At 41.8% G+C, this 72,089-nt stretch overlaps 2 protein-coding genes and 1 pseudogene across 5 annotated transcripts; all 3 read left to right on the forward strand.

The window, feature by feature from the left end:
* Positions 1-1,778: 1,778 nt before the first annotated feature.
* Positions 1,779-4,350, forward strand: LOC134348783 (gamma-crystallin S-1-like; annotated as a pseudogene).
* A 19,309-nt stretch (positions 4,351-23,659) lies between these two features.
* Positions 23,660-25,584, forward strand: LOC134348458 (gamma-crystallin M2-like). 3 transcript variants are annotated; one of them, XM_063051876.1, is made up of 3 exons: positions 23,660-23,668; positions 23,763-24,009; positions 25,316-25,584. In XM_063051876.1, exons 1-3 carry the CDS (start codon positions 23,660-23,662, stop codon positions 25,582-25,584), a joined length of 525 nt encoding a protein of 174 aa, XP_062907946.1. The 3 variants fall into 3 exon arrangements, with proteins under 3 accessions (XP_062907946.1, XP_062907947.1, XP_062907944.1); XM_063051877.1 differs by having other exon boundaries at positions 25,319-25,584; XM_063051874.1 differs by having other exon boundaries at positions 23,763-24,005; positions 25,309-25,584.
* Positions 25,585-53,183: 27,599 nt separating this feature from the next.
* Positions 53,184-57,090, forward strand: LOC134348457 (gamma-crystallin S-1-like). Of its 2 annotated transcripts, none has more exons than XM_063051873.1 (3): positions 53,184-53,192; positions 53,279-53,531; positions 56,831-57,090. In XM_063051873.1, exons 1-3 carry the CDS (start codon positions 53,184-53,186, stop codon positions 57,088-57,090), a joined length of 522 nt encoding a protein of 173 aa, XP_062907943.1. The 2 variants fall into 2 exon arrangements, with proteins under 2 accessions (XP_062907943.1, XP_062907942.1); XM_063051872.1 differs by having other exon boundaries at positions 53,279-53,521; positions 56,815-57,090.
* The last annotated feature ends 14,999 nt before the right edge of the window (positions 57,091-72,089 follow it).

Raw genomic sequence — 72,089 nt, forward strand, 5'->3', positions numbered from 1 at the left:
TACCTTACCCCCAGTACCGTGTGCTTTAAGTTTGCACACTAATCTCCTGTGTGGGACCTTGTCAAAAGCCTTTTGAAAATCCAAATATACCACATCCACTGGTTCTCCCCTATCCACTCTACTAGTTACATCCTCAAAAAATTCTATGAGATTCGTCAGACATGATTTTCCTTTCACAAATCCATGCTGACTTTGTCCGATCATTTCACCGCTTTCCAAATGTGCTGTTATCACATCCTTGATAACTGACTCCAGCAGTTTCCCCACCACCGACGTTAGGCTAACCGGCCTATAATTCCCCGGTTTCTCTCTCCCTCCTTTTTTAAAAAGTGGGGTTACATTAGCCACCCTCCAATCCTCAGGAACTAGTCCAGAATCTAATGAGTTTTGAAAAATTATCACTAATGCATCCACTATTTCTTGGGCTACTTCCTTAAGCACTCTGGGATGCAGACCATCTGGCCCTGGGGATTTATCTGCCTTCAATCCCTTCAATTTACCTAACACCACTTCCCTACTAACATGTATTTCACTCAGTTCCTCCATCTCACTGGACCCTCTGTCCCTTACTATTTCTGGAAGATTATTTATGTCCTCCTTAGTGAAGACAGAACCAAAGTAATTATTCAATTGGTCTGCCATGTCCTTGCTCCCCATAATCAATTCACCTGTTTCTGTCTGCAGGGGACCTACATTTGTCTTTATCAGTCTTTTCCTTTTTACATATCTATAAAAGCTTTTACAGTCCGTTTTTATGTTCTCTCATGTGTGGCACCTTCTCAAAGACCTTCTGGAAGTTCAAATATACAACATCCACTACATCCCCTTTATCTATCCTACTTGTAATCTCCTCAAAAAATTCCAACAGGTTTGTCAAGCAGGATTTTCCCTGAAGGAAACCATGCTGACTTTGTACTATCCTGTCCTGTGTCACCAAGTATTCCATCACCTCATTCTTAACAATTGACTCTAACATCTTCCCAACCACTGAGGTCAGGCTAACTGGTCTATAAATTCCTTACTATTGCTTTCCTCCTTTTTTAAAGAGTGGAGTGACATTTGCAATTTTCCAGTCCTCTGGCCCTATGCCAGAGTCCAATGATTTAATGAACTAATGTCATGAGGAAAGATGTGTACACATACTTTGTCATCTCTGAAGTAATCTGTCCAGGAAATTTATTATTCTCAGTTCCAAAAAGGCCAAAGTATGAAGGGAAGGCTAAAGGTGGGAGGGAAACTACCCCTCAGACACAAAATTTTATTTTAAAATTAGTTATTTCTGCAATTTTATCTGTTTGACCAGTTCAAAACAATCATTTATCCTATCCCAGCCATGTGCTCATAAATCATTTTGAACCTTTTCAATCCAGAATCTACTCAGTAATATGAAGAACATGTCATATACAAATTCATAAGTAAAGGAACCTGCTGCAGTTAAACATGTCATCATCTACGTTCAACAACATCCCACCAGACCTTATGAAACAGAACTGCGCAATTCAGAACAGTGAATGTTCCAGGACTGCTTTGTTCAAATTACAAACAAAATGACCTGCAAACAAAATTGGAAGAACTGATGAACTGATGGTGTTACCTGAGTAATTTTCTTCCGACAACTGCAATGTCTGTTTTAATTTTTTTTCTCCTTATTTTCAGTAGTGGTTCATTGTAAGGACAAAAGAATAGCCAAGAGAGGCCGTTTTATGCTCAGTATATAGACACCAAACTACGTGGAACAGTGAACTGTCCAGTTGGTTCCCAACCTAACTGAACTCAAAATGGGAAAGGCAAGGGCAACTCATGCTTTCTATTATGATTTATATCTGCTGGTTTGAGAAACTAATAATTTTCAAATCTGTATATTCTCACAGATCATCTTCTACGAGGACAGGAACTTCCAGGGTCGGCACTATGAGTGCAGCTCCGACTGTGCCGACCTCTCCCCTTACTTCAGCCGCTGTAACTCCATCCGTGTTGACGGTGACTGGTGGGTGTTGTACGAGAGACCCAACTACATGGGATACCAGTATGTCCTGAGCAGGGGAGAGTATCCTGACTATCAGCGCTGGATGGGTTTCAGTGACACAATCAGGTCCTGTCGCAGTTACCCGTCTGAGAGTTATCATTTGATGTGCTATATTCCAGACTGATTCAGTACTTAATATTGATCCTTGAGTTGGTAAATTTAGCTCATCTACACTCAGCGGCCATTTTATTAGGTACACCTGAACAGCTGATTGTTAATGCAAGTATCCAATCAGCCAATCACATGGCAGCAACTCAATGTATATATCACGGCGCTGGAGCAGGGAGCCAATCGCAGGCCAAGTACTGTGCAGACCATGATATTTATTGAGTAACGAATCCAGAGGGGCAAACAAAGTCAGCATCAAAGTTAAGGCAGAGATCAAAAAATCCAGAGAAATCCTAAAATCAGAATCAGGAAAACTCACTGGCACAATCTGGCAACAAACAGGTGAAAACACAGGAGTAAAATACACTGAGCAATAAACAGAGAGGCAGATGATGGGTGGAGCACAATGGGACACAGGTGGCAGCAAAACAGGTAATAATGAGAAACAGGTGAGGGTGGAGTACTCAGTAATACAGGGGCCGGAGTAGAGCAGGGGCGGGGACAGGAGCACATGGGGCATGAAAACAAACAAGAGCCCATGGCAATACAAAAACACAGAATGACGGCTGGGGGAAACACACAAAAAGACAGAGTTTAACTGGAGATACTGACAGTATAAAAGCATTCAGATATGAAAACATCCAATGAGCGGCAGTGGCCACTGAGTTTATGTCTGTAGACTTCTGCTGCAATAGTCCATCTACTTCAAGGTTCGATGTGTTGTACATTCAGAAATGCTCTTTTGCACACCACTGTTGTAACTCATGGTTATTTGAGCTACTTTTGTCTTCCTGTCAGCTTGAACCAGTCTGGCCATTATCCTCCGACCTCTCTCATTAACAAGGCTTTTTCACTCACAGAACTGGTGCACACTGGATACTTCGCGTTTTTTGCACTAGAGACGCTAGAGATTGTTGTGCATGAAAATTCCAGGCGATCAGTGGTTTCTGAGATACTCAAGTCACCCTGTCTGGCACCAACAATCAGTCTGCAATAACAATCACTTAAATCACATTTCTTCTCCATTCTAGTCTAAGCAACAACCTCTTGACCATGTCTGCATGCTTTTATGCATTGAGTTGCTGCCACATGATTGGCTGATTAGATATTTACATTAATGAGCCAGTATACAGGTGTAGCTAATAAAATGGTCACTGTGTGTATTTCACTCATTTATAAAACAAAATTATATGGCAGTGCACACTGTTACCAAGCTTTAAATAAAATTCATTGGTTCAACTGATAGATGGTTTCAGCTTTGATCTTATTGTTCATGATCCCTCTGCAAGCCCTTTGCATTTTACCTACAGAGACTAATTAAATATTCAGAATTTCATTACAATTGAAGCATCTGACCATTGACAAATCTGATTTCACCACCCCGCACAGCAGATTATCTCAGTTTTTGTAGTTTTGTAGATGACTTCAACAAGTAGAGCCAAATAGCCTAATTCTGCTCCTACACCTTATGGATTTTTCAAGGTCAGTCAAGTTCATTATCATATGTACCCTATATGCGTGCATAGAAAATCTGCAACTGCATCACGGGCACATACAATCACATAAACAGCATTCACAAGCAAACATAAATTAAGCTGTTTATTCTTTCCTTATTGGGTTATGTCTATTCACCTTGTGCTTGATTCCAGTTACAATCATCTTTCTATTATCATAAGACAGGAGCAAAATTAGGCCATCTGGCCCATCGAGTCTGCTCCGCCATTCAATCATGGCTGATCCTTTTTCTCTATCTCCTCCTCAATCCCAGTTCCCAGCCTTCTCCCCATAACCTTTGATGCCATGTCCAATCAAGAATCTATCAATCTCTGCCTTACATATGCCCAATGACCTGGCCTCCACAGCTGCATGTGGCAACAAATTCTACAAATTCATCACCCATTGGCCAAAGAAATTTCTCTGCATCTCTGTTTTGAAATGCGCAGAGAGGAGTAAACTACAGGGTGGGGGTTTAAGAGAGACCTGACGTTGGAGGGCAGATGATGGAATTCATGGACGACTGTCCCTCTGTCTACGATCGATTCCGTTACCGTGACATCCACTCCTGTCGGGTCATGGATGGCTACTGGATTTTCTCTGAACATCCCAACTACAGAGGCCGACAGTACTTCCTGAGACCCGGGGAATACCAGAGATACAGTGACTGGGGTAGCTACAACTCAACCATTGGTTCTTTCAAGTGCTTGAGTAACTTCTAGTCTGTCTTTATAAAGCTTATTTGTCACTACAATTAAATATTTCTATTATATTGCTACTTATTTCCGCATCTTTACAAAAAGTGTAAACATTGGTGGATCTCACAAGTATCGATGGCATGGCACAAGTATTAATAAAAACAATTGCTTGTTGATTTCTGGTGGCCTCTTTCAGTGGAACTAGCAACCTGTGTTCTTAAGAGACAATGTTGTCTTATCACTACAAGCAGGTTACATGGAAGCAAGTTTTTTCTCCGGGACTTTTTCTTACCAAGACAGCTTTTATTCCTGCTTGTAATTTTGCTTGTAAGCAGCTCCTTTTGCAAATAGATCCTTGACTTTCTGACCAACAGGCAGCAGGCAGCAATCCCCCTGATATGATTATCCTCAACTCTGTTACCCAACAAAGTGGCATCCTCAGCCCACTAATCTACTCCCTTGGCCAGGGGCTGAGTATGTTTTTGAGAGCATGTCCACAAATTGGCAAAAAATTCCAAACAATTTTCTTGCATGCCATGGTAATTTTGAGCAGAGATTATCATTGATTAATTAATCAATAACAATAATATGGAAAAAAGATGAGTTCTGTTGCTCATTTATTGTTTTATTATTAATTAAAGCATTAGAGAGCCATTGATGTAACCTGTCACTACAGCTTGTAATAAAGCAGGCTTGTTAGCTAACTCTGGATAACAGCCACGTGGCTCAGTTTTGCATGGGTAACCATGGGAAGGCCACCTTCAATAAGCAACTCACATCTAGGATCGGGATGATTTGGGTTCAACCAAACAGGAAAGTTGGAATGTTACGATGAGGGAACAGAATTGATGGTGAATTCTGGGTAAATGTTACTCTATGCAAAGTTATTGGTCGCCAGGAAATAACAGACCTTACACTAGCATAAAATTAAAGTGGAAGTCTATTTCATAGTCATAGTCATAGTCATACTTTATTGATCCCAGGGGAAATTGGTTTTCTTTACAGTTGCACCATAAATAATTAAGTAGTAATAAAACCATAAATAATTAAATAGTAATATAAATTTTGCCAGGGAATAAGTCCAGGACCAGCCTATTGGCTCAGGGTGTCTGACCCTCCAAGGGAGGAGTTGTAAAGTTTGATGGCCACAGGCAGGAATGACTTCCTATAATGCTCTGTGTTGCATCTTGGTAGAATGAATCTCTGGCTGAATGTACTCCTGTGCCCAACCAGTACATTATGTAATGAATGGGAGACATTGTCCAAGATGGCATGCAACTTGGACAGCATCCTCTTTTCAGACACCACCGTCAGAGAGTCCAGTTCCATCCCCACAACATCAATCGCCTTACCAATGAGTTTGTTGATTCTGTTGGTGTCTGCTACCCTCAGCCTGCTGCCCCAGCACACAACAGCAAACATGATAGCACTGGCCACCACAGACTCGTAGAACATCCTCAGCATCGTCGGGCAGATGTTAAAGGACCTCAGTCTCCTCAGGAAATAGAGACGGCTCTGACCCTTCTTGTAGACAGCCTCAGTGTTCTTTGACCAGTCCAGTTTATTGACAATTCGTATCCCCAGGTATTTGTAATCCTCCACCATGTCCATACTGACCCCCTGGATGGAAACAGGGGTCACCGGTGCCTTAGCTCTCCTCAGATCTACCACCAGCTCCTTAGCCTTTTTCACATTAAGCTGCGGATAATTCTGCTCACACCATGTGACAAAGTTTCCTACCGTAGCCCTGTACTCAGCTTCATCTCTTCATTTACAGATGTTTCAACTTTAACTAGATAATGGGGGGGGGGGGTAGAAAAGGGCGCCCGGTACAGTTAAACTAGTCTAAATGTGTTCATAAACGTGGGAGCTAATTTCTGCAGTAGTTGGGATGCTGCAGCTCAATAGCTCACATGCTAAACCCACATTCTGTTTGAAGGACACCGGACACGGTTCCAACTTCCCTCGAAGACCATTTTCAATAACCCAGTTAAATCAAGGGTATTGGCACTTCCCCCTTTGAACCACTCGTCTGCACAAAGCACTTCTTACAATGGGGTCTCCCCGTCAGGTGAGATCCTCCAAGCACCTTCCCTCGTGCTCTTCTCTGCACCTCCAAACCAGAAATCTGATCCCGCCCAGCTCTCTCAAATGTTCTATGGCATTCCCCCCTTCCCCCCCCCCCGATTGGCTGACACAATCTTCCTAGGTTGAACAAATGCTCCTTATCTCAGCTGACACTAGTTTATTGACACTAGTCAATAACGCGAAACTAACAGACCACAGTGCATTTGCAAAAAACTGCTAAAATAAAGTTCCCAACAGCAATGCAGTAGAAATACAATTTTAATCAGGGTATTATATTGAAATAAATGAAGCACTTTAGAAAACATTAAAAATTATTAATATTAATCCTTTAAAAAGTAATTTGAAAAATAATATCACTTCTATGTAGTACTGATATTGTACACATATATCAGAAGAAATGTCAATGTGACACTATAAGCTTTGATGCATGCTCATTACAGATCAAAGAAAGGAAAATAAACATTATTTCTTCTTAATGAGACTTTTGATACTGCATTAATATTGACAAACATTTTATATTCAGCTTGTATTTGGTTTGTTCTGAGAGTTATGCACATAGCATGTGGTAAACCATATATATATGTTGTAACTGGGTTAACTGTCTGGACACGCCCCTCTGCTGACTGCCCCTGTGGCTCCTCCCACAGAATCCTGTATAAAGGTGTTTCGCCTTGCCCCTCCCCCTCAGTCCGGGGGCAGACACTCACCGTGGAGGTCGTATTGTACAGCGAATAAAAGCCTTTCAGTATTTTACCCAACTTCAGTCTTTTGGAGTTATTGAAGGTGCTTCAATTTTATTCGCTGTACATTTTAAAGCATGGAACATGTACTTTGACCCAACAAATTAAACCTCGATCTGCAAACACCTGAAGCTGGAAACGTTTTCGAACTCTGGCTGGCTTGCTTCGAAGCGTACCTAGAAGAGATTAAAGTGACCGATCCCGTAGCAAAGCGTAGAGTTTTACTCGCCAGGGTCAGTCCACAGGTCTATTCACTGATCAGAGACCAGCCGAACAACGATGGCGCGATGAGTGCCCTCATAAGACAATACTTGCGGCCAATAAACAGCGTCTATGCTCGGTACCGCTTAGTGACACGGCAACAACGGCCCGGAGGATCGAGTGCTGAGTTCGTCCGAGCCCTACAGACACTCGAGCGGGCCTGCAATTGCCAGGAGCTGACGGCGGCATAGTATGCAGAGCTCCTAGTGAGAGACGCCTTCGTCACGGGGCCTAGGTCAGTGTATGTGCGCCAGCGGCTGTTGGAAAAAGCCGATCTTACCTTAAGTTCAGCGATCGAGCTGGCCGACATGCTGGAGGCCGCTGTACATAACTCTGAGGCTCTCCAGGCACACGATCCCCCGATGGCCTCGTGGGCGCTGCAGACCCCACAACCCGCCGGCGAATCGACCTCGGCTGCTGCCAGTCATGAGTGCACGAAGTGCTACTTCTGCGGACTGGAGAAGCACCCTAGAAACGCTGCCCGGTCCGAGAAGCTACCTGCTCCAGCTGCGGAAAGAAGGGCCACTTCGCGAAGGTCTATAAGTCCAAACCGCGAGCGGAATCGAGCAGTACCACATGCGAAACATGGGGGTCACCATCTCGCCTGCTGCCATCTTCCCTGCACGCCGCCATCTTCCCTGCATGCCACCACCATGTGCGAGACATGGGGACGGACATCTTGGTCAGCGCCACCTCCCACCGCCTACGACCAACGGGTGCTCATGGGGCACCCCACCGCACCGGACCAAGACAGTGATCCAACCCTGGCTTCCGTGACCCTCGACCAAAGCCCTCCCCACCAGCCCGCAAGGTCAATGATGGACATCCTGGTGGAGGGGCACAGGACAAGCTGCCTGTTTGACACAGGCAGCATGGAGAGTTTTATCCACCCGGACACGGTGCAGCATTGCGGACTCATGATACGGCCGGTAAGTCAGAGGGTCACCATGGCTTCCCGGTCGCATACAACAGACATCCGGGCGGGTTGTGTAGCGACACTAGTGGTACAGGGCACAGAATATCGAGACTTTACGTTGCTGGTCATGCGTCAACTGTGTGCCCCTGTGCTATTGGGGCTCGATTTCCAGAGCCACCTGAAAAGCGTGACAATGGAGTATGAAGGGCCCCTCCCGCCAATTACTGTCGTAAATCCCCAGTTTTGTAGGAATACGTCACATACCCCGCTACTGACCACACACACACACACACACACACACACACACACACACACACACACACACACACACCGACCCGCGCATCCCACCCAACACCATGCCAACTGCCGCACTACCGACGCCACTTGCGGCCTCTCCACCCTCAAGATCCCTCCCCCACCGCTGTTCGCCAACCTGACCCCCGACTGTAAACCTGTGGCAACTAAAAGCAGGAGGTACAGCGCGGGGGACAGAGCTTTCATTAAGTCGGAGGTGCAGCGGCTGCTCAGGGAGGGGGTCATTGAGGCAAGCACAAGTCCTTGGAGGGCGCAGGTGGTCGTTGTTCAGAACGGGGAGAAGAATAGGATGGTCGTGTTCTATAGCCAGACCATCAATAGGTTCACGCAGCTCGATGCGTACCCTCCACCCCGCATCGTGGATATGGTCAATCAGATAGCACAGTACAAGGTGTACTCGACCATAGACCTAAAATCCACTTACCATCAGCTCCCCATCCACCCGGAGGACCGCCCTTACACTGCCTTCGAGGCGGACAGCAGGCTTTATCAATTCCTGCGTGTCCCCTTTGGTGTCACGAATGGTGTATCTGTCTTCCAGAGGGCAATGGACCGGATGGTGGACCAGTGCCAACTGAAGGCCACGTTCCCATATCTGGATAACATCACCATCTGCGGTCACGACCGGCAGGATCACGACAACAACCTCATAAAATTTCTCCAAGCTACCAAAGCTTTCGATCTCACCTATAACAAGGACAAGTGTGTATTCGGGACCACCCGACTTGCTATCCTTGGGTGTGTCGTGGAGAATGGAGTCATTGGCCCTGACCCCGACCGTATGCACCCCCTGTTGGAACTTCCTCTTCCCAACACCCTCAGAGCCCTCAAAAGGTGCCTGGGCTTCTTTTCATATTATGCCCAATGGGTCTCTAACTATGCAGACAAGGCCCGCCCCCTGGTCAAGTCCACCACATTCCCCCTCTCAACCGAGGCCCGTGCAGCCTTCAACCGCATAAAAGGGGACATTGCCAAAGCAGCAATGCATGCGGTGGATGAGTCTATTCCCTTCCAAGTAGAGAGTGACGCCTCCGACTTTGCGCTGGCTGCTACCCTCAACCAGGCGGATAGACCAGTGGCATCCTTCTCCCGTACCCTTCAAGGACCTGAACTTCGGCACTCCACGGTGGAGAAAGAGGCCCAGGCCATAGTGGAAGCTATTAGGCACTGGAGGCACTATCTCGCCGGCAAAAGGTTCACCCTGCTAAATGACCAGCGCTCAGTCGCATTCATGTTTAATAATCAGCAGCGGAGCAAAATCAAAAATGATAAAATTCTGAGCTGGAGAATCGAACTCTCCACCTACAACTATGACATCATGTACAGGCCTGGGAAATTCAATAAGCCTTCCAATGCCCTATCCCGGGGAAAATGCGCCAGTGCGCAGATCGACCGGCTATACACCCTACATGTAGATCTTTGCCACCCGGGGGTCACCTGGCTTTTCCACTTCGTGAAAGCCCGGAACCTGCCTTACTCCCTTGAGGAGATCAGGATGATGACCAGGGACTGCCAAGTCTGCGCAGAGTGCAAACTGCACTTCTGCCGACCCGAGAAGGCACAACTAATCAAGGCCACCCGCCCCTTTGAGCGACTGAGTGTTGACTTTAAGGGCCCCCTTCCCTCCACCGACCGCAATGTGTACTTTCTTAACATTATCGACGAGTACTCGTGGTTCCCCTTCGCCATCCCCTGCCCCGATACCACTACCACGTCAGTTATAAAAGCCCTGCGCAAGCTCTTCACTCTGTTCGGATACCCATGCTATATCCACAGTGACAGAGGGTCCTCGTTTATGAGTGATGAGCTGTGCCAATACCTACTGGCTAGGGGAATTGCAACTGGTAGGACCACGAGCTATAATCCCTGGGGGAATGGACGGGTAGAGAAGGAGAATGGCACGGTGTGGAAAGCCACACTCTTAGCCCTCAGGTCAAAGGGACTGCCGGTCTCCTGCTGGCAGGAGGTCCTTCCCGAGGAACTCCACTCCATCCGCTCCCTGTTATGCACAGCAACCAATGCCACCCCTCATGAGCGGCTCTTTTCATTTCCCAGAAAGTCGACCACTGGGTCCACCCTACCAACTTGGCTGACATCCCCGGGGCCAGTGCTGCTCCAGAAACATGCAAGGAGCAATAAATACTCTCCGATGGTCGAGAGGTTTCACTTACTTCATGCGAACCCTCAGTATGCCTATGTGGTTTTACCTGATGGGAGGGAGGACACGGACTCCATCCGCGACCTGGCGCCCGCAGGAGCACCGGGCCCCTACACTGAACACCCCATGGTGACTATTGACCCCGTACCCACTGATATATATACCCACGAGACACCGCGCACTCCAAGCCCTACACAGATACCACACCACACTCCCATACCGGGCGCGACGCACACGCACGAGGGATTACCGATGCCTAACGTGCTGGCACCTCAAGTCAGGCCGGAGCCAGCACAACCGCCGTCACCGATGCAACCACCACCGATGCTACGTAGATCACAGTGACGGACTCGACCGCCTGATAGACTTGACCTGTAAATATACTTGTTTTAAATATTGTCAGTCACTTCACCCCGCGGGACTCTTTTAAAAACAAAGGAGGGGTGAATGTGGTAAACTATATATGTTGTAACTGGGTTAACTGTCTGGACAGGCCCCTCTCCTGACTGCCCCATGTGGCTCCTCCCACAGATTCCTGTATAAAGGTGTTTTGCCTTGCCTCTCCCCCTCAGTCTGGGGGCAGACACTCACCGTGGAGGTCGTATTGTACAGCGAATAGAAGCCTTTCAGTATTTTACCCAACCTCAGTCTGTTGGAGTTATTGAAGGTGCTTCAGCACATTTCATAAGTAAGCGTATTCCTGTAATTAGACGAGGCCAAGTTCATCACAGAAAATAATGAACATATCTATGAAAGTACAGTACTGTTAATACTGCGATTGCAACATTTTGCAGACAGTTACAAGTTTCAGGACTGGAATTCCAGAGTTTTGGAACATTTTTCTCTAGATTTGATTCAGTCACTAACTGATCTCTGGTAATATTTTCTAGTTCAGCCTTTGTCAACAAATTGAGCCTTGCAAAATCAATCAATTGGATTTCAAAATTCTCAGGATCAATCCATTGCAACATTTGCAAAGGAGATTGATGTCAAGTAGCATGGTGCCATGACAACAACTTTCCCGTCAGTATCAGCAAGACAAAAGAGCCGGCCACAGACTTCAGGACGTGCTCCTGTTTATGACAATGGTGCTGAGGTCAAGGGGATTGAGAGTTACAAGTTCCTGGGAGTGAACTTTACCAATAGCCTCTCCAAGTCTAACCATATTGACACCATGGCCAAGAAAACTTAACAACATTTTAATTCCTCTGGAAGCTAAAGAAATTTGAGAAGTCCTCTTTGAGCCTTGCCAATTTTTATTGATGTATCACCAAAAACATCCTGGATGGAGAACGGCTTGAGATGGCAACTGCTCTGCCTATAACCACAAGAAGGAACAGAGAGATGTGGATACAGAAACCAGCCTCCTCTCCATGGACTCTGTCTACACTCTTTGTTGCCTCAATAAAGTAGTAGTTCAAAGTCCCCACTGCCCCAGACATTCTTTCTTCTCAGCCTTCCATATCACTAGGGTTAAGGACAGCTTCTATCCCACTGTTATAAGACTATTGAACAGATCCCTAGTTTGATGAGATGGACTCCTGACCTGACAAACTACCTCATTATGACCTTCCATCTTACTGTCCATCTGCACTGCATTTTCTCTAACTGTAACACTTTATTCTGCACTCTATTATTGTTTTACCTTGTGCTACCTCAATGCACTTTTGTAATGAATTAATCTGCATTAACAGTATGCAAGTCAAGTTTTTCACTGTACCTTGGTACATGTGACAATAATAAACCCATTTGCCAATTTAACAGTTCCCAAAGTAACTCTTAAGTAGTTCTCTAGCTCCCAGTCAAAACTGCATTATAACTAATGTGGCCTGTACAATACAAAAGTTTTCCCAGCAATGGAACACTGGAGACTACCTTCTGCACGACTAATAACTTGATCCTGTTTGTGTTTTTTTGCACTGTCTTGCTTTTGCCCAGTCTTTCTCTCTCTCTCTTCATGAATTGTATGTTATATATTGTTTATTTTCTGTGTATTGTCTGAATCTACTTGCCTGTGAAGTTTCTGTAAGCAAGTTTTTAACTGTACCTGTATCTCAACATACTTGTCCACACAGCAATAAACTTGACTTGATATCTCTAGAGTAAATATAGAGAAAGTATCTGTGGAAAAAGAATACTCGTTAGTTCTGTTTCTCGATCAACAGGGCGCTATCCGTCCTCATGGAAGTTTCCAGCATTTTTTGTTTTAATTTCAAATTTCCGGCATCAATATTCCTTTGTTCTTCACATCTCTGGGGCTCTGTGCTTCTGAAGAACGTGCCAGAATTGGTGTTTTAATTGTTTATAGAATATTAGGGATGATATATGGGTAACTATAGTTTCATTTTAACCTGGAGATGTAGTACAGTCAATGTCTGTGGTCAGTTAAGAAGATAACATTGAATTTACATGGAAAAGTGTTGTAAAACCTTTCTTTCTTTATAAATCTTTTTATTGAGTAAGTATACAAAAAAGGTAAGCCATATAAACATTAATACAATGTTAAAGTATAATAAAATTCCAAAAGATAACAATACCAAAAAGAAAATACTACAAACAATGTAATTTAAGCATAAGAAACCAAGATAACATAATAGTATACTAAATTTTATATATATCAATGGAAAAAAAAGAAAAAAAAACCCCAAAAAAAAACCCACCGTGCAGCTAACTAAAAGCAAAGCAAAGCAATGGGCTAACTTGAAACCAAACAGAGTTAAACTTAAAATCACGCCCTCAATCCCGACCTCCATTAAAAACAGTGAAAAAAAACAAGAAGGGTAAATATTACATTAAATGAAAATATCGAATAAAAGGTCCCCAAATCTGTTCAAATTTAAATGAAGAATCATAAAGGTTACTTCTAATTTTCTCCAAATTCAAACATAAAATCGTCTGAGAAAACCAAAAAAAGGTAGTTGGAGCATTAAGCTCTTTCCAATGTTGTAAAATACATCTTTTCGCCATTAAAGTAAGAAATGCAATCATTCTACGGGCTGAAGGGAAAAGATTACTAGAAATTTTAGGTAGTCCAAAGATAGCAGTAATAGGGTGAGGAGAGATATCTATATTTAATACCTTAGAAATAATATTGAAAATATCTCTCCAAAAAGTTTCCAAAGCAGGGCAAGACCAAAACATATGAGTTAAAGAGGCTATCTGCCCCGAACATCTATCACAGAAAGGATTAATATGCGAGTAAAAACGCGCTAACTTATCTTTGGACATATGTGCTCTATGAACCACTTTAAATTGAATTAGGGAATGTTTAGCACAAATAGAGGAAGTATTAACTAATTGTAAAATCTGCCCCCAATCATCCACAGAAATGGTAAGCCCCAATTCCTGTTCCCAATCTACCCTAATCTTATCAAATGGAGCTTTCCTAAGTTTCATAATAATATTATAAATCATAGCCGATGCACCTTTCTGACATGGATTAAGGTTAATTATCGAATCTAAAATATATATAGGAGGAAGTATTGGAAAGGAAGAAAGTATAGTACTTAGGAAATTTCTAACTTGTAAATATCTAAAAAAATGTATTCTTGATAAGTTATATTTATTAGATAATTGTTCAAAAGACATAAGGGAACCATCTAAAAATAAATCCAAAAACCGTAAAATGCCCTTAGTCTTCCAAGTTTGAAAAGCGCGATCCGTAAAAGAGGGAGGAAAAAATATGTTACCTAAAATAGGAATCGCTAACCCGAATTGATTAAGATCAAAAAATTTTCTGAATTGAAACCAAATGCGCAAAGCATATTTAACTATCGGGTTAGAGACCTGCTTAAGACGTTTCGAATCAAAAGGAAGAGAGGAACCTAAAATAGAACCAAGTGTATAACCCTGAACAGATTGTAATTCCAATGCTACCCATTTAGGAATAGATAGTATGTCCTGGTCAAGTAACCAAAATTTCATATGTCGAATATTAATAGCCCAATAATAAAATCTAAAGTTAGGTAATGCTAAACCTCCATCTCTCTTAGCTTTCTGTAAATGTATTTTACCCAGTCTCGGATTCTTATTCTGCCAAATAAATGAAGAAATTTTAGAGTCAACTTTATCAAAAAAAGATTTAGGAACGAAAATTGGTAATGCCTGAAACACATATAAAAATTTTGGCAAAAAAAACATCTTAACTGCATTAATACGACCAATCAAAGTTAAATATAAGGGAAACCATTTAGATGAAAGTTGAGTAATATGGTCTATTAATGGTAAAAATTTAGTCTTAAATAAATCTTTATGTTTACAAGTAATTTTAATCCCAAGATATGAAAAGTAATTATTAATCAATTTAAATGGAAATTTATAATATAAGGGAAGATGTTTATTAATCGGAAAAAGTTCACTCTTACTAAGATTTAATTTGTAACCTGAGAAAAGACCAAATTGTGCTAATAACTCTAAAACAGCAGGAATGGATCTCTCAGGATTAGAAATATATAAAAGTAAATCATCAGCATAGAGTGATAATTTATGGGACTTTAATCCCCGAGTTATCCCAGTAATATTTGAAGATTCTCGAATAGCAATTGCAAGAGGTTCTAATGCAATATCAAATAATAGGGGACTAAGAGGACAGCCTTGTCGAGTACCACGAAAGAGAGGAAAAAAAGGTGAGTTTAAAGAGTTAGTACGAACCGAGGCTACAGGGGAGTGATATAACAGTTTAATCCAGGATATAAATTTCAAGCTAAAATTAAACATTTCAAGCACCTTAAATAAATAAGGCCATTCTACTCTATCAAAAGCTTTCTCGGCATCTAAAGAAATAACACACTCAGGAACATTTTGTGAGGGAGTATAAACGATATTTAACAATGTACGAATATTATAAAAAGAGTAACGACCTTTAATAAAACCCGTTTGGTCTTCCGAAATAATAGAAGGAAGTACTTTTTCTAGTCTATTTGCTAATAACTTAGAAAAAACTTTAGAATCAACATTTAATAAAGATATTGGTCTATAAGATGCACATTGAGCAGGGTCTTTATCCTTCTTTAGTATTAGAGAAATTGATGCTCTATTAAAAGATTCCGGAAGTTTACCAAGTTTCAAAGAAGCCTCAAAAACCTTATAGAGCCAAGGAATCAATAAAGAAGCAAAACATTTATAAAATTCAACGGTAAACCTATCAGGGCCAGGAGCTTTCCCCAGATTCATAGAAAAAATAACATTCTTAATCTCATCCATTGTAATGGAAGTATCTAATAAAGAGGACATATCCTGTGAAATCTGAGGGAAGTCTAACTTATCTAAAAAATCATTCATATATTTAGAATCTCGAGGAGACTCTGATTGATATAAAGAAGAATAAAAATCACAAAAGGTTTGATTAATCCCCACATGATCCAATATCAATCGATCATTTTGGTTATAAATCTGATTGATTTGAGATTTAACATAATTAGATTTCAATTGATTAGCCAGCAGCTTGCCAATTTTATCACTGTGAACATAAAAGTCACTTCTTGTTTTCTTTAATTGGTTTACAATCGAGGACGAGAGTAGTAAACTGTGTTCCATTTGAAGTTCAGTTCTTTGTTTGTATAACTCCTCAGAAGGAGCCATAACATATTTCTTATCAATTTCTTTAATCTTGTCCACAATTGCCATCTCCTCCTGCTTCTGTTTCTTCCTCAAAGCAACGGAATACGAAATAATCTGACCCCGAATATAGGCTTTAAAAGTGTCCCAAAGAGTGTTAACCGAAATATCTTCTGTATGGTTAATTGTAAAAAAAAGCTCAATCTGTTCATTCATAAAATTAACAAAGTCCGAGTCCTGAAGCAACAGCGAATTAAAACGCCATTGTCTATTGTTTGGTATATTGGCCATAATTTTAATAGAAAGCTTAAGTGGAGCATGATCCGAAATGGTTATAGAATCATAATCACATTTAATCACTGAAGGAATGAGACGAGAATCAATGAAAAAATAATCAATTCTTGAATAGGAATGATGAACATGTGAAAAGAAGGAAAAATCTTTTTCCTGAGGATGCAGAAAACGCCAAATGTCCGTCGACCCAGAATCAGAAAGGAAAAAATTAATCAGATTTGCAGATTTATTAGGTAAAGTCCGTAAAGGAGCCGAACGGTCCAAAGCTGGAGACAAACAGGTATTAAGATCTCCGCCCCAAATCAATGAAAACTCGTTCAAATTCGGAAACTGATCAAACAATGATTTATAAAATTCCGGACAATCCATATTAGGAGCATAAACATTAACCAAAACTACTTTTTTATTAAATAGTAAACCACTAACCAATAAAAATCTACCATTCGGATCAGAGATAATATCCTGTTGTGTAAAAGTAACTGAAGAATCTATAAAAATAGAGACGCCTCGAATCTTAGCATTGGAGTTCGAATGAAATTGTTGTCCCTTCCAGAATTTGAAAAAACGTAGTCTGTCCCCCCTCCGTACATGGGTCTCTTGTAAAAATAAAATTTGTGCTTTAAGTCTCCGGAACACTTTAAAAACTTTTTTCCTTTTAATAGGATGATTAAGACCATTAGTATTCCAGGAGACAAAATTAATAATAGACTCCATAAATCCTAAAGTCAACCCACAACAAGGAGGATTGACGATAGGCGCGACCCACAAACCCGGAGAGGAAACAGAACATACAAAAGATACCGGGGAAAAGGACGCAACCAGTACTTCAATAATGTATATAGCCCAAAGAGAAACAAACTAAAACGTGAAGCCCCTCCCACCACCCCCCGCCCCAAGACTCCAAGGCAAAATCTAAAGCAGACCCGCCAGAAAGAAGCAAGCGCTAAAACTACCCCCATGACTTCCGGTATACGCTCCCTAAAAAAAAGGTATAAATATGAAAAGGATCAGCTAGTTGTAAAACAGTAAAAAAGTAAGTAAAAAAAAGTTAGCTCAATTAAAATACACACAGAACAGAACAAAAGCCGGAAAATATATATTTAAAAAAACCACAATAAACCTCAAACTCATGAATAGACACAGCAACAAGAAAAAATAGGATTATTAACATAAAGTGGTTATAAAAAGCAAAACAGAATAAAATTTAAAAAAAACTACAAAATTTAAGGCCACACAGGAAATACGTAAGATGACAAAAGGGAAGTAACCACCCAGAATCCCCTGGGAAAAGAAAGAAATGACGCAGTTAAAAAGAAAGTTTAGCAGCCATATTAAGAAATCAAAAATAAACTTTTCTGCCCAGATAGGACACGGAAAAGTTAAAACCAACCAATTCACAGCCTCCGATCAACGGAGATAATTAAAAAGAGGCAATTAAGATGTTGAAGATGAAAGTTGATCCAGATAACTCTGGGCATCCGATGGAGAATCAAAAAAACGAAGGGCTCCATCTAACATGCGAATCCTTAGACGTGCAGGGTACAGCAGTGCTGGTCTTAAATCCATCTTATAGAATTCCGACATCACGGATCTGTAACGAACCCGTTGGTCCCAGATTGGTTTACTGAAATCTTCCACGAATCGGAACTTAAGATCCGAAAAATCAACGAAACCTTTAGATCGAGCGAATCGAAACAGTCTCTCCTTGTCTTGAAAATAATGAAAACGTAAAATAACATGCCTAGGTCTATCTGACCTAGACGAGTATGATGGGATTCTGTGAACACGATCCAGTAGCGGTGGTTGGTCAGGAAATACAGTAGGGAATGCATCTTTTAAAAGTTGAGAAAAATATTTCATGGGGTTGTTGGCTTCGACAGCTTCCCTCACCCCGATCATTCGTAAATTCTGCCGTCGCATTCTAGATTCCAAGTCAGAGTTTTTAAAAGTCAAAAAGTCAAGTTTCTTCTTCATTACATTAATTGTTTCTTCGATTTTCCCCATCTTAAGTTCACTTTGTTGCGCGAATTTTTGAAGATCAGATATAGCCGACTGATGTTCCGCAATAAATGTTTGCATCTTATCCATTGAATCGGCAATTTTCTGGAGATTAGTTGAGATTTCCGTATGAATCAGGTCTTTAACAAAACCTGCAATTTCCGTACGAATCATCTCCCTAACAGAGGTTGAAATTTCCCTCTGAATTAACTCCGATATCGCTTTCAAAGTCACCGGTGATTCAGTCGGGGGGAAATCCGTAACTTTCGGTTTAACCGGAGGTTTACCATCCTTGCCGTTTTTCCCGTTCTTAGACATAGCAGATCTAAGTATCATCCAATTGTCGGAGAATTCAGTTTAATTCAAAGTATTGTAAGAATTGATGCCTTAATAGTTAATTAAAGTATAGCTGACCATAGAGAATTTAGAAGAATGAAGAGTGATCTCATTGAAACCTATTGATCGGTGAAAGGCCTTGATAGAGTGGACGTGGAGAGGATGGTTCCTATGGTGGGAGAGTTTAAGACCAGAGGATGCAGCCTCAGAATAGAGGGGTGTCCTTTCAGAACGGAGATGAGGAGGAATTTCTTTAGCCAGAGAGTGGTGAATCCGTGGAATTCTTTGTCACAGGCAGCTGTGGAGGCCAAGTCTTTATCTATATTTAAGGCAGAGGTTGATAGATTCTTGATTGGTCAGAGCATGAAGGGATGCGGGGAGAACGCAGGAGATAGGGGCTGAGAGGAAAATTAGATCAGCCATGATGTAATGGTGGAGCAGACTTGATGGGCCAAATGGCCTAATTCTGCTCCTATATCCAATGGACTTATGGTCTTATGGTGCATACTATAAAACAATTACATGTGGAAATAGAAATGATCAATTAATCCATAAGAGATTAGATCTGGACTACTTATAAGAAAGACAGTTATGCTTTCTTATTAGGCAGTTATGTCCAAATATAAAACATGGTACCTGAAGAAATCAGATCATAAAACTCTGTGGTAAGATATGACTTCTGTAGATTCTCAAGTAGTTTTGCTATCTAGAGAGTTTTGTGGAATTTTACGATAACAGAATATAAAATCAACACAGTTAAATGAACTCAAGGAGATGCAGGGAACTGTTAGTTTACCAGAATGTATTTCATTTACAAAATTTTGCAGTCATACTGCAGGAATAAAAAACTTTTGAGGCTGTTGTAACAATATAGACAGGGTGTTTTTTTTTGCTACGGAGCACTAAAACAGGTCCATATGTCTCTCTATACTAATCCCACTTACCTGTGTTAATTCCATGTCTATGTTTTGTCCATTCCTGCTCAGATGTCTCTTAAATGTTGTTAATTTTTTTGCTTCCACCAGCTCCTCCAGCAGCTCAATCCAGATATTACTACACTATGTGAAAAATTGGTCCCTCGGGTTTCTTTTAAACTTTCACCCCCTCACCTACATTCTCTAATTTTAAACAACCTACCGGGGAAAAAGACCCCTGCCGTCGAGGTCTCTCATTATTCAAAGTTCAAAGTAAAATTTATTATCAAAGTACATATATATGGGCATCCATTAGTCTCATGAGACCATGGATTTGCACCTTGGAAGGTTTCCAGGGTGCAGGCCTGGGCAAGGTTGTAGGGAAGACCGGCAGTTGCCCATGCTGCAAGTCTCCCCTCTCCACGCCACCGATGTTGTCCAAGGGAAGGGCACTAGGACCCATACAGTTTGTCACCGGTGTTGTTGTAGAGCAATGTGTGGTTAAGTGTCTTGCTCAAGGACACACACGCTGCCTCAGCCAAGGCTTGAACTAGCAACCTTCAAATCACGAGTCGAACGCCTTAACCACTTCGCCATGCGCCAATAAATGTCACCATATACAACACTGAGATTCATTTTCTTCCGGACATACACTGTAACTCCAAGAAACATAACGGAATTAATGAAAAACCACAACCAACAGACAGACAACCAATGTGCAAAAGACAACAAAATTGTGCAAATACAAAAGAAAAAAAAATGGTATTAATAAAAAATAAGCAATAAATATTGAGAACATGAGATGAAGAGTCTTTGAAAGTGAGTTCATAGGGTGTGGGAACAGTTCAGTGATGGGGCATGAAGTTGAGTGGTTAAAGAGCCTGATGGATGAGGGGTAATAACTATTCCTGAACCTGCTGGTGTGGGTTCTGAGGCTCCTATACCTTCTTCCTGATGGCAACAGTGAGAAGAGAGCATAGCCTGGATGGTGGGAGTCAATGATGATGGATGCTGCTTTCCATGTAGAAGCACTCAATGGTGGGAAGGGATTTAGCCGTGATGGACTGGGTTGTACCCATCACTTTCTGTAGGATTTTCCGTTCAAGGGCATTGGTGTTTCCATATGAGGCTGTGATGCAGTCAGTCAATATAGTCTTCTCCACACATCTATAGAAGTTCATCAAAGTTTCAGATGTCATGCCGAATTTTTGCAAACTTCTGATTAAGTAGGGGCACTGCATGGCTTTCTTCATTACTGCACTTATGTGCTCGGCCCAGGACAGGGCCTCCAATAGTATAACGCCAAGGAGTTCAAGGTTCCTGAACCTCTTCACTACTGATCCCCCAATGAAGATGGGATCATGGACCTCCAGTTTCCTCCCCCTGAAGTCAATAATCAGCTCTTTAGTCTTGCTGACATTGAGTGAGAGGTTGTTGTTATGTCACCAGTCAGCCAGATTTTCAATCTCCCTCCTATATGATGATTCATCACCACCTTTGATTCAGCCTACAGCAGTGGTGTCATCAGCAAATTTGAATATGGCATTGGAGCTGTGCTTAGCCACACAGTCATAAGTATAAAGCACGTAGAGCGGAGGGCTTATCACACAGCCTTGTGCTGCACCTTTACTGATGGAGATCGTGGAGCAGCGTTGTTGCCAATCCAAACTGACTGCAGATGAGGAATTTGAGGATCCAATTACATGAGGTGTTATTAAGGCAAAGGTCTTGAAGCTTATTGATTAATTTTTAGGGGATGATGGTATTGAATGTTGAGTGGTAGTCCAAAAAAAAGTTCAGAGCAAATTAATTATCGAAGTACGTATATGTCACCATATACAGCCCTGAGATTCATTTTCTTTTAGCCATACTCAATAAATCCAATAACCATAATAGAATCAATGAAAGACTGCACCAACAGAGTGGACATCCAGTGTGCAAAAGACAACAAAATGTGCAAATACAATAAGAAAGAAAAAATAGCAATAAATATTGAGAACATGAGGTAAAAAGTCCTTGAAAGTGAACCCATAGGTTATGGGAACATTTCACTGATGGGGCATGTGAAGTTGAGTATCAATTTCTCCTCTGGTTCAAGAGCCTGATGGTTGAGGAGTACTAACAGTTCCTGAAACTTGTAATGTGAGTCCTGAAGCTTCTGTGCCTTCTTCCTGATGGGAACAGAGTGACGAGTACATGATGTATACATCCTTACTCTCCAGATGTTCCGGGTTGACTGAACAGACAATGAAATGGCATCTGCTGTAGACCTATAGTATAATATAGTTGTGAAATACCCTGTAATTAATGTGTGTTAATGAATATAATCTATAAATTAAAGGGCCGCACAGCTTTCAGGCTGTGTAAAAATTTCCTGCTCAGAGCAACGGTTGGTCTGTGCAGCTGTGAAGAAAATTAGACAGAATGCTGCTTGCAGGAGTTGATATGTTTCATTACCAACCTCTCAAAGCACTTCATCACAGTGGATGTAAGTGCTACTTGATGATAGTCATTGAGGAAGGTTACCACGTTCTTCTTAGGCACCGATATAATTGAATCTAGCTTGAAGCAGGTAGGCACCTCAGACAGCCAAAGAGAGAAGTTAAAGGTATCGGTGAACAATCTGAAATGATAGAGGTATATTTTATATAGCTCCCTCATATCATGCCAGAAGGCTTTACTTCATTAAGGGTTTGAGGAGATTTAGTACGTCACAGAAGTTTCAATAAGTGAACTTTGGGAAACATTCTGACTGGGTGCATCATGGCCTAATATGGTAGCACCAATGCACAGGATCGCAGGAGGCTACAGAGGTTTGTAGACTCAGCTAGCCCCATCATCGGAACAACCCTCCCCACCGTCAAGAAGGTCTTCACAAGATGGTGTCTTAAGTGGGTTATTGATGTGCATGAGCCATTGAATGATACTGTCCCAGTTCCTCAGTATGCTGTAGACTGAGAACAGAATGATTGGGTGGTTATTAGTTAGAGAGGATTAATACTGCCTTTTAATTAATAGAACGCACTTAACTGTAAGCCTCTGTCAATGTACAGCTGCTCCTGGAACATAAGTTTTCACCACTGCAACTGAGATGTTGCCTGGCACCATTAACCATTCCTGTGTCTAGTTCAGCCATCCTTTTACTTCTCTTTCCCATTATGATATATATTCAGCCAATTTCAAAATTAAAATAGCAAAAAAGCAAAAAACCAAAACCTGCCATGGTGCATATTAGAACTGGTGAACACCACTGACAAGCGAATGGAGTGTCAGCAAGTAATAATAGTATATGCGTGCCGGATCCTAAAAACCCCTGTAGTGTTCAGCTAAGCATGCACTGATGGAATTAAAGCAACTTTTGCTGACTCTTCACCCTGACCTGTTTGGGAATATGTCTATGTCATTGTATCAGCCTATCAAAAATGGGTCCTTTGTGCTCAGGACTTGTTTGAGAATTGCAGTGGAAGCAGGCTTTAAGGAGCACAATGGGTTTTAATGCATGGTCATTCTATACACACAATTAAAATGGCATAGAGGCAAAATGAGACCAAAGATACATAGGTGCTTTTAAGTGCTGCCTTTTACAAAAAGACTTTATGTCATGTGCTTTGCTGTTTTTAATGCTGATTTTAAAAAATTGCAATTATTAGAATAACAAAAGCACATTCTACACAGCCTTTCAGCTCGGCATATAAAAACGGTTCTGTGTGAGGCTGTGAAACATTCTGTCAGTTACCAAGCTAACTGTGAGGCTAAAATGGGAAAGGTAAGGACAATACAGAATGTATATGCTGTATTAGAACTATTTATTCTATTTTTCTTATTTAGAAATTATTGATAAACCTGCTTGTTTTCCACAGATCACCTTCTACGAGGACAAGAACTTCCAGGGTCGGCACTATGAGTGCAGCTCCGACTGTGCCGACCTCTCCCCTTACTTCAGCCGCTGTAACTCCATCCGTGTTGACAGTGACTGGTGGGTGTTGTACGAGAGACCCAACTACCTGGGATACCAGTATGTCCTGAGCAGGGGCGAGTATCCTGACTACCAGCGCTGGATGGGATTCAATGACACAATCAGGTCCTGTCGCACCTACCCTTATGTAAGTTACTACAGGAGGTATCTATGTTCTACTCAATCACCAAGGTGACCACAGGATTGAGTATATTTTTCCTCCAGCTTCAGCACTGATTTCAACTCTTCACTCTAGTAGTTCGTTGAAGGAAGCCTTGCCAATTCCCAGTTACCAATTCACTGTAACCAGTAGAAGTTAAACTTCTGTTCTTGCAGTCAATTTACACACTGGACATTAAGGCCATTTTATATCTACTATTTAAAAATGTTATGGCATTATATGATGTCCAGTCTGTTGCAAAGCTCCAGAGGCTTTGGAGCAAAACAAGTTGCTTGTTTGTTATAGATCAATGATTTAGAGTCAATAGCGATTGTCCGTATTGAAACTGAACATGACAACAAACATCTGGCTGCATTTGCCTCCATCCCTTTACTTCTATAGTGTACCTTAGTAGCAGCAATTTCTTCCCACCCCACCCTCCACTGTCAACACTATGCATACAGCGAAAAAGACCTCACAATAATAACAGATAATATTTTACTGATGTTGACTAGAATCTATAACAACAGCTCCCCATCTAGTCTATAAACTAGTCTTTATCCCAGGGTCAAATTCTTTAATACTTGAGGGTATTCACTTAAGGTGAGAACAGGCAAGTTCAGGGAAGTGCAGCACAACTTTTATGCACAGTGTGTGGGTGCCTGGAATACTCTGCCAGTATTGGTAGTGGAGGCGAATGCAATAATGGTGCTTAAAAGGCTCTTAGATAGACACACGAATGTGCAGATATTAGCATATGAATGGAAGGATATGGACATTGTGTAGGCAGAAGGGATTAGCTTAGTTAAGCATTTTATTAGTTCAATGCAACATTATTGGTCGAAGGGCTTGCCCCTCTGCTGTACAGTTCTATGTTCTATCTGCTGTATGTTCTATATTCTGTTTACTCTATGGTCTATGTTCTATCTACTGTATGTTCAATGTTCTATTTACTACATGTTCTATGCTCTATTTACTCTATGGACTATGTTACAGAACATAGAATATATGTACTATCTATTGTATGTTCTATGCTCTATATACCCTAGGTCTATGTTCTATCTACTATATGTTTTATGTTCTAAGCAGCTACTTTACCATATAAAGGTAAAGACGAGCAGTTTATTGCTAACATAACTCAAGCCTTGTAAACCTGCTTGGTAAAAAACTATTCCAAACATCTCTAACGGTGTTACCTGGTCCCTGCCACAGTAATTTTTTTGGGTATCTCTCTCCATGTAATATCAGAATATGCATTTCCATTATGGTTACAATTGTCTTTCTATTTCAGTACCAAGGAGGAAACTATAAGATGAGGATTTACGAAAGGCCTGACTTTGCAGGGCAGATGATGGAATTCATGGACGACTGTCCTTCTGTCTACGATCGTTTCCGTTACCGTGACATCCACTCCTGTCAGGTGTTGGATGGTTATTGGATCTTCTATGAACATCCCAACTACAAAGGTCGACAGTACTTCCTGAGACCTGGGGAATACAGGAGGTTCGGTGACTGGGGCAGCTCCTGTGCTACCATCGGGTCCTTCAGGCGCATGAGGGACTTCTAGTCTGTAACCATGAAACATGATCGATATCCTGTTGAATCCATGGTCATTATAATAAAATGATCTCTATTGCACCATTATTTTGCTTAATGGCTTCATTTTGAAATAGAAAATCCAGACATCAGTAGGATCAGGGAGTCTCATGCAGGTATTTCTAAACCTTTATCCTGCAGTAATGTGACAATCACAGACATGATCTGAATTGCAACAAATTGATGTGACGTAATCCCAGCCAAACTCCTCAGAATATGTTCATTGAGATATTCGGTGGTGGTCTAGGAAATGTTTGTGTGCCAGTAATAAATAGGATTCATTCAGGGTGTGGGGGTATTTGGGAAGCTAAATCCCTTACTGCCCACAAATTTAACAATGCCTGTCATAAAACTGAGAAGTGACTAAAGCATAGTGAGAGTTTGCAGTGAACAGTTCCAAACTTCTACCACCCTCACCCAACTTTAATCTTGAAATACCGGGCTCTAATTTTTAAGACTATCTCACCTGCTCAAAGATTTCCTTACCAATAAAAAAATACTTTCCATCTACTGCGTCAGTTTCTCTTAATATCCGTCTATTGGCATAGTGCCGTTGAGTAAGACAGTGCAGATACAGGCTCTTCAGCTCAACCAGCCTACACTGACCACCCAGCTAGTCCAATTTCCTGTGTTCAGTTCGTATCCCTCTAAACATTGCCTCTCCAAATGCTCCTTAAGTAACACTACTGTACCAGCCTCAGCTACTTTTACTGGCAGCTCATTCCATATAGTCACCACCTTCAATGTGAAAAAGTTGTCCCCGAGCTCCCTTTAAACCTTTCCCATCTCACTCTAAGAAAACTTCAACCAAACTGTGCATTAGCCTTACAAATACAAATACATGCAACTCTATATAAGTTCTATATCTCTCCTCATAATTTAATCTATGACATTTTTCTTTCAAAGCCAATGTGTTCTTCTGTAGTGTGGTGCCCAATCTACTTGCTGTGCTCTATCCATAGCTTTGAATTGGGTGACATTAATTCTACTGCATTGTACTCCAGTCTTCTCGAGATAAAGACCAACATTGCATTAGGCATTGAGTCAGTTGATTATTTCCTGTACCTGTCCATGGTGTTTTATCTGACATCCTCTGGATTTCCATTGATTCTGCTGTTTGGTATTTAGAAAGAACTCCACTCCACCCTTTATAGGTTGAAAGTGGATGGTCTTACGTTGGCCTACAGGGAAATCATCTTGTTCTGGTCCTTTGATTAATCTTTGTTTAAGTATCATTTTCCTCACCTGAAGTTGTAAAAATAGCTTGCAGTAAGTATGAAGCAAGCGTGGGAGTTTACAAACGACAAAGCCAAGTTATTATTGATGAAACATGATGAAACTCAAAGGTTAATAGATCATTGATTGGTCAGGAAATGAAGGGATACAGGAAGAAGTCTGGGGCTGAGAGGAAAATTGGATCAACCATGATGAAATGCCAGGGTCTCAATGGTCTAAATGGCCTAATTCTGCTCCTATATCTGACAGTCTTATGGTCTAAACATAATTCATTCTTCTTTAGACATATGCTTCATTTTAATAGGTCTAACCTTACCCAGTGTTACATCAGATTAGATCTGACACCTAACCCCTTACATAAGTGGTCCCTGATTGGATATATAGAGGAAGAACTACCTACAAAATTAAGTGTATGTACCTTGAACTGAACACACATAAAATACCATTTTATGTCCACTGTTTAACCTAACTCCTGAGATCCTCTGCCTTGCAAAATGAGCTACAACTTAGTATAGTTGCTTCAAGGCAGGAATCCACATTTTTCATCTTGTTTTCACCCATACGTGTTGGGCACATGGCCAAGTGGTTAAGGCGTTCGTCTAGTGATCTGAAGGTTGCCAGTTTGAGCCTCAGCTGTGGCAGCATGTTTGTGTCCTTGAGCAAGGCACTTAACCACACATTGCTCTAGTGCCTGTTCAAGGAGTGGCACCCCACACAGACTTCGAATCTTCACCTTGTAAGGCATGAGAATGCCCAATGCAGGCCTCTCATGGTCTGAGTCGACGTTCCCTCCTCCCTCTCCCAATGACATATAACCCCTTTTTATCTCAATCCCATGGTACACAATCAGGACTTACATGAGAAAATAATAAGAAAATGGAAAATAAATCCATCCTATCCTGGCCCATTGAACTAATTACTCCAAATCTCCATCTCCAAGTCATTGGAGACCCGAGTCACCCCAACCACAATCTATTCCAGCTGCTACCATCTGGGAAACAATACAGCAGCATAAAAGCCAGGACCAACAGGCTCCAGGAGAGCTTCTTCCACCAGGCCATCAGACTGATTAACTCACTCTGATCTGAGTGTATTTCTATGTTACATTGAGTGTTCTATTCATTATAAATTACCATGATTGCACATTTAGATAGAGACGAAACGTAAAGATTTTTACTCCTCATGTATGTGAAGAATGTAAGAAATAAGTCAATTCAATTTTCTTTCCATACCATGAAATGAACGCTGCAACTTCTTTGCTGCTTCACGTCGTTTTAACCATTTTTATATGTAGGGTGCCACAGTAATGTAGTAGTTAGCGCCACATTACTACAGCACTAACAACCCAGGTTTAATTCTTGCCACTGTCTGTAAGAAGATTGTACACTCACCCTGTAACCATGTGTGTTTCCTCCGACTGCTCCGCTTTCATCCCACATGGCTTATAAGGTTAACTGGTCGCATGCTGTAATGGGCAGCACAGTCTCATTGGGTCAGAAGGGCCTGTTAGCATGCTGTATCTCTACATTAAAAAATATATTCTCTATCCTCATGAATCTCTGTGCTCACTTGAAGGAAAGGGGACAGAAAATAATCATTCATCCCCTCAGACAGAGCTGATCAATGCCTTAACTCCAGGTACCTACTCTTACCTTTCACCCTCTCATCAGATCATTTCTCTTGCTTATTCTGTGAACAGTGGGCTGATCAATCTATTCCCCATCAACTTGGTAGATCAGGCACTCACACTTGACAACTTCTCTTTTAACTCCACTTCCAGCTGATAATTGTTGTCAGTGAGCGAACATTAACTGGCCCCATCAATTTTTGCCTTTTATAGGACAGGTAAAGCAACGCCATTTGGCACACCCATTTTGCCCTCTGCAGACTGTCCAGTCTGACTCAACGGTGAGTTCTGTGGTGAGAGAGAAATGAAGTTGCAAAACAAAGCCCCTTTTGTTTTCTCAGATGGTCATAAAAATTCCAGATCCCAAGACACTGATTAACTATTAATACCTTAATCAATGAAGCAGGATCATGGTCAGTAGGACATTGCTGCTTGTGGGAACTTGTCAGTGAACTAGCTCTGCCTTTCTCCATTTCAACACTGCTTGCACTTCTGTAGTAGCAGTCAGTCCTTTGGAGTTAAATGGCTTTGGCAAACTAGAAGCTGTAGAATAAATTCAATTCTTTCCCCTTGTCTCTGTTTCAAACCTTACAGGGACCTGCAGTACAATGGAGCAGAGTCAGTCAGAGCCATTTGTCCTTGCACATCTCAATGATGCTGCCTTAAATATTTCCAATTTCTTTGGATTGCTGTGACTACACTGAGCACTTCCTGCTTCTGTTGACCACAAAAAGATATTCTCAATAGTTGATATTACTTATTCAATCTCAATGCACTGTGTGATGAATTGATCTGTATGAACAGACACAAGCTTTTCACTGTATCTTAGTTCATGTGACAATAATAAACCAATGCCAATAGTAGTTGGTGACAGCTATGGAGGAGATAATGGGTGCATTCAGTCAGCACTACACCCAGATTAGTCCCCCATCTGCCTGCTATTGCTACTTCCTACATTTCTAGGTTGAGCATGGCTCAGGGTGAATACAGAATGAAGCAGTCTCCTCTGATGCTTTATCTTTTGTTTTCACTATCACATTTCATGAAATGCCAAATTTCAGGCCCAGCACCAAAGGCATAACAAAATGTTTATAATGGAATAAAAATCACTGAGCTTAACCGTGTTAAGGATCCGGCCTAAACACTGGGTCAAAGGGCCTCTGCTGGTAGCTCTGGATCACGACAATCTTTAACTTCTGTTTTCTTTCACCTGGCCACATAGGTTCTGGCCCAGCCCTTTTCCTTTTTGGACTTCCTCCAATTATCTGCTTATCTCCTCATTTGCACCCACCTCTTTCTAATTTTCGCTCATTACCCTGTCCATTTAAACCCTCCCTTGACTTGCATTCTCTGCTAGGGGGTTGGTGGGAGAGTTTTTAATTGGATTAAAGATTTTTTGTTTGGTAGAAAAATTCAAGTTTGGATTGGATCAGAATTATCAAAACAGTACATAGCGGAAAATGGCACACCTCAAGGTAGTGTGATTAGCCTGTTACTTTTCATCATTATGATCAATGATGTCTTCACAAAGGTACCAGTGGATATAGGTAGGTCACTGTTTGTGGATGATGGGGCCTTGTGGAAAAGAGGCAGGAACATGGACCATAGAATCAGGAAACTACAAGAAGCAATTGATGAAGTGGTGGAGTGGGGTTATGATTGGGGATGTAGATTTTCAGTAGATAAAACTCAAACTGTATTTTTTACCAGGAAAAGGGTTAAGGTAGGGAAGAAGTTAAGAAAGTATGGGATTGAATTAGAAAGGGTTGCATCATTTAAATTTCTGGGAGTTATATTTGATTCACGATTAACATGGGCAGACCATATCAGGAAAGTTGAGGAGAAATGTAAAAAAGTAATAAATGTGATGAGATGTTTGACTGGTAGGGAATGGGGAGCAAGTTGTTCAGCTTTGAAGAGAATGTATGTGGCTTTAGTAAGATCTGTATTGGATTATGGAAATATAGTATATGGATCAGCAGCTAGGTCTCTTATAAGGAAACTGGATGTGATTCAGGCTCAGGCCTTGAGAGTGTGCAGTGGGGCTTTTAAAATGTCACCAGTGTCAGCACTACAGGTAGAAATGGGAATAATGCCTTTGGAACTAAGGAGGATGCAACTGATGGCAAACTACTGGGCTAACTTGCAGGGGCACGATGATTCTCACCCTACTAAAGGAGTGTTGCAGGAGTGCTGGGAAAATGGGAGGTTTCAGAGGGATACCTTTAGTCGGGTAGGGAATGATATCGCAAAAGAATGTGGAGTGTTTGATCTGAGGATAAGTCCTTCAGTAGTTTATCCGGTTGTAGCTCCATGGAAGCTTGTATGGCCTGACATAGACTGGCATTTGTTAGAGGTAAAAAGGAAAGAAGGATATAAAACAGATTTGGTAAATGCATTTAACTGTCATGTGATGGAAAAGTATAGTGATTATACTCACATTTATACGGATGGTGCGAAGGAACCTGAAACAGGAGTGACAGGGTTTGGGGTGGTAATACCAGCAAAAGAAATTGGAATCAGCAGAAGAACATCTAATAAGTTAGGGGTGTTTACAGTGGAGATGCTGGCAGTGTTGGTTGCGTTGCAATGGGTGCAGAAAGCCAGACAAGCCAAAGCATTGATATGTTCAGATTCATCCTCAGTTCTAGCAAGTTTAAGGACTTTTCACGCAAACAGTTGGCAAGATGTACTTTGAAGTCCTTCAGTTAGTTACAAGAATTGCAAATCAGGGAGGTCAGGTAAAATTTCTATGGGTTCCAGCACATGTAGGGGTGAAGGGGAATGAGAGGGTGGATGAGTTGGCAAAGAGGGCGTTAAAGAAAGAAAATGTGGAAATGCACATTAGTATCAGTAAAGCAGAGGTTAAGTGTGTAATCTGGGAAAAAGTCAACCGAATGTGGCAAGAAAGATGGGACAGGGAGGGGAAAGGGAGGCATTTATATCAAATACAAAAGAGTGTTGCAGTTACTAGGGTAGGCAATGGAAACAGAAGAGAGGAAATTGTGTGGACTAGGTTAAGGCTGGGGCATTGTGCATTAAACAAAACATTGAAAATGATAGGGAAACACCAGACAGGATTGTGTGAGGAATGTCAGGAAGAGGAGTCAGTAGAACATGTAGTTCTGAGTTGCAGGAAGTATGGGATACAGAGAGAGATGATGAGAAATAAATTAAGGGAGTTGGGGATGCAGGAATTCACATTAAAAGGGTTGCTGGGCATGGGTGAGAGAGCCCAAGTCCGGGTATTTTTAGTGTTTTTAAGAGGTACAGGGGTTTTTTATAGAATATGACGAATAAACAGGAATAGGATACTAGGATGGTCAAAGATGGGAGGGTGAAGTGTAGGTGTGTATGTGTATATACATATACATATGTATATACATATGCATACGCGATTGGGTGAAGGGATTTAGAATGTATGTCTAGTGCACATTCTGGAGCAGAGGGTGGTGGTAATGCACCATTAAGCTGGATGCCAACCGCTGTGAAACAAGATACAGACAGGCATTCTCTGCTAGTTCGTCCCAGTTCTGACCTGTGTCGTTCTAGCCTGTCATTGTGACTTCTGCCAACCGATTTTGCCTGTTCTTGGACCTGATTTTTGCCTGTGTGCTCTGGATGGTCTGCCCTCGCCTGACTGCCTTTCCTGTTTAAGACCTCTGCCTGCCATTTCGGATTTGTGCCTGCCTTCTGTCTTTGAAAGACTGTTGCCTTTGTGCTCCCTAGTAAATCCTGGTGAAAAAGTATTCATTGGTCTGCACTTGAGCCCCACCGAAACCTGACAAACTGCTGGACTACAATGCTGTATGTTAATTGCACATTGCCATTTTCTCTTCTAAAAGCTGATCTCTTCCCCGTGAATGGTAGTATGTGGTCCCCCATGTCCAAAGGATTTGGATGCCTGTGGCTACCTGTAAGCAAACAAATCTCAAGATTGTATAATTTATACATGCTTTGGTAATAAATGTATTTTAAATCTTTGACCCTATACACTGACCTATAAACAAAGCTGACTGTACAACAGCAGTGTGGGATAATGGGGCACATCAATGTGCTTTCTGTCTATTGAAGTCACAATTTACTGCCTGTTGCATTTAAGGTCCAATTGCTGTACTGAAGTACTTAGCCAATGCTGGGCTTTCTCCTGAAGAAAAGAAAGAACTAAGAAGGACCAACCAATTCAGAAGTGTGGGCTAAAACTATACAGATAAAACAGAGGCACCTGAATGCTCCCATTGGCCAGCAATTTCTGGTAAGAAACATCAATAAATTACAAATCATTATGCAATGCCGGTATATCTGTGATATCTGCCCATCAATTTAGTTGCTGTACTTATTGGCCAGTAAAATCACCACAGGAATTTAACAACAGTATCTAACAGTACCAGTTTCCTGTGGTGACAAGGAGATGGCAGAGAAACTGAATAAATACTTGTGATCTGTTTTCACTGTGCAGGACAATAGCAGTATGGTGGAGGCAACACTCACAACACGCTGGAGGAACTCAGCAGGTCGGGCAGCATCCGTGGAAACGATCAGTCAACGTTTCGGGCCGGAACCCTTCATCAGGACTGAAATATTGACTGATCATTTCCACAGACGCTGCCCAACCTGCTGAATTCCTCCAGCATGTTGTGAGTGTTGCTTTGACCCCAGAATCTGCAGAGTATTTTGTGTTAGCAGTATGGTGGAAGTTCCAGGTCTCAGAGGTTATAAAGTGTGTGAAGTTATCATTACGAGGGAGAAGGTTCATAGGAAACTGAAAGATCTGAAGGTAGATAAGTCACCAGGACCAGATGGTGTACTCCCTAGGGTTCTGAAAGAGGTGAATGAAGAGATTGTGGAGGCATTAGTAATGATCTTTCAAGAATCACTAGATTCTGAAATGGTTCCCGAAGACTGGAAGATTGCAAATGTCATTCCACCCTTCAAGAAGGGAGTGAGGCAGAAGAAGGGAAATTATAGGCCCATTAGTCTGAACTCAGTGGTTGGAGTCGACTGTTAAGGATGTCATTTCAGGGTACTTAGAGCCACATGATAAAATAGGCCACAGTCAACATGGTTTCCTCAAGGGAAAATCTTGCCTGACAAATCTGTTGGAATTCTTTAAAGAAATAACCAGCAGGATAGGCGAAGGAGAATCGCTGATGTTACGCATTTGGATTTTCAGATGGCCTTTGACAAGGTGCCACATATGAAGCTGCGAACAAGCTATGAGCCCATGGTATTACAGGAAAGATTCTAGTACGGATAAAGCAGTGGCGACTGGCAGGAGGCAAATAGTGGGAATAAGGGAGTTTTTCTAGTTGTCTGCCAGTGACTAGTGGTGTTCTACAGGAGTCTCTGTTGGGACCAATTCTCTTATGTTATATGTTAATGATTTGGATGATGGCTATGTTGCAGATGATATGAAGATGGATGGAGGGGAAGGTAGTTTTGAGGAACTAGAGAGGCTACAGAAGGTCTTAGACAGATTAGGAGAATGGGCAAAGAAATGGCAGATGGAATACAGTGGTGGGAAGTGTATGGTCATGCACTTTGGCAAAAGAAATGGAAGTGTTGACTACTTTCTAACTGGAGAGGAAATACAAACAAAAACTGAGGTGCAAATGGACTTGGGAGTCCTTGTGCAGGATCCCCTAAAGGTTAATTTGCAGGTTGAATCTGTGGTGAGGAAGGTAAATGTGATGTCAGCATTCATTTCAAGAGGCCTAGAATATAAAAGCAAGGATGTAATGTTGAGGCTTTACAAAGCACTGGCGAGGCCTCACCTGGAGTATTGTGAGCAGTTTTGAGCTCGTTTATCTTAGAAGGAATGAGCTGAAACTGGAAAGGGTTCAAAGGAGGTTCACAAAGATGATCCCGGGTTTGAACGGGTTGTCATATGAAGAGTGTTTGATGGCTTTGGTGCTGTATTCACCAGAATTCAGAAAAATAAGGGGTGACCTCATTGTAACCTGTTGAATGGTGAAAGGCCTTGATAGAGTGGATGTGGAGATGATGTTTCCTATGGTGGGAGAGCCTAAGACCAGAGGATACAGCCTCAGAACCATTGGGTGTCCTCTTAGAACAGAGATGAGGAAGAATTTCTTTACCCAGAGAGTGGTGAATCTGTGGAATTTGTTACCACAGGCAGCTGTGGAGGTCAAGTCTTTATGCATACTTAAGGCAGAGCTTGATAGCTTCTTGATTTGTCAGAGCATGAAGTGACACAGGGAGAAGGCAGGAGATTGGGGCTGAGGAAAATTTGAACAACCGTAATGGAATGGTGGAGCAGAGTCGATGGGCCAAATGGCCTAATTCTGCTACTATGTCTTATGGTCTTATGGTGGAATGATTTGTCAGTGTTAACCTTCCTTACTTGTACAGAAGTGAACAGTGTGAAAAATCAATTCTGTACGTTGTGTATGACTGATGAATTTACAAAATGTTAACGTTTAAAATTTTATTTCTTATTTCCCATTTCCATCTCTTTTCTTAGTCCAGTCTTTCTTTGCATTCATTCTATTTCCCTTAATGCCCCTAATGTGACACTGAATTCAATATTTTAATTCATCCTGTCTCCAAGTTTTTCAGTGATTTATTCCTCAATCCTTTAATCTCATCAGTGTCGGATACACATTCTGTCTTGCTATTCATCACGATCCCTTTGTCCACATGTTGTTGTTATCAGCTCACACTTCCAGTAAATTTATCAGTAAGTCATCTAAGCCAGTGGTTCCCAACCACCGGGCCGCGGACCGGTACCGGCCCACAAGGCATGTGCTACCGGGCCGCGAGGAAACGATATGATTTGGCGATATGAAACGATATGAGTCAGCTGCACCTTTCCTCATTCCCTGTCACGCACTGTTGAACTTGAACACAGGGTTGCCAACTGTCCCGTGTTAGCCGGGACATCCCGTATATTGGGCTAGATTGGTTTGTCCCATACGGGACCGCCCTTGTCCCGTATTTCCCCTGCTCAGGTAGAGCGTTCCTATGAAACCGTTTGTAAGCGGAAATGGCGTAAAGCGAAGAAGCAATTACTATTAATTTATATGGGAAAAATTTTTGAGCGTTTCCAGACCCAAAAAATAAGCTACTGAATCATACCAAATAACACAAAAACCTAAGATAACACTAACATATAGTAAAAGCAGGAATGATATGATAAATACACAGCCTATATAAAGTAGAAATAATGTATGTACAGTGTAGGTTCATTTAACAGAATCAGGCAGATAAAGCCAAAACTGACTTGTAGAAAAAAAACTGGCACGTACACACATGGGCACATCATGTATGCGCACATCACGCATTCTCACACAGGTGCCTGTGCAAAGCTTCATGGTCGTGGTAGTCTTCCTCAGGGTAAACACAAGTGTCCCGTATTTGACTGCTACTTTTGTCCCTTATTTGGGAGTGAGAAAGTTGGCAACCCTACTTGAACACTCCCCTTCTGCCCCCATCGGCCATTCCTCAAGAATATTGACAATACTAAACCGGTCCGCGGTGCAAAAAAGGTTGGGGACACCTGATCTAAGCAGTAAGATCAAGTCGAAATAACAAAACAGAGTAGGGGATACTCTGCTTCAGTGAACTCTCAGCCATTAGTGATGGTTTGTTACATAATCCAAAAGTTATTTTCTTCTACCCATTTCTCCAATGTACTAATGACGGGCCAAATTTTTCTTTGGAAGACCATAAATGCCTTTTAGCAATGACTAACTATATAATTTCAAGGGGCTTTTAAGAACTGGCCACCATATTGTAAGTATTATGTCATGTATAAAACCGACCACTTAGAAATGGCAGATTTCCTTCTCCAAATGACACTAAAATTCATAGTATAGTGGACAGTGAAGAAAGTTATCTACAATTATTATCGAATATTGGTCAACTAGGGCATATGAAGTTAAATCCAGATGACCGTGAAGTGTTGCATTTTGTAAAACAAACCAGGGCAGTACTTCAAGGTTCAAGATTCAAGATTGTTTAATGTCATTTCCAGTACGCAAGTGTAAAGGAGAACAAAATAATTGTTACTGCGGATGCAGTTCCTCAGAAGAAAAACAATAAAATAAAGAACATAATAATAAACAATGTAATAAATAGAAATGCATAAGATAACTTATATATACATAAATTGATGGAATGTCCATAAAGTGAAGCTAGGCACAGTCTGTACATAAGATGACTCCGACAGGAAATGATAAAGTGTGGTGAGAAAGGGGTGCAGAGTGGGTGGAGGTGTTGACCAGTTTACCGTTTGTGGAAAGGAACTCCTTGAGTGTGGCGGTCCTGGTGTGGATGCTACATTACTGTATCCCTGATGGCAATGGGACAAACAGTCCATGAGCAGATTGGTGGGATCTTCCATGATGCTGCTTGCCTTTTTCCAGCAGCTTTCTGTATATATGTCCTTGATGGTGGTAGGATGGTGCTGGTGATGTGTTGGGCACTTTTGACTACCCAGTGTAGAGCCTTCCTGTCAGCCACAGTGCAGTTTCCATACTGTGCAGTGATGCAGCATGTTAAGACGCCCTCTACTGCACATCTGTAGAAGGACATGAGTATAGATGTACATTCTCCTGCTCTCTTCAACCTCCTCAGAAAGTAGAGGCATTGGTGAGTTTTCTTGATTGTGTAGAAAGTATCTGAGACCATGAGAGTTTGTGTGAGATGTGCACTCCCAGAAGTTTGAAACTGCTCAGTTTTCAGTGCTGTGCCACCAGTGTGAAGAAGGGTGTGAATCGTATGAGCTCCACTGAAGTTGGTAACCATCTCCTTTGTCTTGTTGACATTGGGGAAGAGGTTATTTGTCTGGCACCAGGCTCCAAACTCTTCCACCTCCTCTCTATAGGGAGTGTCATCATTGTTGGTGATGAGCCCCACCACTGTCGTGTCATCAGCAAACCTGACAATGTGATTTCTCAGGTGTTTGGTCGTGCAGTCCTGTGTGAGCAGAGTGAACAGCAATTGGCTCAGCCCATACCCATGTTGAGGATGATGGGGAGGGATGAACGGTTGTGCATCCTGATCATCTGAGGTCTGTTGGTTAGAAACTCCAACAGCCAGTCGCACAGTGGTGTACTTAGACCAAAGAGTGGGAGTTTGTTCACCAAAGTCAAAGGATTCAAATGATTCAAAGTACATTCACTATCTAAGTATGCTCGCATACACAACCCTGAGATTCGTTCTCCACAGACAGCCAAGCCACGAGACAAAGAAAACCATGGAACCCATTCAAAGAAAAACATCAACGCCCCTACACAAAAAACAAATCACACAACTGGCAACAAGAACATTAACACAGCCACTTGAAAACAAAACCATGTAAACGGCAACAAGAAAGAATGAGTGAAAACAGAATATAATACACAAAATCGCAAGTGTCCATATACAGTTCAAATCCATGTCCATATTCAAATTCGCCACAATAGCAACAGAAGAAAGGAGCGACCAGGAGCTACAGTCCAATCTGCAAACTGCAAACCCAGAACTTCAGACCATCCTCAACAACACTGAGGGAGAGAGAAATCATTGGAACACAGGGACCTCTTCCCTCGGAAGCAGTAAGCGAGAGGCTGGTAGATGCTGAATCCTCACTCGCCTTCCGCACTCACCTCAATATTTTCAATCTTCTTTGATGCTTTAATCAGTGAGATCAGCAAGATAGAGTCAAACAAACTTTTAAGAAAGTAGAGGTCATGCCTCACCTCTAAGCTTCTTAGCCTCAAGGCTGCTTGCCTCCCAGAACCTTCTCAGAGACAGCATAGTGCCAAGTCAATCAATTGGCTCAAGAACACACTATCAAACTGTAGACTACAGGCTTCCACGGTACCAGAACCACATTTAACAGAAAAATAAGACATAGAATGTTGCCTGAGGTAGTGTTTTTTGCTGGCATCATCTGTGGGACTATAGTGTTGAATTCCAAGCTGAAATTCAGAAACAGACATAATAAATGGACAGGACCTGGAGAATGTTTTAGGATCTGGGGTGCAGGTAAGTGCTGACACGGGTAGATAGGCTGTTGAAGAAGGCATTTGGCAAGCTTTCCTTCATTGGTCAGGATATTGAGTGTGTTATATTACACCTGAACAAAATGCTGGAAAGGCCACTCTTGGAGTATTGCATATATTTCTAAAGGCCTGCTATACCAATGATGTCATTAAACTAGAAACAATGCAAAATGAGTTATGAGGAGTGTATGGCTTAAGTGACAATGAAGGCTGATTGGCTAAGGCTTTTTTTTCTCTGGCTGTGGTGTAACCTTATAGAGATTTACAAATTCATGGAGACATAGATAAGGTGAATATTCCTTTTGTTGGGATAGGGGAATCCAAAAATAGAGAGCATCGGTTTAAAGCGAGGTGGAAGACAGGTCATTGGCTGAATCAAAGGTGGTGACAAATCAGCATATTTAGAGGCAGGTTGAAAATCTGGCTGAATGATGTCACAACAACACCTCACTCAACGCCAGCAAAATCAGAGTTGATTATTGATTATGGGAGGAAGAAAGCAGAGGTCCATGAGCCAGTCTTCTTCAGGGTATCTGGGGTGGAAAGGGGCAGTAATTTCAAATTACTCATTATTTTCCTTTCAGACGATCTGTCCTGGGACTGGCACACAAGTGCCATTACAAAGAAGGCATGGCACCTCTACTTTCTTAAAAGTTTGTACATGTTATGTGGAGAGTATCCTGAGTGGGTGCATCACGTCCTGGCATGGAAACACCAATGTCCATGAATGGAACATAATAGATACAGCCCAGCCCATCACAGGAAAAGCTCTCCAAGTAGAACATCTACTCAGTGCTGTTACAGGAAAGCAGCATCCATCTTCAAGGACCCCTAGCATCCAGGCCATGCTCTCCTCTTGCTGCTGCCTTTAGGAAGGAGGTACAGAAGGTTGAGGTCCCACTCCACCAGGTTCGGGAACAGTTATTACCCCTCAGTCATCAGACTCCTGAACCAGAGTGGATAACTTCATTCACTGCAACACTAAGCTTATTCTGCAACCTATAGACTCACTTTCATAGACTCTACAACTCATGTTCTTAATGTTATTTATTATTTATCTATTTCTTATTAATATTGCTTGTGTTTCTTTTTGTATTTGTACAATTTCCATGTTTTGCACATTGCTTGTCTGTCTTTGCTCGTTCATTGATTCTATTGCATTTCTTTCTTCTATTGTGAATGCCTGCACGAAGAATCTCAGGATAATACATAGTAACGTATATGTACTTCGATAGTAAATTTAAACTTTGAGCTTTCTGAATATTTTCACACAATGGATGGCCTCTATATGCAATGTCAGAGTAATTGGTAGGGGTGCGTAAAATTACAACATTTAAAAGACATTTGGACAGGTACATAGATAGGAAATGCTCAGAAGGATATGGACCAAACATAAACGGGACAAGCTCAGATAGGTAACCTGGTTGGCATAGGTAAGTTGAACTGAAGGGCTTGTTTCTGTGCTGTTTTGCTCTAACTCTCTATGATTTTATGAATTTAGTTAATTTGATTCACAGTTAATTAGAGTACACAGCAATAATTAAAGGCTTATCTGTGTATGTAACATTGTCTATTTGGGAAGTGATGTTACCTACGTAACCCCAAATTTATCGTTATTAATTGGTCTCCAATAGTAAAATTTCTCATTAGCTTGTTTTCCTGTTTCCCAACTTGTAGTTGAAGTCTATGTGAAATATAATTGAAATTGTAAGGACACTGAGAATTCTGAAGTAATTTTCATTGTAAGGTATTGTTCTCACCACTACATGACTGTTTAATTAAGGACAAATAGGAAATCTGGGTAGGTACAATCATTTATGGAACTAAAATCTCTAAAACATTTATTGGACTTATTAGTGTCAGTTGGACTTATCAGTGTCATTTGACCAGGGAGGATAACTTCTTTGTTTTATCTGCTTCAGTGTATCTTTCCATTTTCTTCTCATACAAAAAAAAGACAAGATCAAGGGCTTTGTTCATTTATTTAGAACGTAATCCAGTCATGCAGAAAATTGTTGTTACCTTGACATTTAACAATGGTGTGGAATAGTGGCCATGACTGCAGAAAAGGGAACATCTAAAATCTTTGTAATAAGTGTTACGTACCCCGTAACTGGGTTGCCAAACCAGCAGAAATGGATCACTCAGTTGGAGTCTGGATTACTAGAACTAAGAAAGTTTTATTAAAGAAACAAGCAACACAGTACTCTAATCAAAAGGATAATGAATGCAACAGTTCAGCAATGATAAACATACATGTACACAGAATTCGGATAACAGGATCAATCAAGCTCTATCGTTGTCTAGGAGTAAATGACCAGTTTCAAAGTGACGCAAAGTTCAGTTCAGTTCGCAGTAATCGCTGCCATGGGAGATGGACAGCGTGGGGGAAGGAGAGAGAGAGCAAAACGAATGAATATTCAAAACAGCTTCCACACACAGACCTTCGCAGTCAGCTTTCGGGCGAGTCCTTTGTGATGTCATCTGAGGTCACCGACCATGACCGGTCCGTTTCCAGATACGACCGTTTCTCTGCGCTGATCCTAGCACCCAGGCAAGGGTGGACACACACCAGGTTCCCGCCGATCGTGCCTTTCCACCCTGTGCGTTTATGGCTCGGTACTTCCCACCGACTTGTGAGAGGTGCACTGCTTCCAGGGTCTCGTTACCTCGGGTGTCATGTGTGTCCTGCCTTAGCAAACCTGTCCCTTTTTATCCCCCTGCTGGGGTATCGCCTGTCCATCACTTCAAACAGTTCAGGGTTCAAAGGGGGAGCCGCTCTTGACAGCTCCCTCCTTCTGTTACTCTCTCTCCCGTCCCTTCATTACGCATCTCCAAATGCTGCTCCATTGTTTTCCTTATCTCTCTCTCTCCTGAAGACAGGTGGCAGACCAACTGCTGATCACACAGGACAGCTAACATCTTAATCTATGTGTATTCTTGTCACATAAGTATGTTCATATACTTGTTGTCCATAGAGGGAAAGTTCAATAAGATATCTGTCTAATGGAGAAGACTTCAGTTAAAAACAAATTGGGTTTTTCACAATGTTCAGCATCATATACCCAGGAGCAGGATCATTCCATGATGTAACAGTGTCTATACTTCAAATGTAGAGGGAACCATGTCAAAGGATTCCTCTGTTAGTTTACACCTTCAATATCAGGGCTGAATCCTTCCAGTTTTGTTAAGGTGTTATTAATCATTCCTGCAAGTGATTCTTTGCCTCCCCTGGTATCTACTGTATGTTCCTTTCATCTACAATGTGGTCAGAGTGAATGTTTAAGTGGGTAGGAGCAAGCACTTTGCCAGAGGCAAGTATTTAAGTTTTCCAATGTTAGTTCTCATATGGCCAAGAGGTAAGGGCCATTTAGTGATACTTAAATTGGGATCATCTTTGCTCACATATCCCCTTAATCTAATAGTCTCTGAGACATTAAGTTTTAGTGGTGTCTGAGACAGATGAGACAATTTCCATAGTAAATGAGACTTTGTGAAAAGCAAATGGTAAGTAAGGCAGCACTGAACAATATTACTATAGCTTAAGTATTAAAAGTAAAATACAGCAAAGACAACCTCTTCCTGGAGTTTGAGTCCTTTTCATTCTGAAAACAGCATCACATTCTGAATCTATTATCTCCAGGCAAAGTATCTCTGAGATCTCCCTGAAGTGAACAGGTTTTTCTTTCTTTCTCGGATCTAAACATATGTTTTATCCTTCGAATACATCTCAACAGCGCCCCCCCCCCCCATTCTATCAGAGTGTAGGGTTCTGTGATAGACTCATGTACTGGTCTAATATAAGGGTTCCACTCATTCTGGGGGGATAAACCCTGCTGGTTTGGTTTGATGTTCTCTATGGAGACAGTTTTACTTAACATTCTTGCTTCCTCTCCCAGTCTCAATTACCACGGTCCTATCATTGATAACCTGGGTAATGAGACAAGGAAGTTACCAATTAGGACAGAAACGAGGATCAGAATTATTTTGATGGATTTTTTTCTTGGACCCAGCCCCTTTTTGTGGTCTCCAAACTGTCTCGTCAGTTTCTTTTGATTTCTCTTGAATTCCCATAAACTCTCTCAATTCCTTGAGGAGACTTGTATCGGACATAGGTAATGGTTGGCCTGTGTTAGGATGTGTGTGTGTGTAGCATCCGTTAGTTGTTGTTGACCATGGGTACTGTGCCTATGGTAGTCACTGGTTCGTCGAGCAGCGTCAACTGTGGCGGTTGAGGCCGATTTTGGAACAGTAGGCTCTGCCACAGTTGCTGCATGTGTAGGGCATCATGAAATTGTTGTCTGCTGTGCTCTCAATTTAGCTCTTCACTCCTCAAACTGACTCAGGATCACTCTTTCGCCTTGCTCTGGGTGTTGCTGAAGAGTACCTTGCCATTTGTTGTGGTCATCTGCTGTATCCTCCCAGCACTCTGACTTTTAAGGCTTTCATGCTGCGCTTGTAGAGGTCCTTGAAGCGAAGCTGGGGTCTACCAGCGTTCCTCTTGCCTGTTGCTAGTTCTCTGTAGAGGATGTCCTTTGGCAGTCTACCATCCTTCATATGACGGACGCGGCCCAGTCAATGCAGTCTGCATTGTCTTAAAGGTGTGAACATTGTGGGAAGTCCAGTGTGGGAGAAGACCTCAGAGTTTGGGACTTTGTCTCTCCAGGTGATGCCAAGGATGTGGCAAAGACTACGCAGGTGAGAACTATTGGGTTTCCTCTCCTGCTTGGAGTAGATTGTCCAAGTCTCGCTACCATACAGGAGGGTGCTGATAACGCATGCATTGTACACAGCAGTCTTGGTCTTTGTAACGAGTTTCGGATTCTCCCAGACCCGCGAGGAGAGTCGAGCAAGGATTGATGCTGTTTTGCCAATACGCCAATCGATTACAGCATCGAGGGAGAGAGTGTCGCTAATGGTCAACCCCAAGTTTGTGAACTTGTGGACCACTTCTAGACCGTAATTGTCGATGGCAATGATTGGTGTCTCCACTACATTCTGGGCAAGGAAATTTGTTTTCTTTAGGCTGATGGTAAGCCCAAAGTCCTTGCATGCCTTAGAGAAGTGGTCCATGAGAGTTTGTAGTTGCTGTTTGGTGTGTGAGGTTATGGCAGCGTCATCGGCAAAGAGCATGTCATGTATTAAAATCTTTTGCACCTTTTTTCTTGCTCTCAGGCACACAGGGTTGAACAGCTGCCCATCAGACCTGGTGTGCACGTAGGTGCCTTCTGTCGACTTCCCAAACGCGTGTTTCAATAGCAGAGAGAAGAAGATGCCGAATAATGTTGGGGCCAACACACATCCTTGTTTGACTTCACTACAAATGGCGAAGGGTTCTGATAGGCTGCCATCGTACTGAACAGTAGCCCTCATGTCATCACTGAATGACTTGTACTCCATGAGAGCTGCACGCTTGGCTTCGATGACAGGAGTCATGATGTTGGACTTTGCCTCAAACTAGTCACTGCTCTTTGTGGTCTTTCTTCCAAAGATAGAGAGTGTTGATTCGTGGATGGTGTCACAAAGGTATGACCATTGTTCTGTTGCAGTATCTCCTTGTGAGGAGGTAGTCATAGAACCCTGTACTGACTTGGCAAACTGGCCAACCTTTTCTGACTGTTTCATCTCTGTTGTGTTGATGCAAGGTTTTCCAGCATGTTTGGAGTGGTAGATTTTCTTCAGACGTAGTTTGATCTTGCAGCATACTAAAGCATGATCTGTGTCGCAGTCTGCACTGTGGTATGAGTGGGTAATTAGTACAGAGTTGATGAAAGAGCACCTGGTGATGATCATATCTAGTTGGTGCCAGTGTTTAGACCGTGGATGTGATCATGGGATCTTGTACTGTGACTTCATCTGAAAGTAGGAGTTAGTTACACAGAGGCCGTGATAGGAGCAGAACTCTAGGAGACATTGTCCATTGTCATTTATTTTGCCATTTCCAAAGTGGCCAAGACAAGATGGCCAGGAATCGTTATCAACTCCCACTCTGGCCTTGAAGTCACCAAGGAGAACAAGGTGCTCATCACTGGGAATATTCCTGACGACAGCTTCTAATTTGTTGTAGAACATGTCTTTTACCTCAGAGGTGGAGTCAAGTAGGGGCATACACACTGACGAGAGGGACTGGGCCATGACTGGTGTGTAGGTGGAGAGTCATAAGTCATTCTGATCCATTTTCTGGTGGCTCCACCATTTGCAACAAGGAGTTCCCAATGGCAAAACCCACTCCATGTTCACGGGGCTTGTCTTGGTTCTTTCCCTGCCTATGACTACCTGAGTTAGCTATCAGGAGAGTATTTAGATGGACATTGTACATTATAAAATAGGGTACAACATTCTTGTGTATTCCTTTTTTTGCTATTGGCATTTTGTTCACAGACAACTGCACTTCAGGGACAAATGTAACCTACTTTGCCTGTAGAGTGGATCAGTTTTAACAGACCTCCATAACCTCCCAGTTCCTTTCCCTCACAAGGCCACTCAACTGTGGCTGGAACAGAGTGTTGTACTCTGCTTGCACAGTATACCTGCTTGTTCACACATGGCCTGAAAGTCTTTTATCACTGAAAGAAGACACTCAGTCAGCATGTAGGCAGACAGGGTGCCAGCATATGGGAATATTGAGTGTTGGAGTGCTGTGATGGTTGCAGTCTCGCTACAAGAAGTCGTGGAAACTAACCACATGTATCCCGAACAAAGATCAATTACCCACAAGAATATACTTATTATGTTTCCAATAAGGTGAGGATGCCAGAAATAGGCCTATGTAATCAATTTGCCACATTTGCAATGGTGCAGTTGGTAGGAGGTAATTTTGTGACCACCCCTTTATTTTACACCAGACATCTTTACAATTTGCAACAAATTGCTTACAATCACTCAACATGTAAGGCCATCGACATAACATGGCTAATTTTTCATGAGTCCCTGTCTTCTAGAATAATTCTGTCCGAATCCTTGGTGGACTTCTCAAATCAGTGCTTCCTGTTTCTGGGCAGGATGTATTTGCTTATCTTTTTTTAGGGTGGAATACCATGTTGAAAATTCTTCGGAATTGGGTTCAGTAGAATTCTTAAAACATCACCTGTTTTTATTTATTTATTTATATAATATATTACTTGATTACTACCAAAGCCCTGGCCTTTCTTATCTTAATAAGACCCAACTCAACAGCTTGTTTAACTTGTTTGTTTGCTAGTTTTTTCCCATAGGTTGTAATGGGCCTGCGGTGTCCCAGGATATGTAACACCTGTACTAATAATCTAGTCAATAATAATTCATAAATATTCTTCCAAATGGACAAATTAAGAAGCAGTTCTCCATCTGGTAGCTGACCAGAAGAGAAGATCTCTTATAGCCACATTCCTAACATAACTAGAGTCAGTACATATGCCAACTGGTTCTGTTGTATTTACTTGTTTTAAATATCATTCTAGGGCTTTAGCCTCTGTATATTGAGCTGTATGATTGCCAAAAGGATGTATTTGCAACTCGTGGTTCAAATTCAGTTTCCAATAAAAATCTTCCTCTGACGTATAATCAATAGCAGGGATTTAATTGAATTGATCCATACTTCTGAATTTTCATTGCTGATCCATCACAGTACCATATTTGAGAATAGTGCTCTAAAGGATGTCATGTTCTGCTGGCTTGTGGCGAGGGCTGCATACCATCACAGACTTCAAAGCCAAATGTAGTGGTGCCAACAACATTGCGGCCTCTCTCCCAGATGATCTCAATCACTTTTATGCTCAGTTCAATGTCGCTAACTCTGAGCCTTCGAGGAAAGCCACTGCTACAACTTGCAATCTGATCATCTGAGGCTAAGGTATGCAGATGTTTCCAACGAGTGGACAGTCACAAGGCTGCGGGACCAGACGGTATACCAGGCCGAGTACTCAGGATGTGCGCAGCACAACTGGCAGGTGTGTTTACTGACATTTTTAATCCCTCCCTCTCCCAGTGTAGAGTGCCATCACGCTTCAAATTATCCATATTGTCCCTGTACCAAAAAGACCAAGGTAATATGCCTGAACGAATGGCATCCTGTCACACTCACCTCAATAATAAGCAAATGCTTTGAAAGGCTGGTCAAGGATTACATCTGCAGCATGTTACCACCCTCACTGGATCTCCTACAATTCACCTACCGACACAACCAATCGACAGACAATGTGATAGCCACTGCTCTACACACCGTCCTTGCACATCTGGAGAAGAAGGATACATTCAACACCATAATTCCCCCCAGGCTTGACAAGAAGCTCAGAGACCTCGACCTTGACCCTGCCTTGTGCAGCTGGATCCTGGACTTCCTGTCAGATTGCCAGCAGGTGGTAAGAGTGGGCACTCTCACCTCTACCCCTGTGACTCTCAGCACAGGAACCCCTCAGGGCTGTGTACTAAGTCCCCTCCTTTACTCCCTGTATACCCATGGTTGTTTTGCCACCCACAGCTCCAATCTGCTAATTAAATTTGCCAATGACACTACATTGATTGGCCTAATCTCAAACATTAATGAGGTGGCCTATAGGGAAGAAGTCATCTCTCTGACACAGTGCTGTCAAGTAAACAACCTCTTTCTCAATGTTGCAAAAACAAAACAGCTAGTTGTGTATTACAGGAGGAATAGAGACGGGCTAACCCCTATTGACATCAATGGATCTGGGGTTGAGGATAAACAGCTTTAAGTTACTTGGTATCCACATTGCCGAGGACCTCACATGGTCTGTACACACCAGCTGTGTGGTGAAAAAGACTCAAAAGCACCTCTTTCACCTCAGAAGGTTGAAGTTTGGTATGGGCCCCCAGATCCTAGGAACTTTCTACAGGGGCACAATTGAGATCATCCTGACTGGCTGCAGCACTGCCTGGTATGGGAACTGTACTTCCCTCAATCGCAGGACTCTGCAGAGAGTGGTGTGGACAGCCCAGCACATCTGTAGTTGTGAACTTCCCATTATTCAGGACATTTACAAGGACAGATGTGTAAAAAGGCCCAAAGGATTATTGGGGACCTGAGTCACCCCAACCACAATCTATTCCAGCTGCTACCATCTGGGAAAGAGTACCTCAGCATAAAAGCCAGGACCAACAGGCTCTGGGACAGCTTTTTCCACCAGGCCATCAGACTGATTAACTCACATTGATTTAAGTGTGTTTTGATGTTACATTGACTGTTCTATTTATTATAAATTACTATGCTTGCACATTGCACATTTAGACAGAGATGTAACATAAAGATTTTTACTCATGTATGTGAAGGATGTAAGAAAGTCAATTCAATTCAATTTAAATCAATTCAACTCAATTATTGAGAAGATAGCTCTGCATCTCCCATGACAGGTAAGGATTATAAATCATAGCTCCTAAAAGTTTCCTACTTTATGTTGTTATCTTGTAAAAGTATTTGACATTCCCCATATTCAGTTATGATAGATCTGCATTGATTTGTTGGTAATTTGCTATCATTTTTCAAAGCATCCATCTCTATATAATTATGGGTTTATCCGTTGTAGTAGTCTTACTTCAATAAGTGTTGGAATACCATCGTAAGACATCATTGTAAAGCAGTATATTTCTGTTCTGTTTGAGGCCCTCCTTTGTTCCGAGGATGCTGGGTCCCAGCTGTCTAGGTGATGGTCAAGCCACTACACAAGCTAGGGTAGACAATATGGTGAATGAGCTGTTGCCCATACAGTAGGCTCCTCCTCTCCATGCCACTGATAAATCCAAAGGAACACTGGAGACTGATACAGTTTCACACTAGCAGCATCACAGGAGTTGCCAGTCAGTGTTGAAGTCAACATAGGACTGCCTTAGGGATTCCAGCTCTGGAATTTTACTCAGGGTTTACTTTGAAAGCCTTTCTCTTGAGTGAGTATTGCCACAAAGCAGTGGAGGTTTGAGATCAGAGTTTTCTTTCTCCTAGATGAGCTGCCAACCATGGCTGATGTGCCCCATCTACCTGAAGCAACTTGTTTTAAGGTGCCAGTAAATGCTTTTGCCCTGTCTGTAGAAACAGTTCCAGCAGGCTTAGTAGCAAAGCCACACGCGAGGGCCAGGAGCTGGACTTGATTGTCAGAGGCTATTTGAGGTGCACGCTATTAGGAGAATAAAGTAGTTAGTGGGAACTTGTCCCCACTACCTGCACTGCCTATGACCTTAAGGAACCTTTCTAGATGAGTTATAATTTATGCAAAGCACCATGGCTCATCATAAATTGTAAGGAGAAATTTTGAAATGTAATCAAGAGAAGATCCAGAAGCCTTTAATTTAAATAGTTTTTTCTTCTAGGTAAATGGATTATTGGTTCAATTATTCCTCACAAGTTAACATTAAATATTTAGAATCACTCAGAGAAACTCCAGTAATATGTTCTCGAAAGCCTTAGATTGCTCCAACTCAAGACGTATCTCAGAAACATTAGCTATTCAAAATACTATTGGTTATGCTTGTTAAATAATCACTCCTCTGTGAACATAACAAACCTCTCAGTTTCTCAGATTTTCATTATACATGTTAACCTAATACATTTTCCCTTCTTAATTACTAAAGCCTCTGTTTCAATAAAACCTGGATTGTGTTTTCACTCAATCTTACTTACTGAAATTAAACAATTTATGCCTGATCCTCTCATAACTTAAAATACACTGGAGTCTCTCACAGAAGCTAGAGAATTGATGACAAGACCAGCATTTATTCCCCATCCCTGAATGCCTTTGAGAAGCTGGAAGTGAGACTTGTGCATAAATTCCTAAAAGCATATTTAATTCTAAAGGTGTCAGCATGTAACATAATACAATCCTATGTCACCATTCACATTATAGGATATATCACTGTTTGCTAATAGGAGTTACTGTATGTACATGAAGCCGTTTGAAGAGTTTGCCAGGCCAGTTAAAATTCAACCACATTAATGTGAGTCCAGAGTCAGTTGCAACTCAGATTGGGTGAGAATGATGCCAAGTTCAGTACATTAGTGAACAGAAAGAACTTCAACATGACAGTCAGCTTTACTGATACCGGCTCTTCAGTTAATTAAGTGAATTTGGGTTACCCAGTTCCCAAAGTAGGATTTGGGTTCATGCCTCTTGATTATTAAACAATGAAGCACAAACCCCAGAAACTAGGAAGTAGCAAGTGTCATTATAATGAGTTAAACTATTAAATGGAAAGTAGAATTCATGCCACGCATGTGGCAATGCAATCATGAACAAGAGTCTAAACATCGCCCCTTAATATATTCAATAATTTTATTATAAACACTGAGAGGAAGTTATCATAGACCAGGGAGTTAACCAAGCAAGCCAGTCAACACCATACTTTACAAGAACGGGTAAGAAACTTGGTATTCTATAGTACAATCATATCCAATAGCTTCTCCATCACTTACAAGTCAGAATGCAGGTCTGAGACAGAAGAGAGCAACTCTATTAACACTTAAAAATCTCAACATTTGGGACAAAGCTGCCTGTTTGATTAACATTCTTTCAGCCATCATTAATGTTTGTTCTCTCTACCATTGTCGCATTTATATCTACACTGTGAACACTGGATTTAATAAGCTGCAACCACAGTCTAGGTTAGGCTCTCTTTTAATGGCGCATCCCATCCAGTGATCTTAGCTGTCCTAAAAGTGGAGAGAACTTGGAAGGCAGTCATTAGCAGCTTCCTCTCTAAGTTCTACAGAGTAATGATTTGAATTTAAGTCATGGCTCTTCCATCGTTGCTGAACAGAAATGAATATGGGAATCGGAATCTGAATCAGCTTTATTATTAATGACAGATCTTCTGTTTTTGTGGCAGCAGTACAGCGGAAGTCATATAAATTACTATGAGTTACAATAAAAAATAAATAGTCAGGTGGTGTTCTTGGGTTCATGGACCATTCGGAAATCTGATGGTGAGGAGAAGTTGTTCCATGGAAGAGTTTTAAAAATACAAAAAGAAAGTAAAGCAACTAGTTATAATCCACAATAAGCCACCTCAATTTGATAATTCTTTGATGTCAAAGTTAAGATTATTTGCCAACTCATGCTGGATAAGAAGCAGTACAACTGCCTTGACTTTTATTTGGTCTGTCATATAGGGTTCCTTAAGGTTGTTATAGCCAGGAGTGGCAATGGGGCCAAGCTCCCAATATCCATTAAATATTCCCAATGGTATGCGCCTCAAATAGCCTCTGACTACCAAGTCCAGCTTCTGGACCTCGTGTGGCTTAGCTACTAAGCCTGGCGGAACGTTTTCTTGTGACAGGAGAAGGGGCAAGGATGGGTTACTGATGCCTTAAAACCAGTCACTTCAGGCAGATAGGGCTCGTCAGCCGTGGTTGGCAGCTCAACTAGGAGAAGGAAAACGCTAATCTCAAACCTCCACTGCCTTGCGGCTATACCCACTCATGGGGAAGGCTTCAGGAGTAAATCTTGGGGGAAAATTCCGGAACTGGAATCCCTAAGGTGGTCCTACATTGACTTAATGCCTGACAATACCTGCAACACTGCTGGTACTAAACTGTATCAGTCTCTTCTGCTTCTTTGGGTTCATCAGATGTGTGGAAACGAGGAGCTTGCTACATGGGAAACAGTTTGCTCTCCACATTGCACTGCCCAGGCTTGTGTACCTAGACAGCTAGGACACAAGACCAGTAGACAAAAATGACAACTAGACCTGGGACAGAATGTGAACAAACAAGAAAAGCCTTAAAGAGACCTGAAGACAGACCTGAGTCCAAGCTAAACACATTGGGAAGGAGCATATAGAACCATAATGACACATTATTTGTGCATGAAATTCTCCCAGGTAGGTATTTTGAAGTGCAATTTGACTGTGTTTGGCTAAACCAATACAAACATTGTTTTAGGATTTTAAATACAAACATCACTCTCTAAAAAAGACATCCACCCAAAACGTCCATCTTATCACCTTAAAATTATGCCCTCTTGTATTAGTTAACAAGGGGAAAAAGGTGCTGGTTGTCCTATCTACACCTCTTATCATCTTGTACACCTCTGTCAAGTCACCTCTCATCCCCTTCACTCCATAGAGAAAAGCCCTTGTTTGCTCAACCTTTCCTCATAAGACTTCACCCAAAACATCACCTCTGTTTCTCTCCCCATGGATGCTGTCTAATCTTCCAATATTTTTTAGTTTTTATTTTGGATTTCCAGCATTCGCAGTTTTTGATGCAAAATGTTTTGCATGATTGGCAGCTGAGTAGCTTATTACGCCCAGACTGAAACATTTGGACACTGAAATTACAAGTGGAAATGTTTCCCAATCAGAAAACCACATTTCCCAGGCAACACATGGCTAAACGTCTATACCAGATTAAAAATAAGGACCAACACCACTTCTAATTTTCTTTTTCCTTTGAGATACAACCCCTGTGCCCTATGTACATAGAGAGAAATTAATGGTAGCGATACACCAGAAACATAAAACAGATCCATTAATAATTCGGAACAGGAATGGCTGCTTATTTTTCACCTTTTGGCTCATCTGGATCACCCAAAAGAGACAGTGAAGAAATCTGTGAAGGGTAACACAGCAAAGATAGCAAACTATTTAGACACAGGAAACTCCAATCAACAGCATAGGCAATGTCAAGTTTATTATAATATGCCCAAGTACATGTCTGCACAGATACAAAGAAAAACTTACTTCCATCAGCATCACAGGCACACAGCGTTGTGTAATCAGCATTCACAAATAAATCATAAATTAAATATAGTCATTCACAATCTTATGGGAACAAATACAAATCAAGCAAGAAGGAGCAAAGAGCAACACACACAAATTGCTGGAGGAAGTCAGACAGCATCTGTGGAGGGGAATAAATTGTTGATGTTTTGACCTGACAGCTTTCATCAGGTCTGGAAAGGAAGTGGGCAGAAACCAGAATAAGAAGGTAAAGGAAGGGGAGGAGTACAAGGTGAGAGGTGAGTTCAGGTGAAGGGGAAGGTGGGTGGAGGAGGGAGGTGTGAAGTAAGAGGCTGAGAGGTGACAAAAAAGCACTGTCCATTTCACTGCAAAGTGATCAAAGTGGTCACAGTGTTCCTCAACTGTAGTTATTATGAATGTGTCACTTGGTATAATAATGATCAGTATTATAATAATAATAATAGTGATACAATCAGTTTTAATGATGTTGTCTTAAAGATAAATCTTGACCAAGAAGCTTACGGATAAAACCTCCACTCATGGTTAAAGAGGGGCATCTGTTTTCTTAAATATGGACCACCTAAATTGAGGCAACTCCAACAAAGATTATCTCCTGAGAAACACATTTAGATCTGTGTCCCTTGTGTCAGGGAATAATTTTGTAACTATAAAGAGAGAAACATAACAATCCTAGAAGAAAAGTAAAATGCAAAGGTAAAACAAAGGCAGTATCAATGCTGTGACTGGTCTGCACAGAAATGCAGCATCAACAGCAGCATCAACCCAGAACAATTAAAACAGCATCAAGGCAGAATGAAAAGAATCAGTGGTCATGTAAAATCCTGAATCAGGGAATTTTGTCTGCAGTGCCAATAGGTTTTGTTTTAACTTGGCCATTTTGCTGATATATACTGCTGTAATTATTAGAATAACAAAAGCATTTCCTACTGTAGCATTTTGCTTCAGCTTATAAATACCGAGCTGTATGAAGCAGAGTTGTATCAGGATTGCTCTTCCGCTGTGCAGTTCAGCATGGGAAAGGTATCATATTATTTTCAGATTTGCCAATAGTGTGTTCATCAGGTCAAGAAATTGATTGCTTACCTGTGTCATTTAATCCCCCACAGATCACCTTCTACGAGGACAGGAACTTCCAGGGTCGGCACTATGAGTGCAGCTCCGACTGTGCCGACCTCTCCCCTTACTTCAGCCGCTGTAACTCCATCCGTGTTGACAGTGACTGGTGGGTGTTGTACGAGAGACCCAACTACATGGGATACCAGTATGTCCTGAGCAGGGGAGAGTATCCTGACTACCAGCGCTGGATGGGATTCAATGACTGTGTCAGGTCCTGTCGCAGCTACCCAGAGGTGAGCATGCTAACCTTCAGTCTGAAATCATGGTGAACTTTTTGTAGGTTAGTCTATCAACAGTCTTCTGTTAGTTTATGTAATTCAGTCTCGGGCAATTAATTGTTAAAAAAAACTTCCTGGATTGAGTTCATGATTACTTTTGACATTCTCATTTCCTGTTCTGCTGATGAATCCATACTATAGGATATAAGACTGAGGTGTGGTTTGGACCAACAAATGTCATTAGTATAAGCAAGAAATAATTTCTATCCTCTATTGGAATTTCCTACAACAGTTGTTAATTATCAATAGGTACAACTGGTGCATAGATTTGTTGATCAAGGAGACAGAAAATCCAACACTGTGGGAAGGCTAACCCTTAGAGATTGATTGTGAGGGGCTGTTTGCAGGTAACGGGACATCTAACAAGTGGGAGAATAGTAAAAGAGATATAACATGAATCCAGGGCCAGTATGTTCCCACTAGAGTGAAAGGCAAGACTGGCAAACTTAGGGAACCTTGGTTAATGAGGTATGCTGAGGGTCTGATCAGGAAAAAAGAATGAAGCATGTCAAATATAGGCATCCGGGACCAAACATGTCCCTTGTGCAGCACATGAAATGTGAGGGTGCACTTCAGAATGAAATTAAGAGGGTAAAAGGAGCCATGAGATATACCTGCCAGATAAGACACAGCAAAATCATATAAAGATTCTTTAAGCTCTAAAGAGCAGAAGGGTAGCTAAGCAGAGAGTAATTTCCCTTGAGGGTCAACATATTAATCTGAAAATAGGCGAGGTCTTAAATGAATGCTTCTCTTTACTTACTATTGATTATAATTACTATCGAGAAGGACATTAAAGATGGATAAATCCATTGTACATTGGCAGATGTATTGTAGGGTCTTATGGGAAGCAAGGGAGAAGATTCTTGTATCTTTGATATGCACAGGTGAGATACCAGAAGATTGGAGGACAGTAAATGTTGTGTTTTTGTTTCGGAAGGGAGTCAGGAATAAGCCAGGAAACTGCAGACCAGTAGTTAATAGTGGAAGAATTACTCAGAGGGATTCTGAGAGACAGGAGGCACGGGCATTTTGGAAAGGCAAGGACTAATTAGAGTTAGTTTGCATGGCTTCAATGAGATTCCTTCTCATTCTTCTAAATTCCAGCCAGTAAAGGCCCAGAACTATCACTCATGCCTTATACAATAAGCCTTTCATTCCTGGAATCATTCTTGTGAACCCCTTCTGAACCCTCCCCAATGTCAGCACATCCTTTCTTAAATAAAGGGACCCAAACTTCTTACAATACTCTAAGTGAAACCTCAACAGTACCTTATAAAGTGCATTACATCTTCTGCTTTTATATACTAGGCCTCTCGAAATGAATGCTAACATTGCATTTGCCTTCCTCGCCACAGACACAATCTGCAAATTAACCTTTAGAAAATCCTACACAAGGGCTCCCAAGTCCCTTTGCACCTTGGATTTTTGAATTTTCTCCCTGTTTAGAATATGGTCTATGCTTTTATCTCTTCTACCAAACTGCATGACCATACACTTCCTGACACTGTATTTCAACTGTCATTTCTTTGCCTATTCTCCTAATCTGTTTAAGTCTGTCTGCAGCCTCCCTGCTTCCTCAACACTACCTGTGCCTCCACCTATCTTCCTATCATCTGCAAACTTGGCCACAAAGCCATCGATTCTGTCATCCAAATCATTGAAAAACAATGTAAATAAAGCAACCGACCCCTGCGGAACACCACTAGTCACCAGCAATGAATCATAAAAGGCTCCCTTTATTCCCACTCTCTGCCTCCTGTCAATCAGCCACTGCTTTATCCATGCTAGTATCTTTCCTGTAATATCATGGGCCTATATCTTGTTAAGCAGTCTCATATGTGGTACCTTGTCACAAGCCTTCTGAAAATCCAAGTACACAACATCTACCTTTGTCTATCCTGCTTGTTATTTCCTCAAAGAATTCTAACAGCTTTGTCAGGTAATATTTTCATTTTCCCTTAAGGAAACCATGCTGACTTTGGCTTATTTCACCATGTGCCCCTATGTACCTCAAAACCACATCCTTAACCATCGACTCAACATCGCCCCAACAACTGAGGTCAGATCAATTGGTCTGTAATTTCCTTTCTTCTGCTTCCACCCCTTTTTGAAGAATGGAGTGACATTTGCAATTTTCAAGTCCTCAGAACCACTCCAAAATCTAGTGATTCTTGGAAGATCATTACTAATGCCTCCACAATCTCTTCACCCACCACTTTCAGAATGCTGGGGTGTCATCCATCTGGTCCAGGTGACTTCTCTACCTTCAGACCTTCCAGTTTCCCAAGCACCTTTTCCCTAGTAATGGCAACTGCACTCACTTCTGCACCCCAACACTCTCAAACTTCCAGCATACTGCTAGTGTCTTCCACAGTGAAGACTAATGCAAAATACTTATTCAGTTTGTCCACCATTTCCTTGTCCCATTACTACTTCACCAGCATAATTTTCCAGTGGTCCAATATCTCAAATCTCTTTTACACTTTACATACCTGGAAAAAACCTTTGGTATCTTCTTTGACATTGTTAGGTAGCTTACCTTCATATTTCTTCTTTATCTCCCCTTATGGCTTTTTCAGTTGCCTATTGGTTTTTTAAAATTTCCAAATCATCTAACTTCCCACTAATTTTTGTTCTATTATCTGCCCTCTCTTTTGCTTTTATGTTGGCTTCGACTTCCCTTGTCAGCCACGGTTACATTATTCTGCCTTTAGGATACTACTTCTTCTTTGGGATGTATCTATCCTGTGCTTTCTGAGTTGCTCCCAGAAGCCCCAGCCATGACTGATCTTTTGTCATCCTTGTTGGTGATCCTTTCCAATCAACTTTGGCCAGCTCTGCTCTCATGCCTCTGTAATTCTTTTTACTCCACTGTAGTACTGATACATCTGACTTCAGCTTCTCCCTCTCAAATTGCAAATTGGAGCACAAGATGTTCAATATTACCCATAACAATCCTGATGTACCTTCATTTATAACGTATGTTTGGTAGGGAAGTTGTGACTGCAATACATCTAAATGCCTGAGAGCTTTGTCTATTCATTCATCAATGTGATAGTAGGAGGCTACAAAACAATGAATGATCAATACTCCATTTCTTAATTTCGTTGAAAAACTTTTGATCGCTGCTGATAGATTTGTGTTGCTGTATTGCAGATTTTTTGGGGAGCCATGGAATTGTAATTAATGTGAGTCACACATGTACTTACTACAATATCTTGAATGTTGTGCATTTTATGTTCCAGTACCGAGGGGGCATCTACAGGATGAGGATTTATGAGAGGCCTGACTTTGCAGGGCAGATGATGGAATTCATGGAAGACTGTCCCTCTGTCTACGATCGTTTCCGTTACCGTGACATCCACTCCTGTCAGGTGATGGATGGTTACTGGATCTTCTATGAACATCCCAACTATAGAGGCCGACAGTACTTCCTGAAACCTGGGGAATACAGGAAATACAGTGACTGGGGTGGCTACAACTCAACTATTGGGTCCTTCAAGTGCATGAGGGACTACTAGTTCCTTTTTGCAATGTAGATTTTCAAATGATGACAAATTCTAAAGCACAATAAAATGTCAATCCTATCTGATGCATATTGAATTGTGATGATGTGTCTCTCATACCTCTCCATTTCTGCAATCTTACGTATACATTAGTAAGGGTAATATACATTGGGAACAACTTCGAAAACTACAAAATACGCAGAAACAAGGAATCCCACACAAGAATCTTCACCTAAAGGATAGGTTTTCATGTTCAGAAGTTCAAACGTTCAAAGTAATTTTATTATCAGGTACATATCTGTCACCATATACAACCCTGAGATTCATTTTCTTGTGGGCATACTTATTAAATCCACAATAGAATCAATGAAAGACACGCCAACTTGGGAACTGAACCAGTTTGCAAATGCCATAAACTGTGCAAATACAAAAAAAAGAAATAATTATATAAATAAATAAGCAATGTATATTGAGAACATCAGATGAAGCATCCTTGAAAGTGAGTCCATAGGTTGTGGGAACTTTTCAATGATGGGGCAAGTGAAGTTGAGTGAAGTTATCCCCTTTGGTTCAAGAGCCTGATGTTTGAGGGGTAGTAACTATTCCTGAACCTGGTGGTGTGAGTCCTGAGACTCCTGTTTCTTCTTTCTGATGGCAACAGTGAGAAGAGAGCATGTCCTTGGTGGTGGGAGTCCCTGATGATGGATGTTGCCTTCTTGTGACAGTGTTTCATGTAGATGTGCTCAACAACGGGGAGGACTCTACCTGTGATGTACTGGGTCGTATCCGCTACTTTTTGTAGAATTTTTCTTTCAAGGGCATTGGTATTTCTATACCAGGCTGTGATGCAACCAGCCTATATACTCTCCACTACACATCTATTGAAGTTTGTCAAAGTTTTAGATGTCATGCCGAATCTTCACAAACTTCTAAGGAAGTTGAGGCGCTGCTCTGTTTACTTCGTAATTGAACTGACGTGCTGGGCGCAGGACAGGTCCTCCAAAATTATAACACCGTGGAATTTAAAGTTGGTGATCCTCTCCACCTCTGATCCCCCCAGTGAGGACTCTGACTTTCTCCTGCTGCAGCCAATAATCGGCTCCTGGTCTTGCCGACATTGAGAACAGGTTGTTGTTGTGGCACCACTCAGCCAGGTTTTCAGTTTCCCTCCTATATGCTGAATTGTCACCACCTTTGATTCCGCCAACGACAGTGCTGTCATCAGCAAACTTGAATATGACACCGGAGCTGCGCTTAGGCGCACATGATGCTTCCTACCATTTTTAATGCAATATATCATGAAAAACACATAAAGGGATCATATGAACAAAATTAAGACATACGTATGCCATGAGTGCTCCAGGATACAGGTGCTACAGGTATGACAAAGGTACATGGAGGAGGTGCTGCTGCCTTTTCGATAAGTGAGGAGATAACAGCAGTACTGAAAGATGACATTCTTGGGGGAATTGCCCTGTGTGGCCATATGGGTTGAACTTAGAAACAAGAAGGGTTGGGTCATTCTAGTGGGACTGAATTACAGATACCCCAGTTGTCAGGTGGAACTTCAGGGTGTGTAGTGAAATTGCTCTTAGTTGTTTGAATATTAGATCTGTATTAGTGGGAGATTATAATTTCAGCAGTCATTGACTGGTCTATCCAGTGTGACAAGGGCCTAGATGGGATGGAATTTGTGAAATATGTTCAGTAAAGTTTCCTGAATCAACATGCAGTAGGGCTGACTCTATAGGGTGCAATAGTCTACCTTTTCTTAGGGAATGAAGTAGGGCATGTAACGGGAGTGGCAATCAGACAGCAGTTTGGCTCTGGTGACCGTAATTCTATTAGTTTTAAGGTGGTGTTGGGAAAGGATAGGGCAGATCTACAGGTCAGGGTTATACTGGAGCAGAGTTAATTTTGGTGGGATTAGGCAGGATCTAGCAGTGATTAGGTAAGCCTAGTGAAGGGAAAGGAACAAGTAGCAAGTGGGAGGCTTTTCAAAGTGTGACATCAAGAGTTCAGGATCAGCATGGTCCTATTAGGATGAAGAGTAAACCTGGTAAGTTCAGGGAACCTTGTCTCACAAGAATTATTGAGGCTCTGGTCAAGAATAAGAAGAAAAAAATATATTGGGTTTAGAATTTCAAGGATGAGTGAATCCCTTGATGATTATAAAAAGATTAAGAATACTCTTAAGAGGTAAATCAGTAGGGCAGAGGGCAAAGAGAGAGTATGAGATGCATGTGGTAGGTATGATTAAGGAAAATACCAAGAGGTTCGACAGCTATATTATGAATAAAAGGGTGGCTAGGGACAGAGTATGTCCCCTTAGAAATCAGCAGGGTCACCTCTTGTTGAGCTGCAGGAAAAGGGAGTGATTTTTAATGACTATTTCTCCTCTGAGTTTACATACATATCTCTAGGAAAGAGGAATTTGCAGTCGTATAACACACAAAGGTAGGTAAATAACTAGTGTCTGACTGTGTGGATCAATTGTAGTTGTATAAGTCAATGGTGAGGCTACACTAGTAGCAGTGTGTACTGTTTAGGTCAGTCTGTTATAAGGAAGGCATGGTTAACCTGAAAAGAGTGCAGAAAGATTTATGAGGATTTTTCCAGAACTAGAGGCCTTGAGTTATAGCGACAAGCTGGCCAGGGTAGGTCTTTACTACTTGAAGCACAGGAGGATGAGGAGTGAGAGGCATAGGTAATACTTATTTCCCCAGGTAAGGGGTATGGATTTAAGGTCAAAGGCAAAAACTTTAAAAGTGACCTGAGGGTCAACTTTTTGATGCAGAGGGTGCCAAGTGTATGGAATGACTTCCAGAGGAAATGGTTGAGGCAGCTATAATATTATAACTTGTGAAGCACTTCAATGTTCATAAGGGGTTGGAGCTTAGAGGGATATGTGCTGAATACAGAAAGGTTGGGCTAGCTGGTTGGGCACAGTGGTCAGCATGGACTCACTGGGCCTGTATTTGTGCTGTATTACTCTATGACACTTTGTGTCAGGAGCCATGGCACAGATATGGCTACTGCCCACAGTCCTCTCTCCCTTGTGCATAACAAAATCCCCAAAACACTGTGCTTACAGTTCATTATATGCACAAGTCCTTCACAAACTATGCCTCTTGGCAACATTGGATTAAAGAAGCAGGAAATGGCCAATCAGCCTTAAACCCTTTTCCATCACACAAGGCTGATCAAGTTTCTACCAGGATTCATCTTACTGCCTACTCTTTGACCAACTACCACCAGGAAGGAGGTACAGGAGCATCAGGACTAGGACTTACTAACTGGGTCACAGCTCCTTCCCTCAGGCTGTGCAACTAATGAATACCCTGCCACTACCGAGGTTTTCTCACTAAGACAGTGAGCTGTTTACAGTTTACTGTACCCTTTACAGTTTCCTTGTGCTGCTCACAACATGCATTTTGAATTATATTTTATTAACTTATTGATGGTAGTATTTTGTTTTATGCACCGTGTATGATATAAGTTTTATGGGTGCACCAAGAAAAACATTGTTTCATTTGGTTATATGTATGTACAGTCAGATGGCAATAATGTTGAACCTGAACTTGAATCAAGCTTCCCACCTATAAAAAAATTAATCATGGATTTAAAAATAACAATTAACATTTGCTATATTTGGAAGAGAGCTACACATTTTTGATCACCCAATGTGCCCTGTCATCACTTTTGAAAGGCCTGGATTCAGCAGTCAGTCTCTGTGACCTTCCCCATAACTCTACAATAAAATTAAGCCAATTCTCTCGCTCTTCCAATCAGCTTCTCTTAGTATTCTGAAAATTCCCAGGAAGTCACCTTCTTACGTCAACGCAGTTGGGAATCTATTTAAATAGCGTGGTATTTAATACAAAATCAAAAGAGCGCAGATGACAATGAAAGGACAAGTGGTGCTTTGACTTTGACACAATAAGACTACAATATATTTCAGCGTCTGTCTGCGTGTTGGTTTCATAACAGTGAATTCAGAAAAAGTAGAATGAAGTGTTGCTGGCCACAGCCAAAATGTTTGCCAAGCACTTCATGCATGAACTATGTGCTTTGCACATCAGTATATCTGAATCATGAAATGCTACCAGGGGCCAGATTGAATTAACTATTCGATGTCTAACAGATAAGTTCAATTGTATATAATCAACTAAAATTCAAAACATTTATGCTCAGCTCTTCAAAATTTGGAGCATTTAAATTTGCTCACATCATTTTTGCATTGAAACCAAAAACTTAAAGTCATTTCTTTGATCTATTTTACATTACATCAATTACTTCGAATTCTGAAATGAATTTAGACTACTGATTAACACACACAAGGTGCTGGAGGAACTTAGCAGGCCAGGCAGCATCTATGCAAGACAGCACAGTTGATGTTTTGGGCCAAGAACCTTCAGCAGGATCTACAAACAAATCTACTAACTACTGTATTGATCATACCTTTTCAGGACAATGATCACTGTGATCAATAGCCTGTAACTTCCCTTTCAGAGTTGAACTTTGAATGGCCTGTATGACCTGGCAATTTTGTGGTGTGGTCCTTCTTGAAGGTGAAGGACGGCTGCAGAATGGCATGTATGGATGAATCAAGGTGTCAGGGCCTGGGCCTGAGAGTGAGGAACAAGCCAATGCTGGAGCAGACTAGGAGCCGATTCATAGCAGCAGATTGAAGTGAGGCAGAGTTGCGAAGGTAGCGGGGCCCAGTCCTGAGAGCACAGCGAAGCAACAGGGCTCAGATCCGAGAGTGAGGGACGAACCGATATTTGGCTGATTTAAGCATTGGGCCAGATTAAAAAGGTTCAGGTGTTGGGGCCAGAGGAAAGGGACGGGCCAGTGTTCAGCTCAATGTTCAGTGAGGATTACTCATCTCTGCATTGAACTAAGACTGTGACCTACAACTACTGGGCTCCTGGAATGGTTTCATGGCTGTCAAGTCACTTTTGTGAACTTTAGTAGTGAATGTTATTTGCTTACTTTTTTAATTTTTACATTATCTTTCCTTTTTTTTTGCACATTGGGTGTTTAATGGTCTTCTGTTTTAATGGGTTCTATTGGGTTTCTTTTCTTTGTGGCTGCCTGTAAGGAGACAAATCCCAGTGCAATATCCATACTTTGATAATAAATCTACTTTGAACTTTGAGATTTACATGGCTAATTTCTGGGATGAGCAATTTATCTTGCCAATATCTAATACGATTTACTATCTCATTTTGAATGCAAAGCAACTGAACCTTCTTGTCCAACCTCACATGTGGGAAATTGTCACACTGGGGGGGGGGGGGGTGCTCATTGGGAGCAAGGGTGGACCCAAATGCAAGACACATCTTGTGAGGTTACGGTATGGACTCCGAGCCAGAGACTGGGCAAGGACCCAGTACCTGGGTCTTGCCTCGAGCTCGGACCCCAGAACCAGGCATGGACATGACATGAGCTAGGGAGAGGAGGAACATGCAAAAACAGAGCCTCGGAACACAGAGTCGGGACCCCTCCCTGGAAACAGGACATAGGGCCGGGACTCATGACCCCCCCCCCCCCGCGGGGCAACGGCAAGATGACCTGACTTACTCCACGGAGGTGAGGACAAGACACGACAAGACATGACCCCCCCACGGAGCAATGGCAAGACGGCCTGACTTACCCCACGGAGGCGAGGACAAGACAAGACAAGACATGACCCCCCCCCCCACGGAGCAACGGCAAGATTGCCTGACTTACCCAATGGAGGCGAGGACAAGACAAGACAAACACCAAAGAACAACACAGTTCCTATCTAGCTCCAGCAATAGAACTAGACCGAGGTGCAGGTGAGGGCTACAGACGAGGGCTAGAGGTGAGAGGGCAGAGAAGGGATTCAGACATGGGGGTAAGACAGGAATGACAGACCGCCAGGGCCAGGACTTGACTTGGTACTTGGATGCCGCCAGGGACAGGACTTGACTTGGTACTCGGATGCTGCCAGGGCCAGGACTTGGACTTGGACGTGGTAGTTGGATGCCGCTGGAGCCAGGACTTGGACGTGGTATTTGGATGCTGCCGGAGCCAGGACTTGGACTTGGACGTGGTACTTGGATGCCGCTGGAGCCAGGACTTGGGCTTGGACGTGGTACTTGGATGCTGCCAGGGCCAGGACTTGGACGTGGTACTTGGATGCCGCCGGAGCCAGGACTTGGACGTGGTATTTGGATGCTGCCGGAGCCAGGACTTGGACTTGGACGTGGTACTTGGATGCCGTTGGAGCCAGGACTTGGGCTTGGACGTGGTACTTGGATGCTGCCAGGGCCAGGACTTGGACGTGGTACTTGGATGCCGCCGGAGCCAGGACTTGGACGTGGTATTTGGATGCTGCCGGAGCCAGGACTTGGACTTGGACGTGGTACTTGGATGCTGCCAGGACCAGGACTTGGACTTGGACGTGGTACTTGGATGCCGCTGGAGCCAGGACTTGGGCTTGGACGTGGTACTTGGATGCTGCCAGGGCCAGGACTTGGACGTGGTAATTGGATGCCACCGGAGCCAGGACTTGGACATGGTATTTGGATGCCGCCGGAGCCAGGACTTGGACGTGGCACTTGGATGCCGCCAGAGCCAGGACGTGGTACTTGGATCCTCCGGGTAGTGGCGAGCTCCAGACTCAGCCCAGGAACAGTAGACAGCGGCTCCTGATTCTCTCCGGCGGGTTAACCGACGGGCCCACCTTGATGAGGAAACTTTGCAGGCTCGCTTCGGCGAGGTAACTGGACAGGGTTGCTCCGGTGAGGAAGGACGAATTACCGGCACACGCTTCAGCAGAGGCCAGGCTTGCTCCGGCCAGATGACATCGGCACGCCGTACCTTTGATGACTTCGCAGACGCACCCGCGCCGAACGGCTGAAAGCCAGAGACTATAAACTACCGGTTCAGCCGAGGGTTAATTGCCTCTAATCACCAAAGCGAGGGACACGGGAAAACAGGGAATCAACAGTCCGGATCGTAACATAAACAAGGTAAATTTAAAGGGACCCCGATCCGGACCATGACAGGAATCCACTGCTTTGCATTCATCAACTTTTCTGGTAACGTTCTTGAAAAAGTCTATAAGATTGGTTAGACACAACTTACCTGCTGGGATATTACAAACATAGTTGCCCTCCAGTACAGGTGCAAACTGTCTCTTCTGTACAGGTTCCAACTTCCCTGGAAGAAAGTCTAATGATCGAAAAACCTTACACCATCCCTCCTACACCAACTCCTTAGCTATTTATTAAAATGTATAATCTTCCTGTTTCTGGCCTCAGAAGCACATGGCACAGGATCACAAGATCCTGAGATCACAACCCGAGAATTACAAATATCATAGCACAGAAGGAAAATACATTGCTTCTGAAAATTATTTAATAACACTACCTGCCCTTATTCTCGTTTCTCATCTTAAACTACAAGCTCTGATGCTCCATCTGTTCTCACAGATATTTTATATTGCATTGGAATGCCTAGCGGGAACAGGAACTTTAATTGCTTGCTTACATAAATATAAAATTGCCCTCTAAATTTCTTCCTGACAGTTACAAATTAGTAACTTATTTCCATAGTTTAATGTTGCTATATATAAAATAAATTATTTTGGCATCCTTTTTTATAACTTAAAATTGGTTGCTGGGGTGACAACACAATAAAATGCCAACAGAACATTTTGAATATTTTCAATTGACTCTTTCATTGAAGTCATTAAGAATGGGGAGGCATGCAAAATGAGCTACAGATTTTACATAAATTGAAACACACCCATTTATTTTATTTTAGTCTCATTATCATTTGCAATATGGGATATTTTTAGCATGTAAACTTCTTATATTTCAATAGCATTTATTGGGAGCTATACTACAAAATTTTCAAAGAAAGTTATCCAATCACATGTAAGGGGTTGCTTCTTTTATGTTACTGCTAAGGTGAATAAAATGGCATCTTTGTTATGTTAAAAATAAAATAGTTTCTCTGTGATGTTAACTGCTGAGACAGTGGTTCTCCCTCTAGCAGCTTGTTTGGGTTATATTACTGATAAGAGAATTGTATTCATTTGCTAACCAATGGGGATAGATGTTATTATTTCTTGTGTGTCTGTAAGCTATTGTTCTCGCGGGCTTTGGGGCAGAAGGTGCGATGGGGACAGAGAGAGGAGACGCGATGCTGTAAGCTGGGCGATGGAACAATCCCCGAGCAGGAGTACGAGGCCCAGGGTTTTGGGGAGAAGAACCGAAAAGGAAAGACGTGCTGGACGTGCCCTGGTCAACCACCGTGGTTGGTCCCAGGCGGCGGGTCGAGGGGGGTCGGAGGAGATCGCGTGGTGGGAAGAAGACCCCGTTCATTGAGCTCCAATGGTTGTGCATGAAGTGGTTGAACTTTGATAAGTTTGGCACCTTTTACTTTCCTATTATATTTTATCTCTATTAATTACATAGTTCCAGGAAGATCTATAAAGTGTAATCATTTGATCACATATGGTGTATTGTCTGTTATTTGGCGGGGTGGGTACATCACACAGCATCCACAAAAACTTGATTACCCAGTTTGGCGGGGCCAAAGGCTGCTCCGCCTAGACGAAAGTGAGCTGAGCGAGCCTGAGGCTTACCAGGGGGCTACACACATATAAAAACAGGGAAAGTTCTTGAATCCTCCATTCGCATTATCAAGAACGGACTCATAGAAAACCAAATTCACACTGATAAATGTAACCACAATAAATCATATGAAATTAACTATATCTTGCAGTTTCTTTCTGCTGAGTCCACCTGACAAATATGCAATTCTGTATTATCAAATTACTTGCTTTTTTCCATTTGAATACCACAGGTAGTTTGTACAAAACTAGAATCGATGAAAAGCCAAATTTTGGTGAACAGATGATGGAATGCACTGATGTTTGCAGCTTTATCATTGCTTCCCTTACCAAGGAATCAATCATGCCAAGTGCTTGTGGTGCCTGGGTTTTCTATACGCATCCTAACTTCAGAGGATGCTGGAGAGAGGAGAGTGCAGGTGCTATACTGATTGGAGTTTGAACTTTCCCACCATGGAATCCTGTCGCTGTTGTGTTATTACGTGTGCACCTAATAAAGAACTTCAGTTCCCAGTGTGCAAGTGGTTCACTTGAAACCAGAAGTGATGTCGGTGAGCTGGTTGCATGCGCTCAGTGTGGATCTAGAAGCCATGTACTGTAGTCGTTGTGAGTACTAAACACAAAGAGTAAGTTTACCGCAAGTAATTAATAAAGAGATGCTAAGTTTCGACAGAGAGAAGCTGCAAATTAGAGGGCACGCTGCGTTCTGAACCCGCCACTGTTCACTGAAATCATCAAGAGAGATTCAGGTGAGCGTCTAAAAATTCTGCATAGATAAGCAAAGTCTTCCTGCACCTATACATTTTACGTATACAATCTAACTAATAACTGGCAATGCTTCAAACAGCAATTCACTATATATTTAGCAGTGATTAGAGCTCGAGGGACAGATGAAATATCAAGAGAATCTATCTTTTTACCTGTAATTGGCGAAGAATCTCTGGACTCAAATTGATGAGGCAACCTTCTCACTGGATACTCTGATGACAAAAGTTGAGAACTATTTTGTCCCAAGTAAAAGCATCACTTTCGAGAGATACACGTTTTTTTCCCTGTGACCAGAAACAATGTGCTAGCTTTGACCAATACTTAGCTGAACTTCACACACTTAGAAAGTCCTGTGAACTTGGAGATTTGAGAGACTCACTAGTCAGAGACAATAGTTTGAGGAGCTACTCTCAGCATTAAATAGTTTGACTTAACGCGGAAAAAAGATGTGGGTATGTGTAGGGCAGCACACTATTACAAGCTTAGGAGCTGCACAGTGCAGAAACAACAGTGCACAGCTGTGAAAATAGAGGAGCAGAGCACAAGGCATTTCCCAAAGCAGCAGCACAGCAAAGACAAGAAATGTGAAACTAGGCTCATCCCAAGGAAGCATCCTGCTTATAGAAAGTCCTGCCATAATTGTGGGAAGAGGAATCATTTTGCAAAGTGCTGCAAAGCTGGGGCTACAAAGAAAAATGTGCACACAGTTGCGGCGGAAATGGAGGAAGTCTTTGTGGATTCTCTACAGACTTCTGGTGTTGGTAAAACAGAGTGGATTGTTCCAGTGACGGTGAATGAGACAGTAATTCAATTCAAGCTTGACACCAGAGACCAGGTAAATCTATTATCCATCTATGAATACAGGACTCTCAAATTAAGAGCACGACTTACCCAGGGAAATTAAAAATGACAGGCTACACTTGAGAGTACATTCCAATAGAAGTGGGCTGTATAGTTACCTTCAAGCACAAGGAGCAGCACCTAAAAGCACAGCTGCTGATTTTAGAAAAGAGAGTACAGCTAATATTAGGTCTGAGTGCATCTGAATAGCTTAACCCAAAGGAAAGAGTTTTGGTAGTGGCTTCGCAGACCAAAGATGATCATGCAATGCTCATGGATAATTATCCAGATGACTTTGAGAGGCTCAGATACTTATCTGATGCAACTCGAAAAACTCGTAACAATATCCATGTGTGCTCCAGTTAAACGAGAGAAGCGCAAGTACTCCACTTTGCATAGACATCTTTACCAGCTACACCAGCATGACAGTCAGAATACTAGTGCTAAACAGTGTGATTACAGTGAAGAAGTCACCAGTCTTGCTTCCACATCATGCAGCTTTGGTTCAAAATCTGTCTCTCATATTCTTCCAGTTGAAGACTGGAAATCAAAAATATCTCCAAAGTTGAAGTGGAAAAATAAAACAGAAGATGGAAAGACTGCACAGTCCCCAAGTTGAGAACAACAGCATCAAATCAAAACGAACTAACAGAAGGAGTAGCTATCTATGATATGCAGCTAACAGAAGGAGCTCTGTAAATTGAGACAGGATGAATTGGAACTTGTGTAAAGACTCACTGATCACATGGATGTAGTCCGGGGCTCCATTATAAAGCATAGAAACATAGAAACATAAAAAACCTACAGCACAATACAGGCCCTTCGCCCACAAAGCTGTGCCGAATATGTTTTTATCTTAGAAATTACCTAGGGTTACCCATAGCCCTCTATTTTTCTGAGCTCCATGTACCTGTCCAGGAGTCTCTTAAAAGAGCCTATCATATCCACCTCCACCACCGTCACCAGCATCCATTCCACACACTCACCACTCTCTGCGTAAAAAACTTACCCCTGACATCCCCTCTGTACCTACTTCCAAGCACCTTAAAACTGTGCCCTCTTGTGCTAGCCATTTCAGCCCTGGGAAAAAGCTTCTGACTATCCACACAATCAATGCCTCTTATCGTCTTATATATCTCTACCAGGTGGAGCCTGAGGAGCGAATTATGGTCACACAGCAAGAACAAGTACATAGAAAAACAAATAAGGTCTTGGCAGAAAGGTATGAAAGAAAACAACATGTTGATCAGAGTTCTCTAAAAGACACCAATACTAACACAGCAAATGAAAGCAAAACATCTGTAGAAACAAATAGCAGACTGAAAGAGATTACTACACCACTACAGAGATGGATTGAGAGTTAATGAGTCAATAAGGGTCTGTATTTGCTCATTACAATTGAAGTTAATGTAAATATCTTTGTTGGAAAACATTATATTTCTTTCAGGTTTATGAGGACATAGTATTGTATTTGTTTTCTTTAAAGGGAGATGATGTGTTATTATGTGTGTACATAATAAAGACCTTTAGTTCCCAGTGTGCAATGCAGGCAGTTCACTCAGAACTGGGAGTGACGTTGGTGAGCTGGTCACGCACACTCAGTGTTGAGCTAGAAGTCATATACTGTAAATAAATATGTGCTAACATTAAAACCCACGTTAAATTTGTCGTTGTTAAAGAACAAACATAACAGCTATATTGCAGAGTTCTAGAAGTTCGCTGTATGTGATCTTTCTTTCCATCTAGGTTTTTCTTTAAAGTCAGAGTTTGAGATGAGAAATGTGTTTGAATTGTTTCCTTTATTTGCATCATACTTACCCCTCAGCAGATTTTGCAAGTTGAAAAATGGAATGTTAAAATATGAAGTTTAAACCATTAATCTTTATAAATCATATTCTTTCAAAACTAAATATTCAGGCAAAAAAACTAAATATTTAAAACTAGTGAACATTAACTGATTAAAAATTATTCCACTCTCTGTAAGCTAAACTTTCATATAATAATCATCAAGAAGTGAACATTTAGAAACTAAAATGAAACTTAAATCATTGAGATTTTGCATTTCAAACACAAAAGTAATACATAATTTAGGTTCAGAATTCTAGATATATCTTTCACACTGTGCTTGTGACATTAATTCAATCCCTATGAATTCCTGAAGACAACCCTTTATTTTCCCACCATAATCACGTCCTGCACCTCCTGGGATGATCCTTTAATAATGTTTCTTTTAATTTGGAGATACAGTTTGGAAAGGTTTTCCTGCCACACTGCCCAGCAACTCCTAATCTAACCCTAGCCCAATCACGGGACAATTTACTTACTAACCAGTATATCTTTGGACTGTAGGAGGAAACTGGAGAACACAGAAAATCCATACATTCCACAGGGATGATGTACAGACTCCTTACAGATAACGTTGGAATAGAACTCTGAACTCTGACACTCCAAGTTGCAATAATGTCGCACTAACTGCGGTGCTGCCGAGGTTCTGCAATGGCGCACTATCAAAAGAAACTTACGTTAATTCTGCTTGAAATAAAAACTTAAAATAGTTAAAATGTCCTTAGGTCAGTAAGGGATTGGGGGGAAAGAGATGGAATTTTGCAGGCTAGTGGCCTGCTTTTACATTTGTAGAGGTCTGAATTTCCACTGACAAATGGTCCAAACGAATTGTAAGCAGAAGCTGATATCGTTGGGAGTTGTACTTCTCTTAAGTCTTCAGAGAATTTTTACCGTCTGACTCTCACAACATAATACAATTAATGGGTGAAAAGCTGTTTGAAAATTGCTTCCATTGGTTTCATGTCCCTCTCATAGCTTTTAAAAGTGCATTGTATTCCGTTTTCAAGATTTCTTTCAGCTTTGCAATTATTGATTGCTTTTCTTTGTTCCCTTACTTCTATAGTTTAAAAGCTTATAAACTCCAAACATGGTCACAATGAGAGTCACTTCACCTCGGTTCCCACATTCCTACCATGGCATCAGTGTGGTATAATGCAATGGTTTCTAGAATAACCTTATAATTATTCACTGGCATTGCAGTGGCAGTCAGTTATCTCACTCTTAATCCCTTCTGTATCATGGAGAAGTCACAAGAAATGGTTAAAACATGTTTGCATTAAGTAAAGTGAGCACAGAATTCGCAAAAGGAGCAGAAGGATAGTGACCAGTAAAAGTCCTTTAGTTCAGTTAATTGAGGGATAAATTTGGCCAGGGCATCGACTTTAAATCACCTATTTTTGCCCGGAGTGCTACTGTAAAGATAGACACAACTTTTGATGAACACGTTATCTAAAAATGAACCTTTGACAGACCAGCAGCTTTGCACTACAGCAGTTTTCTCAAGTTTGTAGTCAAGTCCATAAGATGAACCCATAATAGTGTCGTACAGTGTGAAAACAGACCATTTGGCTGACCGAGTCCACATCAATCATCAGTCACCCATTTACACTAATCTGACACTAATCCTGCCTTTACTTTCTGACATTCCCATATCAACCACTCACCATCACACTAGGGGCAACTTACAGTGGCCAGTTAACCCATCAACCTGTGTACCTGGGGTTGTGGGAAGAAGCCAGAGCAGCCACAGGAAACCTGTGTGGTGACAGGAAGAACGTACAAACACCACCCAGACAGCACTAGAGGTCAGGACTGAACCCGGACCACTGCTGCACAGCAGCAGCGCGGCCAGCTGAGGCATTGTGCTTTCTAATTCAGAGGCAAGAGTGCACTGCAGCAGGGAAGAATGGCAAAATCGACGTAGACCTTTACTTTCCCTCAACTCATTTTTCTTTACACGATTCAGCTATGAAAATTAAGTGCAAGAGCACTCTGTTTTGTTTATTTAAAGAAAAATGCCATCCTGAACTCAAAGGTCTCCAAACTGAACGTTCATGGAAGTTCTGACATTACAAGCATATCACACAGTCTGGAAAACATGGGGATAATCACGTTTGGCCCTGGGCTGTCAGCTTAGTTGTCGGTGACTAGCAAGCACTGCAAATGCATAGCAGCAAGGAGCTGGAGCTGCAATAATTCTCTAATTCTCAGTAACTAGGTGGTGAAAGATGAGGTGAAGTCAAATTAGAAGCTGATGTATTACTTCATAGGCATCCTGGAATTAAAACACATGCATGATTTAATCATCAATTTCGTACTCTAATTAATTTACAGGTTGAAATATTTCTTTCCATTCGGCAGGTCTGGAGAGTGAAGGATGGAAAAAATGCAAAAGTCATGGTCAGACAACATCAATATATTGTGAGCTATTTTAATCCAGCTGAACGATAACAGCTGTAAGGTAGAACAGCTGCGTTGTTTAAATCTCAGTCTGCTTGCCTTAGTACAGTTGTCACCGTGCAATATCTGTTGTACGTGGAGCCAGGGTGCCTGCTGGCACAGCTGGGAGCAAGGGCTGGATGGTGGTGTTCTTCCACCATTTACGCTGGGTTTCTGTGTGCTGCTAACATGCAAGGCTCTCTGTACCATCCCAATGCCCCTTCTCCACTCTGAGATATTCTACTTTGTCAGGGAGGATTTCAGAAACCCCTTGAATCATTTCCTTTGCCCTCCAAGTAGCCTTTCACCACAAACAAAGCTTGGAATCTGATATTGGACATATGAGTAAGGTGGCTTGTTCATTGGAGATGAATGAATATAATTCAACATTCAAAGTATATTTATTATCAAAGTATGTATACAATATCCAACCTTGAGATTTGTCTCCTTATAGGCAGCCACAAAACAAAGAAACCCAACAGAACCCATTACAAAAGATGACTGTCAA

Source organism: Mobula hypostoma, chromosome 6, assembly GCF_963921235.1.
Source record: "Mobula hypostoma chromosome 6, sMobHyp1.1, whole genome shotgun sequence".
NCBI lineage: Eukaryota > Metazoa > Chordata > Chondrichthyes > Myliobatiformes > Myliobatidae > Mobula > Mobula hypostoma.

What these genes read in the sequence shown, in the direction of transcription:
- LOC134348458 (XM_063051874.1), top strand. An exon ending in CCTGTCGCACCTACCCTTAT is followed by an intron (nt 24,006 to 25,308) that starts GTAAGTTACTAC and finishes TTTCTATTTCAG; the next exon opens with TACCAAGGAGGAAACTATAA.
- LOC134348457 (XM_063051872.1), top strand. An exon ending in CCTGTCGCAGCTACCCAGAG is followed by an intron (nt 53,522 to 56,814) that starts GTGAGCATGCTA and finishes TTTATGTTCCAG; the next exon opens with TACCGAGGGGGCATCTACAG.